The 72089-nt window shown below is 43.0% G+C and overlaps 1 long non-coding RNA gene across 1 annotated transcript; it reads right to left on the minus strand.

Moving 5' to 3' along the window:
- Positions 1-16717: 16717 nt before the first annotated feature.
- LOC141145918 (uncharacterized) lies at positions 16718-37870 on the minus strand. Its single transcript, XR_012244700.1, has 3 exons — positions 37767-37870; positions 25106-25320; positions 16718-16831 (listed from the first exon to the last, which is right to left on the minus strand). It is a non-coding gene; the product is annotated as an uncharacterized lncRNA (long non-coding RNA).
- Positions 37871-72089: the final 34219 nt, after the last annotated feature.

A 72089-nucleotide genomic window follows, 5' to 3' on the forward strand; every position in this document is an offset into this window, starting at 1 on the left:
CTAAGTCGAACTGTATTCGGCACTGTGCAGGGAGCTGCTCACATTGATTACAAAGTCAAAGCAGTGTGTGCTGTGCTCTTTGTCTCCCCCTACAGTGCAGTACCCGGCAGGAAGAGCTAAGGTAAAGGTCTGCCTGCCGTTTTTTATCTACTGTATGTGTGTTTATATGTATGTGCATGTATGTATGTGTGTGTGTATGTGCATGTTTGTGTGCATGTATGTGTGTGAGTGCATCTATGTATATGTGCATGTGTGTGTATGTGTCAGTGGCGGTGCGTCCATAAGGGCGCATGGGCGCCGCCCCCTCTCTCCAGGCGCCCCTCTGTCACAAATAGATAGATTCATGCATAGCGTGAATCTATCTATGGCCGCCACTGCCCCCCTATTCAGACGCCTGGCCCCTTTTTGGATGCCGGGCGCCTGAATTACACCGGCAGGGGTGTTTTTAAAGCACTAATAGGCTTTAAAATAGGTGAACTGCGAGTGCCATGCTTGGCGCTCACAGTCCACACAGGTGTGTTAGAAAAGCGAATAAATATTCGCTTTCCTAACACTGAACCGCCTCTCCACCAATCAGGTGCTCGGGTCTGTTACCCGTCACCTGATTGGCTGAAACGACAGGCGCCGCTAGTGGATGACTATCAGGAGGAGAGGATGGGAGGAGACGCATGGAGGACCCCGCCCGTCGACGTCACCTGCTGCCCCACCGAGACAGGGTAAGTGCCGGGCAGACTGCGAGCGGGCAGGGGGGTCACAATGGCAGCATTTGATGGAACAGTGGCTGCGTTTTAGGGCACAGTGGCTGCGTTTGATGGGCACAGTGGCTGCATTTTTATAGGCACAGTGGTGGCAATTTATAGGCACACTGGCTGCGTTTGAGGGCACAGTGGTGGCAATTGATGTGCACAGTGGCTGCATTTGATAGGCACAGTGGCTGCGTTTGATGGGCACAGTGGCTGCGTTTGATGGACACAGTGGCTGCGTTTGATGGGCACAGTGGCTCTGTTTGATGGGCACAGTGGCTGCGTTTGATGGGCACAGTGGGTGCATTTGGTGGGCACAGTGGCTGCGTTTGATGGGCACAGTGGCTCTGTTTGATGGGCACAGTGGCTGCGTTTGATGGGCACAGTGGGTGCATTTGGTGGGCACAGTGGCTGCGTTTGATGGGCACAGTGGCTCTGTTTGATGGGCACAGTGGCTGCGTTTGATGGGCACAGTGGGTGCATTTGGTGGGCACAGTGGCTGCGTTTGATGGGCACAGTGGCTCTGTTTGATGGGCACAGTGGCTGCGTTTGATGGGCACATTGGCTGCATATGATGGGCACAGTGGCTGCATATGATGGGCACAGGGGTGGCAATTGATGTGCACAGTGGCTGCGTTTGATGAGCACAGTGAGGCTGCAATTGATGCGTTTTTAAAAAAAATGTCAGTTTGCTTGCGCCCCCCAAAAAATTTTGAGCACCATCTGCCACTGGTTTATATGTGTGTGTATTTATGTATGTGTGTGTGTGTGTGTGTGTGTGTGTGTGTGTGTATGTATGCACATTTTATGTATGCGCTTTTAATCCTGACCCCCTATATGTGTCTCATTAGAACCGATTTTTTTTTTTTGCTTGTTCATAGTACCAGCAAAAAAAAATGCTGTTCCTCTGAAAAGTGATCCATGCTCAGATCGCTTTTCAGAGGCATTTGACAGCCGGTAAAGAGGCAATATGTTGCCTCCTGACCGCCTGTTTTAACCCCTTAAATGCATCATCACTATGCTGCAACTGCATGCAATGCACACAGTTGCAGAGTGGTTGCAGTGCAGCCACTTCAAGGGTGCCCTGACTGGAAAAAGATTGAGAAACACCAACATAGAGGAACCCATCTCTCCATTTTCCTCCTGCAGCCGCTGAATGCATGTGGGAGGGAGAGGAGGAGAAGCGGGGGGGGGGAATCTATTCCTTTACATGCAGCCACCCACTTGCGACCGGACCCTGGTGTTCCGCCATCGAGCTCGGAGAAAAGAGCCCTGTCCGGGGGTCAGGGGGGCCCTTCATGGTTTCTTGCATCGGGGCCCTGAAGATTCTAGTTACGCCTCTGATAATAGCCTTAATTTATGCACCAACAGCAATCTTTCTTTAATGTGAGCCGATTTTTTTGCTACTAGTAGGTCTCTTATGTTATCTGTCAGAGCACCAAACTCACAGGTAATAATGAACTTTCCCAAAGCTTCTATAAATTGTTCTGTGGATTTGCCATTATGCTGTTCATGTTGTCTGAATTTATATCATTTTGAAACTGTATTTACTTTAGGCACAAAGATGCCATCTTTTGCTGATAAAGTAAGAAAATATGCTGTCCTGCTCCCAGGCAGTAAATAATTAAAGCATGCTTTCTAGCAGTAGGTAAGTCCTGATTAGCAGCAAGTATGTATTTGTTAATAGAAATCCAAGCAGTGAAAGGCATTATAATCTCACCAGGTTGTGAAAGAAAAAGTGCATGCTGCTGCAGAGATTGAAGAGACATTCATATTGTCAATGCTGTTGTGTCCTGTAGTCTTGGAGACAAAGTAGTTAAAAGAAGTATAGGTTTTAGAAAAAAAATATTATGCTCACCTAGGTGGATGCAGCATCGATCCGATACTGCATCTGTCCCCCGCCGCTTCTAAGACTGTGCTCTGTAAAGACTGCTGATTGCTAATTTCTCAGCCTTCAGTGAGCCTCTGCCCCTCCAGCGCTCACTGGAGCACCGGGCTGTGCAAGGGGCGGGAACAGCCGGCTTAGTCTCCCAGCGACTCGCTGGCTTAAGAGGCTGAGACAGCTGCCGATTCAGGCATCTGGGTGGATCTGGCTGTAAAGTGGAGATCTTTCCAGAGCCTGGTACAGCTCAGTGACGTCAGCCAACAGCGGGCTTTAGCTGGCTTTAGTTGGCTAAAAACGGGTCACAGGAGTGCAGAATAAGGAGGAGTACAACCAAAATAGCTCTGGCCATACTTCTCTTTTAAAAGACTTCTTTATTCAGGTTCTCGTATCACACCTGCAGAAACAGGAACCAGAACTGACTTGTACAGAGTATAGAAAGTTGTATACATTTTACTATACTATAGTAAATAGAGTAAAAACTGTTAACAGGCCAGGGGTAAAAAAAACACAGATATCATATGTTCCCATAATATTATCAATTCCAGATTATATCTGGAAATGCAATCCTATATGTCAGTTCTGTAGAACTGGAACGCTGTGAGAATAGGAAACATCTGCTTTTAATAAAATTAAGCTAAAAGCAACTAGGGTATTTTCCTTTATAAAATACTTCCCTCTAATAACATTCTTATTGATAATTAATTTCTATTTTATCCATTCGTCTTTAGACCTAATCGGATAGCAGTCACCAGAATTACAACCATAAATCCAAAACCCCACCACATAGCTTTTTGCTAAAAGAGGATAGCTCTATGTGTTCTTGTCAATAAGGCTAAAATGTAATAAAGTGTTACTAAAACCACAACAGTAAAATCAGTCTGTATATGCAGTAAAGCATGCTTGTTATGCTTACTGTGGAACCTAAGAGGTTAATCTTCTGCATTGTGTAAAAAGGCTGTTTGATCCTGTATCCCCTAATCCTCCCCTTCTTCCACTGTCCCCAATCCATCTCCTGAAAAAACAGAGCCTTTGGAGTCACTCTGCACATGCTCAGTTTGGTGTGTATTGCTAGAGAGTTGTTTTTTTTCTTGGGAGGGTGCATGTGATCAGCACAGGATCAGCATTGTCCAGATAGAGGGTCAGGGGTCCTACATACTGAAAGGGCAGTCAGTGCAGAATGAAAAAACCTCCCATAACCCAGACACGCATATAAGTCACAAGACTGCTATATACTTCTGATGAGAAAAGGTATTTATCAGTTTATATTTACTAAAAAAGTTATACAAGTAAAAAGGCGCAAAATTCCTAATACAGTGGTATCCTGTAATGGTTTAGTGCTAGGTGGCATATATGTAGTCCACAGTCTCTCAGACAGAACACGGAGAAGTCCATAAAAAATTATTTCAAAGAAGAATGATTAATAGTAATGGGGAGGGAGAAGGGGGAGGGGAAAAGATGAGGATAATCCACTTTCTCACGCTATTAGCTAATAGCTTGACAAAGGAGTGCGGCTGTTTACGTCATCAACAGCCTGCATGCCCGTGAAACGCGTCGCAGTGCGGTGACGTCACCCCCCCACCTGAACACTTCCTTGCGCCCCAAGTCTCATGTCAAACACAGACTCCATATTGGACGGCCAAGCACCATCCAGCGGCGCCTGGAGCTGGAAATGTTTACCCAGCTGAGAGACCCCTTCACAGCCAGCTGAACCTACTCCCATTCTACACCATGGGACGCACACAGACGGATTAAAGGGATCGACCACACCAAAGACAGCCCCAAGTTTTTGGGATATCATTCCATGCCTTCTTATAACTACAGAAATGTGAGTGCATTACTAGAAATCCTTATTGTACATTAAAACCTGTTTAAAATCTGCACCCAGGGGCGCCTCCTCTCTCTCTCTTTTTTCTCTCTATATTTACTAGAATAATGGCATTTCCATGTTCTGTGTACTGTGGGAGAACAAATATTGTAAATGCAGGGTCCTGGGTTTAGTAACACTTTAACCCCTAACAATTAACTTCCCTTTTTTGCTCCCTTCTGGTCTGTTAAATATACCATTGATCGTGTTTTGTTGTATTTGTTTAATATGTGAAAAAATATGTGTTGATCCTTCCAGAAATCCAGTGCTGCTCCGTACCCTTTTGCAGTGTTATCTCAAACAATTTTCCTATTGTCTAGGTAAGCAGTGTTTCCGTATCCTTCTCAGAACTGAAAATGAATATATACAATATTAAAGAAAATAACTTTAATGTCTTGAAATATGTATCAACAATATTAAGGATGGTTTGAATTTGTAATTACAATTGCAATTTATTGTACTAGATGCTTATAACTGGCTCCTTCTGAAGAAGCAGCTTTCGCTGCAAAACTAGTAAAGGACATTTTGCCAAGACGCATCATACTTTACACCCCACTTCAACCTTGGGGATCATTTTTCATCCTATTGTTTGTGCAATTGTTTGAAGCAGCACGTAAGGCTGTAACTATCAACTGTATTTCTGTCAACGTGGTTTCGTTCCACCATGTTTTTATATTCTATATACTATTAAACTGTTTTTATACAAACTATACATACTTTATGCCCTTGAGGTACCGAGATAGTCCAAACTCTTTTCTCACTTTGCAGGGGCACTTCTGAGGTGACCACATGTACCCATTTCCATTATCTCAAACAATGTTATCTAGAAGTTTATTACTACAGAACAATTCCAAAAATTGAAGGGGGGGGGGGGGGGGGCTGTTCTAGAGTCCTAATACACTTTCTGTCCTAGGGTGACAATGCTCCTCCTCCATTTGATGCAGTACAGTAAATGAACATTGCCACCCTATGAGTGTTATTGTCTGGATCACCAGGTTAAAATAAAGAAGGAAAAAGCCTTTAGTTTAGATACCCTTTACTTGCTCTCTTTTATAGCACTGCAATCATTTTCCATTTAAATTTTTAATTGATACCTAGAAAAAGTATGTTTGTAAAAAAAAAAAAATTGAGACAGTTAGTGGTTGCTACAGTATGTTTAAGAAGTTAAAAAAAGTTAGGCACACATGAGGCGCTTTTAATCTAAATAAGCTCTCTGGGTGTATAAAGGATGTTGTTTTTAGTAGCATTTTACCAGTGAGGAAGTCCACATTCTTAGGGAGGTATGACAGAAGTCTGACACAGCTAAGCCCTTAATGAAACTCGCTTAGATGGCTCTATTGTAAAACATACACTCCTTTCCATGCAGGTTGGAAACTATCTTCATCTGCAGGAAACCAGTCAAAGAGAGACTGAGATGACAGAGTACTTTTATGTTTATGTCTGGTGAGTCAGAGGGAGTGGTGGGGGGGTTTAAGCCATTGTCGGTCGCTAACAGACACTTCAGAAACATTATCAGTTCATTTATAACATTACTTGGTGACCTGTTGTAGAAGAACATACACTGCCAGGTATAACTAACTGTCAAAGGGAACCTGCCAGAAGTTTTTTTTTTAAGAATAGACAACGGGTGAAAGTATTGATTAAGATCCCCCCGATTCAGGGGGTCTTCAAATATAAGCATAATATTATATAATTTAGCATAATTTGAAAAATATTAAAAAAAAAAAACATGCACATCATGCTGTGGGCCTTATAATAAAGCTAGTTAGAATGCAGCCACCTGCTATACTGATACCAGCCCATATGTCACATTGGGCTGGTGTTGTAATAAGTGTTACACCCCTTCTCCCTTCCAAAACAAAAACAAACAGATTTGTTAAAAGATCAACTCAAGCCATTTTTTTTCTTATGAACAGAGTGGAGAAGGGCTAGAACCATTTTCAGTTTTTTTTTTTTTCTGTTTACGTGGCCATTGGGGAGGTTTTTACCTTATTTCTTGTGTATTTGCCAATAAAAGAAGTAAGCAAAATGTTTCTTATGGGCCACAGACAATGATTAAAACAGAAAATTGTTTTCAAATGCTTACCATAATTTTTGTGTAGCCTACCTTCTAAGGAGCCGCAGATAAACTGGGATCCCCACCCTGCACAGCCAGGCACACTACATTATCACAGACACTTCAGAGACAGAGAACAGTCTGTGACTTTGTTTTTGTGGTTTATTAAGATTTAATAACATGGATAGGGATGGGAAATTATGGGATGCCCACTTGACTTCAGAAACATCACTTTCTATACATATTTTATATACAGTCTATATACAGCCTCCTTGACACTCCTCCTGCACTTTACTTGCTTGCAGACTCCAGCTGAATCACTGAAATGGATCTGACAGGCACAGTCAGATTTTAGCAATAGCTTTTTGCAGGCAGGGACACTTGTTGTGTAGTAGAACACAGTGATCAGCTTGCAATCTAACTGTGGCTACTGGTCCCAGCACCACCTCTTCAGGCACTGCCAACCCACCTGGCTGCAGCTGTCCCTTTTCACTATCCCTCCAGGCTAACTTTCCTCCTCAGTCCTCCAGACTGACTCACACCAGCCCACCCGGCTGACTCTGCAGGAGATCTCCCTGGGAAAGGATGAAGACTTGGCACAACGTGGTCTTCAGGGAGAACTGGCTACATGTGGCAGTCTCCCCCCTTGTAAGTCCCCAGTAATGCTTCTCTACTCACACTGCCCTCATACTTGCTCCCATGACTCCAAGAAGGGCTTCCTCTGTGTGATGTGGCAGAATCCTTCCAGCATCCAAACCTCGGGCCAAGGTCAGCCCCCCAGACTTGAGGGTACCCCAGAGGGCCACCGGCAGTCTCCATAGCACTATATCTCCATCTTCCACCGACTGCCCCTGCTGGCATGGTCCATGTCTATTTATGAGGTAAACCTTGCCCCCTGCCAGCCCCTTTACTGGGGATTGGCTGAGGCCCTCATAAATATTCCAAACAGCCCCTCCTAACCTCAACCCACCAGCTCTAGAAGTTTCTACATCTTTCTGGACCAGGTAGAGGCACCAGAGGAGCTGTCAGGATGAGTCACCCAGCCCTGACTCACTGAACCCTGAACCAGATTCACAGCTCAGGCTTAGCCCTGAGCCAAACTAAATTTTCCTACACTAACAAACCTACACTACAAACCTACACTACCAACTAGTACACACTAGAGGGTGCTACACTTGTTTCCTGGCTCTGCCACATGTCAGCATGCAATGGGTCAGAGTTGTCTCCCTACCTCATTAGGACAATCCTAAATAGATCAAATAAATTCAAAGAGACTGCATAGCTAGGTGTTCTGTGATTATACTTGCGACAGAATAGAGAAGGATATGTGCTGACATGAAGCAAAGCTAGGAAAGGAATATTACAATAAGTTTTTGAAAACAATTTTCCATTTTCCTGACTCTGTGTCATGTCAGGACACAAGGGCACTTAACTAGCCATGGGTTTACTAGGGAGAGAAAGAAACAACACTAGCCACAAGATACTGCTGAAAATCTATCCATGCAGAAAGGAGGTGCTGAAGAGCCCTTTTTGAGACCCTTTGGTAAAACAAAACTCAATTAAAAAAAAAAGTGAGATTTCAAAGCTACTTTGAGCAAGAGACTTGGAGAAATCCTTATAACCACTCTATCTGGAAAAAAAGATGCAGAATGGCTCCTTACACGAGAAAGGGTAAAGTGCCAGATGGAACAATCAAAATCCAGAGAGAAAGTGGAAAACATCAATCTCTTCAAAACAAGTGCCAAGTCCCAGTTCAGAAATATAGGCTGGATCTTAATGGCTGCTCTCAAGAATTGGACCACAAATGGCTCTCTAGACCATCTAGCTTAACCTGCCCTCAAGACCTGCTTGGAAAAAATTGAGAATATATGCAATAGATGGAAATCAGAGGTTGAGTTGGTTCAAGGAGGCAAAGGAACAAAACTTCTGTCAAATGTGTTGATATGTAGATCTTGTAGAAGCCTTGCTAGAAGACAGAAGAGCGGACAGTACAGGGAGAGAGGTTGGGATGATTTGTCCACCAATGCAGGCCATGTTGGATAGGTTGCCAAAGTTGGATGAACTGGTGAAGAAAACTGTAATTCCACTGGCTCAGGAAGCAAAACTAGATCATCCTTGTGTGCTACTGCGCCCAAGGGTCCCCTGGAATGGGAGCAGTTAGTGTTACCAAAAAATAAAAAAAACTGGTGAGCCAATAAAGAGGTTGAGGATATCACCTCATTGGCCTTTAACTGGATTTAGATGATCTTCCTCTGAGGAAAGAAAATCCTTTAATGGATGATGTTGAAGAACATACCCAAATACTCACAATTAACTGGCTTTTCTTTGCATTCACCATCCAGCTTCAGTAGGGTCTGATGAACACAGTCTTGATGACGAAATAGGGCTATTCTGGACTGAGCTAGGATGAGGAAATAGTCTAGGTAGTGGTATATCCAGACATTCTGACCATGGAAATAGGCTATTTCCACCACCAGCACCTTCAAAAAGGTTATTGGGACCTGAACGCAGGTCAAATAGTAAGCACAGGAAATTAAAATAGCTATCATTGAAGTGGAATCTCAGGTATCTTTGATGTTCCCTGGCTATAGGACCATAGAAGTAGACATTTTTGAGGTCCACTGACACCATCCAATCTCTATATGACCGAAGTTGTGGTCCACAGTGACTCTTTTTAAGAAGGAGTTTAGAGTCACTGTCTTGAGGTCTCCATTTTCTGGATGTCTTTCTCACCAATAAAAAACTTGAGAAATAATCATTGTCCCTTTTCATTATCTGGCAGGGGCACAGTGGCCATTTGCTAATAGTAATGTTTGGTAATAGTTCTGAGATATATTGTTCTAGTGACAGCCACTTCTCGAGAGAAATTTTATCTTGCATTGAAATAAAAAGGCTTGTTGGGCACAATCTTGTGAATTGGAGATGAAGACCCCTTTGTGCAATAATTTGAACCCCAAAATTGTAAATCTTTTCCTCCAGATCTTGCCAAAAAGATAAAATCTTGCTTCCACTGGCACCCCCTGGGTGGGCCAATCTTCAGAAATGTTTCTCCTAAGCTTTGGAGAACTGGGTGTTCTTGGACTGCCTGAGGAAGGAACTCTAGCTGCTACTCCATGGGATTTGAACTCTTTTCCTGAATGGAAGATTAAGACTCCTTAAACAGATCCCAATGCCTTCTTACAGACCAAAAGGATTGCTAATGGTACCTCCACTCCTCAGGAAGAAGGCCATATTTTCTTCCAGTCACATGATGAATCGTATCTTCCAAAGTCTTTCTGAAAAGTGTCCCCCTCTATAAATCCTCTATAAATCCCAAAGATAACACAAGATCTTCCAGTGTCATGCTGGTCAACTCAAATTTTAACTGTGCTCATATGGCCGACGCGATCCTTGAAGTCCACACCCTCATGGCCCTAGCAATTAAGGCAAAGCAGTGGGTGGGCCCAGAGACAGTTGCCAGCTCTGCCAGGCAGGACCTAGCACAGAGAATAGTGGGCAAAATGATGTAATCTATCCCCTGCGACCCTGCAAAAGGTGAGACGGAAAGAAGCTAGAGAGAGGAAAGCATCTGGAATGGCTGTCATACTTTCTTCCTCCTATACCATTACTGCACTCTGTGCAAGCAACCTTGCACAGAGACGTACTTCATATGTTTTTCTATTTTGAACTGACATATAGTATCTCACAAAAGTGAGTACACCCCTCACATTTTTGTAAATATTTTATTATATTTTTTCATGTGACAACACTGAAGAAATGGCACTGTGCTATTAATGTTTAAACCACTGGCAACAAAAGTGAGTACATTCCTAAGTGAAAATGTCCAAATTGGGTTCAATTAGCCATTTTCCCTTCCCAGTGTCATGTGACTCGTTAGTGTTACAAGGTCTCAGGTGTGTGACATTTGGTGTTATTGCTCTCACTCTCTCATACTGCTCACTGGAAATATCTGAAAGAAAAAGAATTGTTGCTCTACATAAAGATGGCCTTGGCTATAAGAAGATTGCCCAAACCCTGAAACTGAGCTGTAGCACGGTGGCCAAAACCATACAGTTGTTTTAACAGGACAGGTTCCACTCAGAACAGGCCTTTCCATGTTCGACCAAAGAAGTTGAGTGCACATGCTCAGTGTCATATCCAGAGGTTGTCTTTGGAAAATAGACATATTAGTGCTGCCAGCATTGCTGCAGAGGTTGAAGGGGTGGGGGGTCAGCCTGTCAGTGCTCAGACCATATGCCGCACACTGCATCAAACTGGTCTGCATGGCTGTTGTCCCAGAAGGAAGACTCTTCTAAAGATGATGCACAAGAAAGCCAGCAAACAGTTTTCTGAAGACAAGCAGACTAAGGACATGGATAATTGGTACAATGTCCTGTGGTCTGATGAGACCAAGATATGTGTGGCGGCAACCAGATAAGGAGTACAAAGACAAGTGTGTCTTGCCTACAATCAAGCATGGTGGTTGGAGTGTCATGGTCTGGGGCTGCATGAGTGCTGCTGGCACTAGGGAGCTACAGTTCATTGAGGGAACCATGAATAGCAACATGTACTGTGACATACTGAAGCAGAGTATGATCCCCTCCCTTCAGATACTAGGCATTAGGGCAGTATTTTAACATGATAACGACCCCAAACGACCCCACCTCCAAGACGACCACTGCCTTATTAAACAAGCTGAGGGTAAAGGTGATGGACTGGCCAAGCATGTCTCTAGACCAAAACCCTATTGAGCATCTGTGTGGCATCCTCAAACAGAAGGTGGAGGAGCGCAAGGTCTCTAACATCCACCAGTTCCATGATGTCGTCATGGAGGAGTGGAAGAGGACTCCAGCGCAACCTGTGAAGTTCTGGTGAACGCCATGCTCAAGAGGGTTAAGGCAGTGTTGGAAAATAATGGTGGCCATACAAAATATTGACACTTTGGGCCCAATTTGGACATTTTCACTTAGGGGTGTACTCACTTTTGTTGCCAGCGGTTTAGACATTAATAGCTGTGTGTTGAGTTATTTTGAGGGGACAGCACATTTACACTGTTATACAAGCTGTACACTCACTACTTTACATTGTAGCAAAGTGTCATTTCTTCAGTGTTGTCACATGAAAAGATATAATAAAATATTTACAAAAATGTGAGGGGTGTACTCACGTTTGTGAGATACTGTACATTTTAAGCAAGGTTCTCTTGTTAAGAAAATTTGGGAAAGTGATTTTCAAGGAGCAAATGTGATTATTCATCCCTTATCAACTGCTTATTGTTGCCTATTCACCATTTGCTCAATTCTTTGCAGCTCATCTGAATTTGCCCCAAGTTCACAGCTTATGCACTTTAGCATACAGTATATTTTCTTAATTTGCCTAAATGGAGAATAGTATACATGTTGTTACCAGGAGCCTGGAGTTGGCATATGACAACACATATGGCTGAGCAGCCTGGCAGCATCAATATTTGTATTCATTAGAGTGTTAGTGGAGTGATAGATTGCTCCCATTATGCTCCAAAGATGACAAGAAGGAGAAACGTATGACAATTGTCAGGTTTCTGGAATGTATCAGTTGATGACCATCCTGTAATGGATTCATCACTGTAATGAAATAATAATAATGTTTGTTGCAAAGACATTTCCGTTATTAATATTTTGTATAAATCTATATGAAGAGTTAACTGTAAAACTCTTTCCTTAAGTCCAGATTCACACTGAGCTGCGGGAATGAAGCCGTGCGAGTTCAGCTGAACTTGCGTTATTTCACTTCTGCATGTCAGTCCCGATTTCGGCCGCAATTTCAGAGACATCCGTGCAGGTTTCTACACAGATGTCATTGTAAATCACAGCCCGAAATCGCAAAAAGTAGTACAGAAACTACTTTTTGAAATCGGTGCAGCGCTGCAAATCCAGTGTCGCACCAATGGGGACAGTGCCATTGCCGGCAATTGCCGCTGATTTGACATGCAATATGACATGTCAAATCGCACCAGTATGAACCAGGGCTAAATTTCAAAATACAGTTGTTTACATTTGGCATGGTATGGTATTTACTTACAGTATCTCACTTAATTGGCCACAATATAATTTCCACTGTCAACTGTCTATAATCATTCGTGTAGCCAAAATGAATAAGCTAGACAATTTCAGCTGGGTCATTAGTAGACACAAGATTTTTTACCATACATTTTGGATATCTTATTTATTTCTTGCTCATTTTGGAGATTTAATGAGGCAATAAGTCTACAGTACATTCCTTATTCAGGACACCTTGGGGGACATTTATTTATCAATAAATGTGGTTATGAGACAGATTTACTATTAGATTGCAGCTGGATTAACCACTTCCGGACCGCCGCACGCCGATGTACATCCAAACTTTGAAGGGGTATATCGTTGTTATGGCAGCAGCTAGCTGCCATAACCCCAGTATCCCCGTTTTTGTGCGGCGGTCCTCTTTCTGATAAAAGTGGTCCCTGCGGCGGATTCGCCGCAAGATCACTTTTATCGGTGACGGGAGAGGGACCCCCCCTCCTGCTGCGATCCAGTGCCCTCCGCCGCTTACCGGACCCATCGGTAGTGGCGGAGGTGATCGCGTCCATCTCCCACCTGTGCCTGGAGATGAGTGAGGCTAAGATGTCACCCACTCGTCTCCATGACACTGCTGGGTGGAAGCGACGTCAAAACGTCACTTCCGCCCACGCCTCTTAAAGGCATATTTTTTTCAATGTCATTTTTTAAATGACTTTTTTTTTTTTAATTGCATTTTAGTGTAAATATGAGATCTGAGGTCTTTTTGACCCCAGATCTCATATTTAAGAGGTCCTGTCATGCTTTTTTCTATTACAAGGGATGTTTACATTCCTTGTAATAGGAATAAAAGTGACACATTTTTTTTTTTTTTTTTTTTAAATGGTGTAAAAATAAATAAAGTAATGTAAAATACCCCCCCGTCCCAACGAGCTCGCGCAGAAGCGAACGCATACGCGAGTAGCGCCCGCATATGAAAACGGTGGTCAAACCACACATGTGAGGTATCGCCGTGACCGGTAGAGTGAGAGCAATAATTATAGCCCTAGACCTCCTCTGTAACGCAAAACATGCAACCTGTAGAATTTTTTAAACGTCGCCTATGGAGATTTTTGAGGGTAAAAGTTTGACGCCATTCCACGAGCGAGCGCAATTTTGAAGCGTGACATGTTGGGTATCAATTTACTTGGCATAACATTATATTTCACAATATAAAAAAGAAATTGGGCTAACTTTACTGTTGTTTTATTTTTTTATTCAAAAAAGTGATTTTTTTCCAAAAAAAGTGCGCTTATAAGACCGGTGCTCAAATAGGGTGCAAAAAAAAGTAGTGCAACGACCGCCATTTTATTCTCTAGGGTGTTAGAAAAAAAACATATATAATGTTTGGGGGTTCTAAGTAATTTTCTACCAAAAAAACCTGTTTTAAACATGTAAACACCTAAAATCCAAAACGAGGCTGGTCCTTAAGTTGTTAATAAGTGTCTCACAGACTGCTGTACTAAAGTTGCATTGCGACAATACAAAACCTGCCTTTTACCAGTTCTTAATGCTTTTTTATACCCGTTGGTTGGAGGGGGGAGCAAAAAAAAAAATTCAGCTGAGCTGCATTTTTGCCACTTTCAACTGCTCCACCTTAAGCTGCAAAGGTAGCGGATGAGGGTGTACATATGCAAGGCATCGTGGTGCAACAAGAATTATCTCTGCTGTTGTCTTTGGTAGGCAGTTCTGTCCATTGAATGAAGTCCTTTCAACTGGCAATATATTGCCACCTCACCGGCTGTCAAATACCCTCTGAAGAGCGATGCGTAAGAGAGGCCATGTGCGTATGTGTTTAAAGTAAAAACCTGTCTCACTTACAGTACTAAATTTGTCTCAGGTCAGGCCTTTACAACACTGTCTTGATTGCCAGGGGTTACAGGTGCAGGAGTTGCAAATACACATACAATCATTACGCATTTACTGTAAAAAAGAGGTAGCTTGATTTTCGATCAATGTATAATGTGATAACAATTATTAGGCCAGCCATATATAGAGCAAATTTCTTTCCTGCAACCACGGGTAAGAAATTTGCTTGATTCCCCGTTCAACACAGACAGTGTTGATGGGGGAATCCCTCTTGCCGGGCCATTGTCTTCTCCAGGGGTGGGGGAAGCCGTCCCCACCAGAGGAAGACAGGGATCATTGATAGCGGCAATAGCTTGATCGACATGGTACATTTAGCCTTCCCATTAACAGGTCATATCTTGACCAGCTTAGCTGGAGATTCGAACCATGTATGGCCAGCCTTACTAAATAAATTGAAGTGCAAGCTTTTGTCACATGCTAATCAAAGCAGAATTCTACCCAAAAGTGGAACTTCCACTCATCTGATTCCCCCCCTTCTCCGGTGTCATAATTGGCACCTTTCAGGGGGAGGGGGGGACAGGATACTTGTCTTTGATGGGTATCTTTTCCCACTTCCGGGAGCCTCAGCCGCGGCTATTGACATCACGGCTGGGGCTCCCTCCTCCTCCCTCCTTCTTCCCCTGATGCCGGGCCAGTAGGAGAGAGGAGCGGGCCTCGCGCATGCGCAGTAGGGTTCCCGGCTTGAAGCCGAAAGGCTACACTGCCGGGTACCCTTACCCGCAATAGCGGCAGCAGCACCCGACAGCTGATGGAAACATCAGCTGCGGAGCCGACATCGCTGGACTGCAGGACAGGTAAGTGTCCTATTATTAAAAGCCAGCAGCTGCAGTATGTGTAGCTGCTGGTTTTTATTTTTTTTTTTTTTTGGGCGGACCTCCGCTTTAATTGCCTGAAGCAAAGGCCAGCGTGCTTTGAAAGCTTGCAATCTTTTTATTTAGCCAGTAATTGGTATCACTTTATATCCAAATGTCTACTTTTGTTAATGACTAACATCATACAACATTCTGCTGCTAATGTACTTGATGAATGTCCCTCCATGAGTGTGAACTTCCACTCCCTTTAGACAGACTTTCTGAGCTCTTTAGCCAAAAGGTTTTTTTTTGCACTGATGGATAGAGTGAGGACATTGGAACCCTTTTGGCAAAGATCAAATGTAGTATCTGTTATTATTAGTTTTCTGGAGGAAGAAAGCTGGTGCCTTTTGGGAGATAGGGGGTGCTGGTTAGTATTTTCCTGATGTAATAAAGTGGGAAAGTGGGAGGGGTCCTTTTGAATCTGGCCAGGTGCATTGGGCTTGTCCCCAATTGTAGGCAGGCTCTTTATAAGTTCTAAAGCCTTTCTGGTAGGAATAGGTTGCATTTGATAGGCCAGGGGCTGGGAGGCCCAAGAAGCTCCCAGTGATGTGCCCCCTGGGGGTGATGTTCCAGCGGTGCCGTGAAAATCACTATATGTATGGAACCTTACTATGTTTTCCCGGGCACTAGGTCATGTCACTAATTGCACTTGCCTTTTGGGCAGGCCCTGTGGTTAGTTCAAGGACAATTTTATACTGGCCATAAGGCCTGCCTTGGATATCTGCACTTGGCACTTTTTATTTATTTTGCACTTATTTATCATGAACACAATGTTTGTGTAGTTAGTTTTTTTATGCACAGAGACGAAAGGTGTAGGGTACTGGGGCCTGCCCTGATGTCAGGAGGAATTTCTGTAGCCTTCAGGTCTTTTACCCAACTGGAGGGGTCTCTCTTCAAGAGGACCCCTCACCAAGTACTTTGTGAACCAGCTTTCGGCTCGACCATAACGTGATTGTAAAGGCTCGTTTTTTTTTGCTATAGAAATAATAAAAATGTTATACTTACCTGCTCTGTTGCATGGATTTGCACAGAGCAGCCTAGATCCTCATCTTCTCCGGTCCCTCTTCTGTGACTAGCTGACTTTGATTGACAGCAGCGGGAGCCAATGGCATCACTGCTGTGTCTTAGCCAATCAAGAAAGATGAAACTTGGACGGCTGAGACACTCTTGGACATCGCTGGACAGAGAGGGACCTCAGGTGAGTGTTAAGGGGGCTGAGGGGGGCTTCTGCAAACAGAAGGCTTTTTATCTTAATGCATATAATGCATTAAGATAAAAAAACCTTCTCCCTTTACAACTCCTTTAAGGAGTGTGGTCCACTTGGCTTTGGTCTAGGTAGACCATAGAGTACCTGTCAAAAGTCCTGGGAGGTTCAAGGTTAGAGGCTCTTCCTCTTCAGAGGTTTGGCCATTTCTGTATCCACCGTGCATTTTTTGTGTGCTTTTCTGTGATTTCTTAGTACACTTTTTGTGTTCACAAGGGATTCAACGATGCACCACACCAAGGAGCTCTAAAAAAGGAAAAAAAATAAAAAGAGGAAACATTAGAGTGCCTGTCAAGTCTTTTTTGCCTCTATCCTTGCTGGAGAGATTCACCTTCCCTGGAGTCTATTCTCTGCTTTTTGACAAATCTGTGAAATCTCATTGTCATCTCAAAGAGGCTCCACTCAACACCAGTGCATAGACTAGGACACTTCTTGAGATGGCACAGGAGCCAATTAACAAACATTACTATACAGGTTTTCATTCCTATAGCTTCTGACTGGCAATCATTGTGAGAGTTTATGGGGAGTCAATTGAGGAAAGCAGGAAACTCAAGTCAGAGATAAAATACAGATTCATGAGATAAAATACAGATTCAGTGGTTAAATAAACATTACTTTTGGAAAAATTCCACACCTACGCCATATTTTGTACATGAACTACACATTTTGATTACATTTGCAATTAATTGCATTAAGTATTAAACCTAAAAAGCAAATACTTACTGTATTACATTGCAGCTTACCAGTCCTTAGATGTGAAGGCTGCATTCATTTTCTTTTCAGGCTTTATTTAATTCTAGTGACCCAGCCAGCAAGTTTGTTGTTTTTCAAAAGAACAAGCTCTCTTCCAAAAATATAAGTTTACAGGGATGAGAATAACCATTTAGGCTGCTTTCACACTGGGCCTGGCGTTGACGATAAAACGCCGCTAGTTTTAGCGACGCTTTACCATCGTTTTAGCGGCACTATTCGGCCGCTAGCAGGGCACTTTTAACTCCCGCTAGCGGCCGAATAAAGGGTTAAATGCACCCTTGTAGCGCTGCTGCCGAAGAGCTTTGCAGGCGCTTTGGCAGCGGTGCCCATTCATTTAAATGGGCAGGAGTGGTGGAGGAGCGGTGTATACATTGCTCCCTCACCGCCAGAAAGATGCTGCTTGTAGGACTTTTCCTTACGTCCTGCAAGCGCACCGCCCCAGTGTGAAAGCACTCGGGCTTTCACACTGGGGATGCAGGATTCATTTTTCAGGCACTTTACATGCACTATTTATAGCCCAAAAGCGCCTGAAAAACGCCCCAGTGTGAAAGGGGTCTTAAAGCGTTTGTTACCCCAACACTTCATATTCCTAATATGTGGCTGCTGTACTATGTACTCAGTGTGGGGCTGCTTCTCCTCCCCCCATCTTGTATGCAGCTGAGAACAAAGGGATTATGATCACTTATAAAAAAGGAAAAATAGGTATTTATAATTTTTTTTATATCTATACAAAAATATTTTGCCTTTCATTTCTATTTTAAACTGAATGTGTTGTTTTACAAGGTGATTGTTTTTATAATACATACAAGTTTTAAAGACTACAAAGTACTAATGTTAAATAAAAACTTAAATTTATGTGAACAGTCTTCACATGTCACAGATAACATCTGCTCTCACTATATTTACGATGATGTTATCACTTCTGTCCATAGCGCCTCTGTAATTTATCCACTGTATTGTCCTTTTTCTCCCTTGTACACTATCAATTACAGCCAGAAAAAAGGAAACCAAGATATGGAATTATGCAGGATGTGGATGACCCCATATTTCAAGGTTAATATTAGAGTCATCCCACATGCTTAGCCTAAGGATCCATTTCAATTAGCTTAATGTAGAGTCATGGCAAATCTGTGAACATGAAGCTGATCAGAGATTACCAGTGATGACACATGCATAAACTGAAAAATAGAGTAGAGAAATATTCAAGGATTTTACAACAATAAAATATGTCATAAAAAAAAGAATAATAATATAAAACAGTATCATGCAGGCAATTGATGACAAATATTCTAACATTTATAATAACAGTGTGCAGTATAACTATATGGTATATATATATATATATATATATATATATATATACACAGTGGGGACGGAAAGTATTCAGACCCCCTTAAATTTTTCACTCTTTGTTATATTGCAGCCATTTGCTAAAATCATTTAAGTTCATTTTTTTCCTGATTAATGTACACACAGCACCCCATATTGATAGAAAAACACAGAATTGTTGACATTTTTGCAGATTTATTAAAAAAGAAAAACTGAAATATCACATGGTCCTAAGTATTCAGACCCTTTGCTGTGACACTCATATATTTAACTCAGGTGCTGTCCATTTCTTCTGATCATCCTTGAGATGGTTCTACACCTTCATTTGAGTCCAGCTGTGTTTAATTATACTGATTGGATTGATTAGGAAAGCCACACACCTGTCTATATAAGACCTTACAGCTCACAGTGCATGTCAGAGCAAATGAGAATCATGAGGTCAAAGGAACTGCCTGAAGAGCTTAGAGACAGAATTGTGGCAAGGCACAGATCTGGCCAAGGTTACAAAAAAAAAATTCTGCTGCACTTAAGGTTCCTAAGAGCACAGTGGCCTCCATAATCCTTAAATGGAAGACGTTTGGGACGACCAGAACCCTTCCTAGAGCTCGCCGTCCAGGCCAAACTGAGCTAATCGGGAGAGAAGAGCCTTGGTGAGAGAGGTAAAGAAGAACCCAAAGATCACTGTGGCTGAGCTCCAGAGATGCAGTCAGGAGATGGGAGAAAGTTGTAGAAAGTCAACCATCACTGCAGTCCTTCACCAGTCGGGGCTTTATGGCAGAGTGGCTTGACGGAAGCCTCTCCTCAGTGCAAGACACATGAAAGCCCGCATGGAGTTTGCTAAAAAACACCTGAAGGACTCCAAGATGGTGAGAAATAAGATTCTCTGGTCCGATGAGACCAAGATAGAACTTTTTGGCCTTAATTCTAAGCGGTATGTGTGGAGAAAACCAGGCACTGCTCATCACCTGTCCAATACAGTTCCAACAGTGAAGCATGGTGGTGGCAGCATCATGCTGTGGGGGTGTTTTTCAGCTGCAGGGACAGGACGACTGGTTGCAATCGAGGGAAAGATGAATGCGGCCAAGTACAGGGATATCCTCGACGAAAACCTTCTCCAGAGTGCTCAGGACCCCAGACTGGGCCGAAGGTTTACCTTCCAACAAGACAATGACCCTAAGCACACAGCTAAAATAACGAAGGAGTGGCTTCACAACAACTCCGTGACTGTTCTTGAATGGCCCAGCCAGAGCTCAATTGATCATCTCTGGAAAGACCTAAAAATGACTGTCCACCAACGTTTACCATCCAGCCTGACAAAACTGGAGAGGATCTGCAAGGAGGAATGGCAGAGGATTCCCAAATCCAGGTGTGAAAAACTTGTTGCATCGTTCCCAAAAAGACTCATGGCTGTATTAGATCAAAAGGGGCTTCTACTAAATACTGAGCAAAGGGTCTGAATACTTAGGACCATGTGATATTTCAGTTTTTCTTTTTTAATAAATCTGCAAAAATGTCAACAATTCTGTGTTTTTCTGTCAATATGAAAAATTTAAGAGGGTCTGAATACTTTCCGTCCCATATATATATATATATATATATATATATATATATATATATATATATATACGCAGAAAATGTGTTCTGCGGTCTTTAATACTAATACTGTTTTGCAACCCCCCTCCTTTTCCATTCCATGTTTATAGAGCCTTCTGGGGAATAGCCCTCTCCTGTTGTTAAGATATTGCCTTATCACTCAAGCTGGCTTAAGGGGTCAGCTATATCATTGTGAAGTACATAATCAGTTTTCACAACATATACAATGCTGTAAAAAAGTATTTGCCCCTTTCTGATTTTTTTTTTATTTTTGCATATTTGTCACACTTAAATGACTCAGATCATCAAAAAATGTTATTATAACACAAAGATAACCCAAATAAATACAAAATGCAGTTTTTAAATGATAGTTTCATTTATTAAGGCAAAAAAGCTGTCCAAACCTGCATGGCTTTATGTGAAAAAGTAATTACCTCCTAAACCTAATAAATGGTTGTGCCTCCCTTGGCGGCAACAACTGCAATCAAGTGTTTGCGATAACTGGCAATGAGTCTTTCACACTGCTGTGGAGTAATTTTGGCCCACTCTTCTTTGCAGAATTTTTTTATTTAATTCAGCCACATTGAAGGGTTTTCCAGCATGAACGGCCTATGTAAGGTCATGATACAGCATGTCAATTGGATTTAAGTCCAGACTTTGACTAGGCCACTCCAAAACCAAAATTTTGCTTTATTTGAACCATTTGGAGGTGGACTTGCTGTTGTGTTTCGGATCATTGTCCTGCTGCATAACCCAAGTGCACTTGAGCTTGAGGTCACAAACTGATGACCAGACATTCTCCTTTATGATTTTCTGGTAGAGCTCAGAATTCATGGTTCCAGCAATTATGGTAAGTCCTCCAGGTGCTGAAGCTGCAAAGCAGCCCCAGACCATCACGCTACCACCACCATGTCTGACTGTTGGTATGATGTAAATGTTATGAAATGCTGTATTAGTTTTATGCCAGATGTAATGGGACGCACACCTTTCAAAAAGTAAAATTTTTGTCTTATCAGTCCACAGAATATTTGCCTAAAAGTCTTGGGGATAATCAAGATGTTTTTTGGTAAATGTGAGATGAGCCTTTGTGTTCTTTTTGGTCAGCAGTGGCTTTAGCCTTGGAACTCTCCCATGGATGCCATTTTGCAAAGATAGTGACGGGATCCTTGTGGAGGAAGACAACTTGCCCACATCCCTGTAATACTATACAGTAGAAAATGGTTTACCTCTATTGGGACTTTGTATGGCAAGAGTCTTCCAACAATATATCAAAAAAGTATATAATTTTATTTATCAAAGGCTAAAAAGTGACAGAATTTGAATAAAATAAGTGGATGCCAGCATTCAAATGGTCATAACAAGAAAAATATACATATCTGTTAACAGTAATACAACAGATAACCCCACATAAATTGTTTCAGCAAGGCTGCACAACAGAAGCCAGACGCGTTTCGAGGTTATGGAAGTTGGAACCTCTTCTTCAGGGGCTGATGGTGAGGTAAGTGTTTGTCTAAACATTTGGCAAAGAAAAAACACATTAAGCATAAACATTTAGGGGACAGACATGGTATAGTATTCATATATAATCATGAAACATAAAACATGAAAATCAGACTGAATTGGTACATTTAGAGAATATTGTTCTCACCATGATACTCCTAAACCAGCATTGAATAGCATCCAACTTTAAAAAGAAAATGGGACAGAATGGTTTGCCAGCAGGGATAAGTCACATGAGCCAATGCTGTCATCAAGGAGGTCCACATAGGTCCACAGCCCAAGAACAGGACACAAAGGGCATCCTACCACTTGCGGGGTAACACCACTGATATCAGCTGTCATAGATAATAACTATCGCCTAAGAAATGAGAATGGACAATATAATAAGGCCCATCCCATGGCTGTAAATAAAAAAGTAAGACTCAGATAGGCTTGCAACTACTGTGAGTTGATAGAAATATCTATGTATCCCACACATACCTGTAAGTTGTATGGGCAGTGAATCACTCCTAGTATAGGGTCACCTAAGGCATTATCTGATTGGAAATGAAAATTAAATCCTTTTGTGCGACAAAGTCCCCCCCAGAAAGAGGGATAGACACCTCTGCATGCGATAGCTGAAAAAGGAAGAGAGACAGTGCTGTATAATTGGTTGAAATGGACATGTAGCAATAGTGTATATCCCACCACTGCAGCAAGTGGTGTCCTAATCAGGCAATCCACCTTGCAATGCCGTGTGTAAGTGGGTTTGCATATATCCGCCTATTGCACAGTGCAGAGTGTCATATAACAGAGATTCAACGTGTCGTTGTATGAAGGATAAAAATAATGTTACCTTAGAGATAACAGAGCTGCACGACCAGTCCGACCCCTGTACCGGCATGGGACTGTCCATCTAGACGTGCAGCTTACATAGCATTGCTAATTAGGAGGGATACTGCTCACAGCTGATTAAAAATTGAGTGAGCGCCATAGGCAGTGGGAGGGGTCGCCCTCCGAGTCCCCGGAGCGCAGGCCCGCCCCCATGATCCCACACACGTATCAGCATCAAGGGGGAGGCGGCATCACACTCGAGAACCAGCTGACACATGCTACATCCTTCACTTTTAAGTGGGCCAAATCCATCAGGGACAATTTAGTATCCAGTGAGTGTGTGGGTAAACGAGACCCTTGTAAACGTCCCGCCACTTTTCGCTGCAGCGGATGCCCGTACTTTCAATTTATGAATACTAAGACAAACATCAAATTACCCAATGGTCACAAGTATGCACCGAAACACTTCGCCAATTGTAGAACAATTGGCGTGGTATATTTACTAATCTGCGATTGTGCATGCTATTACGTTGGTGCATGCTATTAGGTTGGCCATTACGTTGTTGCAAAAAGATGCTATCTCATTTCGACCTTTTCTGGAGGGCTTCATCTCCGGAGGTCCCGAGTGGGATCCCCCGAGGTGAATATGCCTCATTTTTGGTGAAAATGTTCATCATTGTGCCGCAATAACCCTTTTTTATATGTTCCTGATCTGTGGGTTTAGGGTGTCAAAAGGTTCTCTTTTCTTTGTATTCCTCTAAAATGGGTAGATTGTCACATTTTTTTCTAAATTGAATTAATCAAGATGGATATATGTATGGGTTTATGTACGGACATGAATATCCCTATGGACCATATGCATATGTTCTGGCCATATACTATATTGATTATTATGAACAGCCGTATTGGCCTATATTGCCTGTATCTATTTTGTTGCTACTTCTCTTGAGTACAGTATTCTTTCTCCTTTTCGGGGCTATTGCCCCTGTCACTGCTCCTTTCTTTCTTTCCCTGTTTTTCCTGCCTTTTTTGTCTCCTTACTTTTCCCTTTCCCTCTTTCTTTTTCTTGTCTTTTACCCCTCTCTGTGCATTCCCCTTCCCCTGCAGTACCTGCCATGAATGCTTTTTGCTGCTGTGGTTTTGGTCCCTAGGCCGGTACTTAGTTGGAGGATCGGCTGGTCCGTGCCCGGACAGTCCACTCGGCGCACGGGGGCCAATGTGTCATATTTCTATTGGCACTTCTGGCCTCCTTTCTATGATCGTACATGGCCGGGATGATTACACTCCGTTGTCATGGCGATCAGCGCGCCGCGGGTCCCTGACGCGGACGCCAGTTCCCTTCTTTCACGTGTCAGCTGGTTCTCGAGTGTGATGCCTCCCCCTTGATGCTGATACATGTGTGGGATCATGGGGGTGGGCCTGCGCTCCGGGGACTCGGAGGGCGACCCCCCCACTATATCCCTCCTAATTAGCAATGCTATGTAAGCTGCACGTCTAGATGGCCAGTCCCATGCCGGTACAGGCGACGGACTGGTCGCGCAGCTCTGTCATCTCTAAGGTAACATTATTTTTATCCTTCATACAACGACACCTTGAATCTCTGTTATATGACACTCTGCACTGTGCAATAGGCGGATATATGCAAACCCACTTACACACGGCATTGCAAGGTGGATTGCCTGATTAGGACACCACTTGCTGCAATGGTGGGATATACACTATTGCTACATGTCCATTTCAACCAGTTATACAGCACTGTCTCTCTTCCTTTTTCAGCTATCGCATGCAGAGGTGTCTATCCCTCTTTTGGTGTGCGACTTTGTCGCACAAAAGGATTTAATTTTCATTTCCAATCAGATAATGCCTTAGGTGACCCTATACTAGGAGTGATTCACTGTCCATACAACTTACAGGTATGTGTGGGATACATTGATATTTCTATCAACTCACAGTAGTTGCAAGCCTATCTTAGTCTTACTTTTTTATTTACAGCCATGGGATGGGCCGTATTATATTGTCCCTTTGGGAGTAACATGGTGAGAACAATATTCTCTAAATGTACCAATTCAGTCTGATTTTCATGTTTTATGTTTCATGATTATATATGAATACTATACCATGTCTGTCCCCTAAATATTTTTGCTTAATGTGTTTTTTCTTTGCCAAATGTTTAGACAAACACTTACCTCACCATCAACCCTGAAGAAGAGGTTCCAACTTTCATAACCTCGAAACACGTCGGGATTCTGTTGTGCAGCCTTGCTGAAACAATTTATGTGGGGTTATCTGTTGTGTTACTGTTAACAGATATGTTTTTTTTTTCTTGTTATGACCATTTGAATGCTGGCATCCACTTATTTTATTCAAATTCTGTCACTTTTTAACTTTTGATAAATAAAATTATATACTTTTTTGATATATTGTTTGAAGAATCTTGCCTTACAAAGTCCCACTAGAGTTAAACAATTTTCTAATGGATGCCATTTTAGCCCAGTCTCTTTCTTATTGTTGAATCATGAAAACTGATCTTACCTGAGGCAGGTGAGGCCTGCAGTTCTTTAGATGTTGTTCTGGGTTCTTTTATGACCTCCTGGATGAGTCGTCGTCATGCTCTTGGAGTAATTTTTGTAGGCCGGCCACTCCTGGGAAGGTTCACCACTGTTCCAAGTTATCTCCATTTGTAGATAATGGCTCTTCCCATGGTTCACTGGAGTTTCAAAGCCTTAGAAATGGCTTTGAAGCCGTTCCTAGATGGATACATGTACATTACTCTGTTTCTAATCTGTTCTGGATTTTTTTTAGATTGTGGCATGATGTGTGGCTTTTTGTGATCTGTTAGCGTTCTTCACTTTGTCAGACAGCTTCTTTTTATGTGATTTCTTGATTCAACAGGTCTGACAGTAATCAGGCCTGGGTGTGGCAAGTGAAATTTAACTCAGCTCTCCAAAAAATTGTGGCAATTTGTGGCAAAGTGTGCATGTACTAGAACACATGTTTCAAATACAAGGCCCGAATTCGGCCCGCTAGCCCATTTCATGTGGCCCTTGCAGCTGTCCTGTAGCTCCACCCCCACCTTGTCTCAGTTGTTAGCAGGAGAGAGGACAGAACTCCTCCGCCAGATCCTGTGTTTCTCCATACAGCTGAGGAGAGGCTCCCCTGGTCCTCCTTCAGACCCTGCACTTTCTGCTTCCCAGCTGCACCCCCAGCTTCTTCCCGGCAGCAGCACAAGGTAAGGGGGGTAAACTGTGATGTAAAGGAGGGTGGGGGACTCTTGAATTCTGATGGTGGAGGGGGGCTCTTGACATCTGATGTAACGGGGGATGGGGTGCTCTGGACATCTAGTCTTACAGATACAAAAGGCCCTTTGATCGCAATCATAACGCTGATGCAACGCGCAATGAAATTGAGTTTGACACCCCTGTAAGTAGAATATAAAAAGCAGTAGTGAAAGAATGTCACAGGAAATTCTCCTCAGAAGGACAGGAAAAACAAAAAAAGTGTACTCTCTAAATAACAGGAGAGAGAAGAAGGAAGAGAAAAACTAAAGGGAAGGACAAAGGAAAAAAGGGAAAAGGGAAAAAACTCAGTAGAGGAAAGAAGAAGGGGAGAGGGACCCTAAGGCTAGAGAATGAGGATGGCAGCAGTACTCACTAGTGAATATAATTATCAAGGAGTGAGAGGGAAAAAAAAGGGGGAAAGAGAAAAAAAAAAGGGGGGAAGGCCCCCCCCGTAATGGTGTGCAACGCTATGGAGCAAGTAGAGGAAATGTGCAGTTGGATAGAAGGGAACATAACAGTAATACTTAGCGAAGGCCAGCTAGAAATTCCTGCAGTATAGGAGAGTCCTTAAACAGTTTCCAGGCCAGCCAGACCTGTTTACATTTATCATAGGTTTTTTTGTCCTCAGCCACCAATTCATCCATGTGCATAATATTATTGAGAGTCTCTAACCATTCAGGGAAGGAAAGGGTGGTATTGGATTTCCAATGCTCAGGGATCAGGTGTCTTATTGCGAAGATGAAGAAACGAAGAAGTATTTTGCTTGCGGTAATAATTGCAGCAACAAGCTAAGCAGGGCGAGTTCGGGAGTATAAGAAATTGATTTCTGGGTAAATAACTTTTACAGGGTAAAGACAGATTTCAAGAGCCTATGTATAGAGTAGATTTTTGCTCACTTTCTGTTTGGTGAAACTGCTATCAGCAGGACAAGAAGTGAGGGGAAATCTCTATAACAGAGCCGAATGGCAGCAAAGATCTGAAAAAAGTTCTCATCCTTCCCATAGAAAATGTTTTTGAATTGGTGTTCAATTGAATACAACATTTAAATTGTACCCAATCTTCATTATAGGATGCTTTTATACCCATCCCCAAGTTTGCGCACAGCACGCTCAGTCATTGTGACAGTATATTTGCTGTGCAATAACCACAGTTGACCCTGATTAATTGAGAGAAGCTTGGGGGCTGCTACTCCGGATTGACTACAAAAACTTCTAGTTGTCTGGCCGTGTCCTTCTTCAATACCTTTTGAGTCACAGTCCTGAAACAAGCATGCTGTGCATGAGTGTAAAAAAAAAATTGTCAATATTTAATATTTAATATTTAAATACATACTTATTCCAGGTCAGTGACTCAAACATTGTTTGATCTCCCCAATTTTTAATAGACTCACTTTAGAGATGGCGAAGGTATTGAATTTATTTTTCTCCTCAGTCTTCACAAGGTAATCGGGGGGCTTCAGTAACCAAAACTGCAGAGTTTATCCTCATGACACATCACAGGAAGCACAGGTTAACAGAGGACAGAATCAAAATTAGACTTGGGAAGCTTAACAATAATAAATCACCGGGACCAGATGGCTTGCACCCGAGGGTACTTAGGGAACTCAGTCAAGTAATTGCCAGACCATTGTTCCTAATTTTTACTGACAGTCTACTGACTGGAATGGCACCAGCTGAGTGGAGAAAAGCCAATGTAGCACCAATATTTGAAAAGGGCCCAAAATACATCCCTGGGAATTACAGACCAGTTAGCCTAACATCAATAGTATGTAAACTCTTGGAGGGGATGATAAGGGACTATATACAAGATTTTAGTAATGAGAACAGTATCATTAGCAGTAATCAGCATGGATTCATGAAGAATCGTTCTTGCCAAACCAATCTATTAACCTTCTATGAGGAGGTGAGTTGCCATCTAGATAAAGGAAGGCCCGTAGACGTGGTGTATCTGGATTTTGCAAAAGCATTTGACACAGTTCCCCATAAACGTTTACTGTACAAAATAAGGTCCGTTGGCATGGACCATAGGGTTTGTACATGGATTGAAAACTGGTTACAAGGGCGAGTTCAGAGGGTGGTGATAAATGGGGAGTACTCGGAATGGTCAGGGGTGGGTAGTGGGGTCCCCCAGGGTTCTGTGCTGGGACCAATCCTGTTTAATTTGTTCATAAACGACCTGGAGGATGTGGTAAACAGTTCAATCTCTGTATTTGCGGATGATACTAAGCTAAGCAGGGCAATAACTTCTCTGCAGGATGTGGAAACCTTGCAAAAAGACCCAAACAAATTAATGAAGTGGGCAACTACATGGCAAATGAGGATTAATGTAGAAAAATGTAAAATAATGCATTTGGGTGGCAAAAATATGAATGCAATCTATACACTGGGGGGAGAACCTCTGGGGGAATCTAGGATGGAAAAGGACCTGGGGGTCCTAGTAGATGGCTCAGTAGGCTCAGCAATGGCATGCAATGCCAAGCTGCTGCTAACAAAGCAAACAGAATATTGGTATGCATTAAAAAGGGGATTAATTCCAGAGATAAAACGATAATTCTCCCACTCTACAAGACTCTGGTCCGGCCGCACCTAGAGTATGCTGTCAAGTTCTGGGCACCAGTCCTCAGGAAGGATGTATTGGAAATGGAGCGAGTACAAAGAAGGGCAACAAAGCTAATAAAGGGTCTGGAGGATATTAGTTATGAGGAAAAGTTGCGAGCACTGAACTTATTCTCTCTGGAGAAGAGACGCTTGAGAGGGAATATGATTTCAATATACAAATACCATACTGGTGACCCCACAATAGGGATAAAACTTTTTCGCAGAAGGGAGTTTAACAAGACTCGTAGCCACTCATTGAAATTAGAAGAAAAGAGGTTTAACCTTAAACTACGTAGAGGGTTCTTTACTGTAAGAGCTGCAAGGATGTGGAATTCCCTTCCACAGGCGGTGGTCTCAGCAGGGGGCATTGGTAGTTTCAAGTAACTATTAGATAAGCACCTGAACGACCGCAACATACAGGGATATACAATATAATACTGACATATAATCACACACATAGGTTTGACTTTATGGACTTGTGTCTTTTTTCAACCTCACCTACTATGTAACTATGTAACTATGTAGAAGAAAAGTATGGATAAAGCTTTTTTGGCCATACGTCTCTTGTGGGTCACAGGAGCGTTCTCCTGTGACTCAGAGTCTATTGCCCTGACTAGGTAGAGCCTCCCAAGGCTCTGGAAGGGTCCTGGCAACATTGTTGGGATCCACCTGGCTGCCTGATTGACAGCTAGCTCCACCTCTCAGTGCACAGCTGATAGCCAGAGCCAGCAGCTCCCGCCCCCTCTCAAGTGAGACTGAGTATAGGTGAACATAGACGTTTGTTTTTTTATAACTCCCTTCTTCTCCTTTAAGCTGTGGTACACTTACAGTACCTCAAAGTGACACTAAACAATATTTTTATTCACCAAAAAATAAATGTTCCTACATACAGTTGGACCATGAAGAACAAAAATAGCCACCCTCTAAGAGGAGGCTGGATCACAGCACCCAAAAAAGGACTTTGGAGATTTAGGAAGAGTGGTAGGAACATTTTTTTAAGTTAAGAATACTAAGTTGAATAGAGTTTTTTAAAACCAGGGTTTAGAGTCACTCAAGCAAAAAGTATAGTTTCAAGCATAAATGTTACATACTGCACTGTGTGATAATACCCCTTGATTCGTCAAAAAGACAAACACTTCAGGAATTATCACCTGAACACTTTCCCTTAGAAGTTAACAAAGGATTCAGAAAAAAAACTCGTACAGAAACAAAAAATGTGGTGTTTTATTTTACCAAATTCACTAAATGAATAGTTGATATTGGACAGGTCCAGCAATGTACCCCTCCTCCCATGCTGATACCTGCTCATATGACCTCAGCATCGGGAAGCACTTTAAGAGCCCCTGTACCCCCACCCCCCCAAAAAAAAAAAGGCTTGGTACTTTGGAAAGCTAGAGAAATAGGGTGTTTTCTGTGCAACTTACCCTGAGAATTTAAAATGGGAATCCATTACCACTTTAGTACATCTTACAAGTAGGACATTTTTTAAACACAACCCTGCTCCAATGGTTTTTTCCTTTTCTGTTGGAGATTTAAGTTCTAACCTTTTTTCTATCCTTTATTACAGGCTTTTTTTAGCCAGTTCTTGTCCTCATGCATGCGCTCTAGATCAACAGTGGACCATGTCTGGGCAAAAAGCATGGGCACGCCAGCTTAGAGTCTCAACTGAAAGCACATGTGACATTGTGGTATTGCAAGAGAGCAGTTGTCACCCCCATAACAGGTTATGTCTGAACGGGGACCCTTAAGGTAGGATTTAAAAATATGGAACATTTCTGAAATTACAATAACATTGGTAAAGTATATACTGTATGAGATTTTTGTGACTGTATTTGTATCTACTTTAACAGTAGTCCAAAATGGCTCTATCCTTCTAGCTCTTGTGTAGGGTCTTTTCTTCCTCTCCATTTCTTTTTAAAACACCATGTGTGGTTAATTTTGGCAGTCACAGGTTTCCTTGTCCTTAATGAATAGTGGTTTCTTCAGTCAGTGCTGAGGCCGCTCTTGGTACAGATGTAGAAATCTTGGGACATTCCTATGCAGCTTTTTATTGTTCAATTAAACTATTGCGACTTATCCTTTCTTACCCATTTTACTATACTGTGGTAAATACACAACCACTGTTTAATTGGGAATCAATATTATGGGTAAGTTCTTTATCCCCGTGTTCTGGTACCCAGTTAACTACTTTGTTGATTATAAGGCCTCATGCCCAAGGGCGTTTTAAAAAAAACGAGCTGTAAAGCTAGTACCGATGCCAGGAAAAAAGCAGCGTTAAATACACAATTTTTTTACGCGTTTTGCATTGGTGTCAATTCGCGTTTAGCCACGCTAGCTTTCAGCCGCGTTTCTCTCTCTATTCAAAATCAATGGTTCCCCAAGGGAGCCCATTGATTTGAATAGAAATCACACCAGATGTCAGATCAAGATGATCCGACTTGCGGTGCGACTTGTGTGCTGAGAATCGTGAAGGGAAACCCCGCCAAAATTTAGCGTGAGGTTCCCCCCCAAGATCCATACCAGACCCTTATCCGAGCACGCCCCTTGTGACGTCATCGCCCCATCATGTCCCAGGCGATGACGTCACAAGGAGCGTGGCCTCTAACGTATGTCATCGGGTGGCCCCGCCCCATGCCAATATAAGTTATTGCACACGACGGACCCAGCATTAAATCGCGTTTAACACCTTTTACCAGCGTCTGGCATTTTTACAGCTCTAGCGCTGGAGCCACAGAATGCACTGGTCCTGTTTTTTTTTTGGCGCTTAAAAACGGCTATGCCACTTACAGCTCCTAAACGCCTTGGTGGGCATATGGGCCATAGGCTAACATGGAGAGGCGTTCCAAAAAGCAGCTGTAAAAACGTCTGTGGGCATGAGGCCTAAAATATAAATATATCCCCATTTTTCATGATTACTACATTTGTCAGGGATGGGCTCAGCCCTTCCTTCTCTGAGCTGGCCTCTCAACTGTCAGCTAATTGCCAGCTCCTATCTCTCCACAGTGACTCACCTGTTGATGATATCCTGCTCGTCAGTCCTGCCTACTTAAGCCGTCCAGTCCAGATGATCTCTGCCTTCGCCTTGGTCACATCTCTAGAGACGCTCTCCTGTGTTCCTGTTAAAGACTTGCTTGGCTGACATTCCTTCTGGCTCCAGATCCTGCTTGCTGTTCTACTATGCTGTTCTCTGGCTCCCTGATGTTTTGGCTTGTCTGACTATCCATTCCGGTTCCTGAATTCTGGCTATGTTTTGACTAGGTTTTCTCTGTTTACCTTTTTTTACTATTATTAAACAAGTGTGATTGAACTGTATTTTTGTCTCAGTCTGATTCATGGTTTCTGACAGTAGGCAAAGGCCATGAATTCAGAAGGTGCAGTGAATCCACTTGTTGGTAATATTTTTTCCAGATTGGATGAGCAGGATCACCGCATGGATCAGTTTGCCATGGCGTTACAAACGCTCCTGAGTTGCATGGCTCACCTGGAATCTCCCACTGTGGCTGCTCCGGTACAACCTGTGTTGAAGGCCGTCCCTGCTGCTGCTACAGTCTCTGTGCAGGCACCTACCTCGAGTATTACCTCTATAAGAGGTATGTCTGGTTCAGCTCCGCTTCCCCAGCGATTTGGGGGCGATCCAGTCCAATGCAGAGGGTTTCTCAACCAGGTAGGGATATACTTTGAGATGCTGCCCCAGGTGTTTCTCACGGATAGAAGCAAAGTAGGTTTCATAATATCTTTGCTTTCTGAGAGAGCCTTGGCCTGGGCAAACCCTCTGTTGGAGACGCAAAGACCTGTTGTCTTGAGTTACCCTGAGTTTGTGGCTTCTTTTCAAAGGGTATTTGATGTTCCCGCACGCTCTGCTTCTTCTGCCAAGTGCCGATTACGCCATTGAATTCTGTACTCTGCCAGCAGAGGTTGCTTGGAACAATTAGGCCCCCATGGCTGCTTTTTCTCATGGTCTCTCGGATACTATCAAGGATGAGATAGCAGCCCGAGATATACCCACTGAGCTGGAGAAGTTGATCATGGTTGCCATCCTCATTCACTCCAGGCTCAGAGAAAGACTCTCTTTTAAGGAGCGCTTGCGGAAGCCTCCTGTACATTTGCCTCCGAGCTTTGCAGTTCCACCCTTGCCTCCCTCACCTCCCATGTCTCCTGGTACCGAGTTGGTCAGTGAGGATGAACCCATGCCCTTGGGCTTCACACATCTCTCTGCAGGTGAGAGAACCCTTAGGAGGAGGGAGAGATTGTGCCTTTATTGCAGCCAGGAAGGTCACTTTTTGAAGTCTTGTCCTACCCGTCCAGGGAACACCTGAACTTTGAGGTCCTGTCATGGACAGACTTTAGGTGGCATTGTTTCGTCCCGTTATCCTGAAGGGTAAGCCCCTAGTTTCGGTTACCCTTTCTTGGGCTGAGTCGTCTGTCAAGATACAGGCTCTAATCGACTCTGGGACTGCAGGCCTGTTCACTGATGCTGCCTATGTATCGAAGTACTTGATTCTACTGCAGCTGCGTGACACTCCACTTGCCATTGAGGCTCTTGACGGCAGACCTCTACAGCCTGCCCATGTGACTCATGAGACTGTTCCATTGTCCATGGCTCTTCACCGTGAGATAATCCAATTCCAAGTTATTTCCTCACCTAAGTTTCCGCTGGTTATGGGTTATCCTTGGTTACAGAGGCACTACCCCTCTTTTGACTGGCTCCATCATGAGGTTCTCTCCTGGTCACCACAATGCAGTAAGACATGCTTCCAGAAGGTAGCCAAGGTCCTGTGCACCTCTTCACTCTCCTCCCTGCCAGAGGAGTACCGCAATTTTAGCAATGTCTTTGACAAAGGTCAAGCCGGTAGTTTGCCTCCACACTGGTCGTATGATTGCACAATTGACCCTCAACCTGGTGCCATACCCTCTCGTGGCCGGGTTTACCCCTTGTCGGTCTTGGAGGATAAGGCCATGGAGGATAATGCCATGGAGGAGTATGTTGCAGACTCACCTTTTCAAGGTTCATCTGCAAATCCTCGTCTCCTGCTGGTGCTTGTTTCTTCTTTGTGAAGAAGAGGAGTGGTGAACTGGGACATTTTATTGATTATAGGGGTCATTGAGGAGGGGGTACTGTCAGAATTGGGCTCAGCCCTTCCTTCTCTGAGCTGGCCGCTCACCTGTTGGCTAATTGCCAGCTCCTATCTCTCCACAGTGACTCACCTGTTGATGATATCCTGCTTGTCAGTCCTGCCTACTTAAGCCGTCCAGTCTAGATGATCTCTGCCTTCGCCTTGGTCACATCTCTAAAGACGCTCTCCTGTGTTCCTGTTAAAGACTTGCTTGGCTGACATTCCTTCTGGCTCCGGATCCTGCTTGCTGTTCTACTACGCTGTTCTCTGGCTCCCTGATGTTTTGGCTTGTCTGACTATCCGTTCCAGTTCCTGAACTCTGGCTATGTTTTGACTACATTTACTCTGTTTACCTTTTTTTATTATTATTAAACAAGTGTGATTTAACTGTATTTCTGTCTCAGTCTGATTCATGGTTTCTGACAACTTTATAATTTCCTATTATATAGACCAGTCACTTCCTTGATGTGATGTACCTGTCACACCCGCAGTTTTCCTGGATACCCATCTACCTTGTTACCTACCTTGTTGTCAAACCTTGTGTGATGAGCATATTGTAAGTTTGAACTTGCTAAGACATCTTGCTCCCTAAATGGCTATGTAGGACCTTCCTGATTTTTGATTGGCAATTAAAGATATATGGTTGTATAATGTTTTATACATTGTTAGACATTATTCCATCTATCCCATGGCTGTCTATATGTCTCCTCTGTACTGGGGTTTTTGTACGGCTTCCTTAGTCTTCCCATGGGTGTTGGTAGACGGTCAGCTTATAATACTTTATTATGTGCTATAGATTGATTATTGATGTATATCAGTTTTTCATTTTAAGATTTATTTCTGTTTTTTCTTTATTATATTTAGAATGTATGCCTAAGCTCCTGAAAAAGCGTATATCTACGCATAACATGTAGAGCCAAGGTACTGCACAACATGACCAACTCCCACCAAGACTGATAGAAAAATCATCTGTTATTGCAACAAGGATGCTGTCATGATTAATCAGGATTTTTTCTTGGTGAATGAGTTGTGTGCGGTATCAGTGTCTAGGCAATCGTTACTTTGCAAAGTTTTTACATCAATATCTGTTTGATTGTTTTTCAATTTTAATGAATTTATAATAAAAACATTTTTAATTTCAACATTGTGTATCTCAGTGCCTATAAAGTTCAAGTACCAATTCACTATTATTATCCTCAATTCAATTAATAACAGAGAAATAGGGAAATCGCTAAAACAAAAAAATCATACTCACCTAGATGGCTGCAGCACCAGCCCCAGCTGCAGCAGCTGTCCCCTGACGCTTCTAAGACTGCAAACACTACTGATCGCTCAGCTCTTGGTCCTTAGCCTGTCAGTCATTAGCTCCCTGCTCTGCTCTTCCAGCGCTCACTGGAGTGCTGTGCTGTGCAGGGGGTGAGCACAGCTGCCTCAGTCTCCCAGCAGATCCCTGAAAGGCTGAGCCAGCTGCAGGTCCAGACTTCTGGGTCAATCTCGACCATATGGTTGAGATCTTTTCAGAGCCTGACCTGGGTCTATGATGTCAGCCAACAGCAGGCTTTAGCCCACTGTCAGCTAAAAATGGGTCACAGGAGTGCAGGACTGTGACCCACAGGAGAAGTATAGACAAAAAGTGAATGTCAATTTTTCTGTGTTGGGTATTGTTTTTAACACCTTGCGTGTCTTCATGAACTTTTTCCACACCTTCTCATGGGCACTGGATGTGGGAAAGAACATGCATGGTGTACTGTTTAGGGAGGGTATCCGTCTTTTAGGGGAAGCTTCCTCCTCAGTGCTGCTGCTGACTAAGGCTCCATGCACACTTGAGCTGATAAACTGCAGTTTATTGGAGTTTGGGCGTTTTTTTTTAAAGCCCATAAACTCCACTCTATGTTAGCCTATGTGTCCATGCACACATGGACGTTTTTTAGCTTTAATGAGCAGTGGAGTTTGTGGCTCCATGCACACTGGAGCTCATAAACGGCCGTTCTGAACGTCGGATTGCTGGCAGGAAAACGCTGCTTTAAAAACGCGATTTTATCAGCGTTTAGCATTGCCGTCAATGCGCTAGCTTTTAACTGCGTTTCTCTGCCTCTATTAAAAAAAAAATGGTTCTCTATGGGAGCCCATTGATTTGAATAGAAGCCACACCAGAAGTCGGATCATTATGATCCGACTTGCGGTGCGACTTGTGTGCTGAGGATGAAGGGGAACCCTGCCACAATGAAAAAAAAATTGGCATGGGGTTCCCCTCTCAGACAATCCCAAGCCCTTCGGTCTGGTATGGATTTTAAGTGGAACCCCCTTCGCTGAAAAAATGGCATGGGGGTCCCCCCAAAATCCATACCAGACCCTTGTCCGAGCACACAGCCCAGCCGGTCAGGAAAGGGGGTGGGGACGAGCGAGCGCCCCCCCTCCTTAACCGTACCATGCCGCATGTCCTCAACATGGGGTTAAGTGCTTCGGGGCAGGGGGGGCGCTGCGCCCCCCCACCTCAAAAGCACCTTGTCCCCATGTCCTTCCCGACAACCCTGGCCGTTGGTTGTTGTGGTCTGCGGGCGGGGGGCTTATCGGAATCCGGGAGCCCCCTTTAATAAGGGGGCCCGCAGATCCCGGCACCCCACCCTATGTGAATGGGTATGGGGTACATCGTACCCCTACCCATTCACCTGAGAAAAGTGTCAAAAATAAAACACACTACACAGGTTTTTAAAGTAGTTTATTAGTCAGCTCTTAGTCTTCCGACTTCGGGGGTCTCTTCCTTCTTCTCCGTGCTCTCCAGCCTCCGCGATGTTCTGCCCCGGGTGGTGACGTCATAAGAAGGCGGGGTCACTGAATGACATCACCTGGTGACCACGCCCCATGCCTATATAAGTCGTTGCGCAACGTGCACCCGGCATTACAGCGAGAGAGAGCATTGTGCCAACATCGGAAGAAGACCAGAGGGGAGAAGACGACGGAGAAGACCGGGCCACAGCTAGCAAAAGAGCGGCAAAAGAGCAAAGAATAGCAGAGGAGCCTGGCAGAAGAGAGCGGGAGAAGACCCTGAAGACTGGGAGAAGAGACCGGAGAGCACGGAGAAGAAGGAAGAGACCCCCGAAGTCGGAAGAAGACCCCTGGAGCTGACTAATAAACTACTTTAAAAAACCTGTGTAGTGTGTTTTATTTTTGACACTTTTCCCAGGTGAATGGGTAGGGGTACGATGTACCCTATACTCATTCACATAGGGTAGGGGGGCCGGGATCTGTGTGCCCCCTTATTAAAGGGGGCTCCCGGATTCCGATAAGCCCCCCGCCCGCAGACCCCGACAACCAACGGCCAGGGTTGTCGGGAAGAGGCCCCCCTGCCCCGAAGCACCTACCCCCATGTTGAGGGCATGCGGCCTGGTACGGTTCAGGAGGGGGGGCGCTCGCTCGTCCCCACCCCCTTTCCTGACTGGCTGCATGCTCGGATAAGGGTTTGGTATGGATTTTGGGGGTGACCCCCACTGCATTTTTTTCGGCGAAGGGGGTTCCACTTAAAATCCATACCAGACCGAAGGGCTTGGTATTGTCTGAGGGGGGAACCCCACGCCAATTTTGTTTTCATTGTGGCGGGGTTCCCCTTCATCCTCAGCACACAAGTCGCACCGCAAGTCAGATCATAATGATTTGACTTCTGGTGCGACTTCTATTCAAATCAATGGGCTCCCATAGGGAACCATTGATTTTGAATAGAGGCAGAGAAACGCGGTTAAAAGCTAGCGCCGCTGAACGTGCATTGACGGTAATGCTAAACGCTGATAAAATCGCGTTTTAAAGCAACGTTTTCCTGCCAGCAATCCGACATTCAGAACGGCCGTTTATGAGCTCCAGTGTGCATGGAGCCTAAATGTCTGGAGTGTCAGGCTGGTATATGATGAGGGGAGGAGGGAGCTACCTTTTTTTTCCTGCAGTGCTTTTTATTGTACATACTGTATGTGCTAACTAGCTAGTAGTATATACTATTTATCATTTTCCTCCTATACCATTCAACTGAAGCGTCCTTTTATGCACAGGAAATGTGACTTCTAACTTGTATAAACAGGCAAGTTTCACGGGTGTGGTGCAGTGCATTGCAAAAAGTTGAACAAGAAAAAAATCTGCACTTTATAAGTCACAAAAGTAAAGGTGAACTCCAGTCAAACAGATACATACACAGATAAAACATAAGGAGCTGTTTTACCTTCCAAAGGATTGGTATTTCTTTCCATCCATAGCACCCCTAGGACAGTCACAGTGGTGTCCTCTTTCTACTTCCAGTTTCAGAAAGTCTCTTATCATCACATTTGCATGCAGAACACCTGGCTGGCTTCCAGTCCTTAACCATCCACTCCCAGTCTAAGTGCTGCTGTATAGGTGATTGCAATAAGTTGATGTCTTTTGTATCTGCCTGGAGTTCAGCTTTAATTATGAAATAAAACCGATTGTGTTTCAGTGTGAAGGCTTCGTTTCCTGACCTAAGCTCTGAAGAGCTTGTCTTTCTGCCTTTTTGATATAATGTAAAATTTACATTTTTGTTTAATCTTCCACTTGTGTTAGTTTGAACTAATTATTGTTGAGATACTCTGCCTTCACTGATAGATTAAGTAAATCTTTATTGCTTGAGTATGCTTAAAGTATAACTAAAGGCAAAACTTTTTTTTAGTTTTGGACAGAGTGGAGAGGGATTAGAACACCTGTTAGTTTTTATTGCTGTCTGTGTAGGTAAGAGGGGCAGCAGGGTGACACTTTCTCCATTAGAGGCCTATTCCAGGGTGGGTTCTTCTTCTTCAGTGTAGATCTGCTCCCGTTGCTATGGGAGACGGATTGAAGGAGTGCTGACCACATCTTCCTCACTGCAAGAGGTTATCTCACCTGCCAAATATACACATTTAATGACAGGCTGCTAGAGAAACCTTTGTTACCTTTGGTATCCACTTGTGTCTTCACACTGTATGAACTCCTTGTACTGAGATCTTCATACCCCAAAGTGTTTAGTGACCCGAGGTGTAAACTATATGTGCCGGATGCTTACATTGCTCTTTGGTAATTTCAGACCAGGCAAAGTTTCAAACATTTCACTTGAACAATAAGTTAAAGAGAAAGTAAACCCTGATGGGTTTTACTTCCTCTTTGTTTCCCTGCAAAGGTAAAGCATAATGGGCTACTATGCAACGCTTAGTAGCCCATTATATGTCACTTACCTAACACAGGAGCCGGCGATGTCACTGCTGTCCCCTCTTCCACAAAGCGTCCATCTTACTTATGGGTATTGTGGCTCCGGCGCTTAGGGCTGCCACCTCATCCCTTTAAACCCGAACACATATTAATTACACAGGTTCTGTGGCTGATTAAGGTGGTAATTAAACTCACTTGGTGCCTTATCTGCATTTAATTAGCCTCAGAACCTGTGTAATTCATATGTGTTCGGGTTTAAAGGGATGAGGTGGCAACTCTACCGGCGCTGTGATTGGCCCGAGCCACGGTGACGTCACTCCTGCGCATTTGGACTTATGCAGTTTTGTATTCACAATATGTACATAGTCAAAGGACAAATGCACATGTGTTTTCTAAGCTCATCCGTTGGGAAAACCCAACCCAAGAAGGTTGCCAAAAAAGACATACAAAAAATGCAGTTAAAAAACACATAAATCAGAACTAAGGGCTCAAAAACACACATAAAAAAAGTTGATGCACATGTAAAGGCTTGAAAGGGGACCTATTGTATGTCTAAGGTATAAACTTCAATTTCTGGTTAAAAAAGAAAAAAGAAACTTTTTGTTGTTTTGATGTGAAAGAGCATTTGTGAGCATAATTAATTGACGGGGATGCTTTTTGAGCGGGTGCCTAAGGCAAGATGTGCCGTTTCCTTTTTTTGTTAATCTTGCAGTGCTCCACACACTATTCATAAATTACTTGAAGTCAATGGGGTTCCAAGAATTAAATTGCCAAAAAAAAAAAATACTTTTTTACAGGTGCCTTTTTTTTTTTTTTTTTTTTGTTATAATACACCCCCTCTATGAAGTGCATATTGCACAAGCTGTAAATTATGTCAGAATAAACAGCATCTTTGGATATGATGTCACTAATTAAAGAAGCATATTTCTGAAAAGACTGTCAGTGGTGGAATTAATGTTACAGAGTAATAATAAATTCACTCTGGTAGCCGCCACATTAAATAATTGTCTCCATAGAGAAGTGTCAGGAGCTCCAATTCCATGCTGTTTCTATGGAGCTGACAGTCTGATTTCTGTAAAAGTGTCAAAGATTTAAATAAAAAGGCATCAAAACTGCTGATTTCCCAGGGCTGATTATGCATCATTGGCAGCATGAATTTCAAAATAAGAGCAGTTACGGCAGGGTCCCAATCTTCCCTGTAATGTTTGGATCCGTCCTCATTTGTGACAAATTTGATTGGAGCTCACCCTACAACAAGCACTGCATATCTCACCCAAACCCTCACCCACTTTCAGAAGATTGTTTGGCCAATAGTGGTAGAAGTTTGGTCATAATTTGTTGCCCAGCAAACAGCTGTATAGTCTTACCACGGCCGTGTGGATGCATTTTAAAATGTTTTTGTCATTTTAACAAGGTATTAGTGTTATTATTGTAGTAGCGTTACCCTTGAAAGAATCACTGTAATTTAACTGGTTCTTTCCCAAGATTAGTGCAGAGACAGCCAGGCACACAGCAATGGTTTATTCACTCTGGCTCAATAATCAGTCTAGGGCAGGGGTCTCAAACTGGCAGCCCTCCAGATGTTGCGAAACTACAAGTCCCATCATGCCTCTGCCTGTGGGAGACATACTTGTAACTGTCAGCCTTGCAATGCCTCCTGGGACTTGTAGTTTTGAAACAGCTGGAAGGCCGCCAGTTCTCACTCAAGCAGATATTACCTCAATCTTAAAATAATTACATTTATAAAGTTTCTTTCAAAGGGTAACTTCACTTTTGTGGGGAAAAAAATAGCAAATAAAGAAAAAATAATATAGCGTATACAAAGCGAAACAAGTCATATTGTAATGTCTCCCACAAGCAGAGAGACATGACTGTCAGCTCCTCCACCCAAAGAACACAGCGTACAGTTACAAGACCCCTGATCTCAGGTCAGTACTCACAATGTCACAGGATCACTGGATGCCTCCTTCCAGTATCTACTGGACACTCTTCAGCGAAGAAGAGGTTAGTGCTCACAATACCACAGGACAGCCAGACTCCTGCTAACTTCCACTGGGCACTCTTCAGTGGGCTCTCAAGTCTAGATCCTTAGATGAGGGCTCCCTTGATTAGCTTCAAAAAGGGATCTCCAGGTGTAGGCCCTCCAACTATGCCACAGCTGGGACCTTGATGAATAATGGCTGGAATCAAGATAGCTGCTGCAGATGGTGGGTAGCCACCCCCACTCGGATGAGGGGATTCTCTTCAACAGAGACAAGAAGCCAAGAAGAAGAATCTCAAACTATTTGCCCAACCCTCTATGTTCCAGAAGCCTCTGCAAAACGGAGGAGAGCAATCAAACCTGCAGCCTGTAAGAGCCAGAAAAGCCAAAAGCAATAAACAACTGCTCCACTGATTACAGAGGAGTCAGAAAGAACCAGCTTTGCCTAACATCCTAACTAACCTAACTAGGAGGGTGCTACATTATAATATTATTATTATTATTCATGATTTATGTAGTGCCAACAGTGTGCACTGTGCTTTACATTATAAAGGGGGACAGTATTGTTACAATACAATTCAATGCAAATGGGTTAAGAGGGCCCTGCTCCTGAGAGCTTACAGTCTAATAGAGAGGGGCAAGTGGAAAAAAGGGTAATAACTGTAAGGGAAAAGCTAATGGGAGAAATAAAAGTTTCAGTTGTTAGGTGAAGGCAGGATAGGATTCCCTGAAGAGATGAGGTTTCATGGATCACCTAAAAGTACACAGAGTAGGAGATAGCCAGACAGATTGGGGTAGTGGGTTCCAGAGGGTGGAAGAGGCTCTGGAGAAGTCCTGGAGACAAGCATGGGAGGAAAAGACAAGAGAGCTAGAGAACAGCAGGTCTTGGGAGGAGTGAAGAGGATGGTTTGGATGCAGGGGTATAGATAAGGGGGGTCAGGGGTGTTCAAACCCCCCAGGGCCAAAATGAAATGTCAGTGGCACACAGAGTATAATAATGCCGCTGCAGCAAGTGTAATAGATCATTAGGCATACCCGCAGGCATGTTGTGATACACCACCAGGCCGGTCTATCGGGCTCAGGCTGAAGGCTGACAGATCTATCACCAGGCAGCACAGTGGGAGCCGGCGATGCGTGTAGTCCTGCCCACTGCACACCATGTATTTCCGTTGGCTTGCAGTGCCACTCCCACCTTGGGCTTGAGAGAGGAGCTTTGCCTGGTCCCTGGAGCGCATAGTGCTTGTAAAGTGCTGTGTAGCCGCCGGCCCCCCACATGGATGAACTGCTGCTATCCTGTCTAGGTATGTCCCTCTTTCTCTTCTGGCCTAGTCTCAGAGAGTCTCAGAGAGTGTCCTCAGACTTACCACTACTCAGACTGCTGTGCTGCTGCTGGCATTCTGCTGTTCATACTAGGTAATCGTGAGTCAGTGAGAGACTGTCTGTGATTCGGTGTGGCAATTGGCAAAGTATGTGACTGAGGCTGGCTGGGCTAAACTTTGCATTGCTTGTGTTACTGACAGTTGACTGAGGCTAAGCTGAGTTTTCTATTGCTTGAGTTACTGACAATCCAGCTTGGCACTGGCAAGCTTGATGTGGTGCTCACCAGCTTACTGATTTAGCAGTTGACACCACAACATGTCTGCCAATGCCAGGCTGGACTTTCTGCTGCCCTCAGTGGCATGCCTTGTCCATGTTTTACCCCTGGTACATACATATGTGGTACAGTAAACGCTGTGATCCCTCTGCGTCTCCCGATCCACATTGCAATAACACTGTGTTTTTGATCTGCTGCAGGTGTCAATTCAAAGTTAACAACTACCCAAAAGAAGGTTTGTCTGGGCGGATCCAGGGGGGGGGCAACGGGGCAATTGCCCCTCCCGAAAACATTAATAACTCCTGTCCCGGGCCGAGTCTCTCTCACATCAGCAGCGGCGGCGGCAAGAGAAAGAGACCCGGTTCTCTTCATGCCGCGCTGGAGCCTGGAGAAGATGGAGGGAGGACTCGGAGGTAGGTAGGTGGGGCCGTGCCGCTGGCCTTGCCTCTCTAATGCTGACGTCAGATCACCGTCAGTCACGTCCCAGCCGCTGCTGAGGGGGAGGTGAACGAGGCACCGCATTCAGAGCCTTTTAACTCCTCCGCGCCTAGTGTGAGAGGGTTGGCTCCACCCACCTCCTCCCTCCATGATCTTCTCCAAGTCTCCAACGCAGCGTGAACATGAGGACACTGACAGGAAGAAGACGACATGAAGGCTGCAATGGCTGTGTGTCTTGTGAAGTGATGGTGATGCTGCCTTCAATCCTATTTATCTCTCTTGGTCATTGAAAGCCCCTCCCCCCACCAGAGCATCAAAATATAGGAAAAGTGAGTACAAAAAGTAATGGATTGTGTAAAATCACAGAATACATGTATGCCAATTATTTATGAAGAAAAAAAAAAACTGCTCTTTAGTATTGTCATTTGTTCCATTTTAACCACTTCAGCCCTGGAAGGATTTACCCCCTTAATGACCAGGCCATTTTTTGCGAGACGGCACTGCGTTGCTTTAACTGACAATTGCACGGTCGTGCGATGCTTTGCCCAAACAAAATTGATGTCCTTTTTTTCCCCACAAAAAGAGCTTTCTTTTGGTGGCATTTAATCACCTCTGTGTTTTTATTTTTTTTTGTTATAAACAAAAGAAAACCCACAATTTTGAAAAAAAAACAATATTTTGTACTTTTTGCTATAATAAATATCCCAAAGTTTTTTTTAATAAACCAATTTCTTCATCAGTTTAGGCTGATATATATTCTTCCACATATTTTTGGTAAAAAAAAAATTGCAATAAACGTATATTGATGTATAGTTGGATAGTTTGCGCAAAAGTTATAGCATCTACAAATTGTTTTTATTTTTTACTAGTAATGCCGGCAATCAGCGATTCTTAGCGGGACTGGGACATTGCGGCGGACATTCGGACACCTGACATTTTTAACACTTTTTAGGGACCAGTGACACTAATACAGTGATCAGTGCTAAAAAATATGCACTGTTATTGTACTAATGACACTGGCAGGGAAGGGGTTAACATCAGGGACGATCAAAGGGTTAAGACCCCTTTCACACTGAGGTGATTTACAGGCGCTATAGCGCTAAAAATAGCGCCTGCAAAGCTCCTGTAAAGAGCCTCTCCTCTCACTCCAATGTGAAAGCCCGAGTGTTTTCACACTAGAGCAGTGCGCTTGCGGGAAGTTAAAAAAAGGCCTGCAAGCCGCATCTTTGAGGCGCTTTAGGGGCGGTGTATACACCGCTCCTAAAGCGCCCATTGAAATCAAACGCCGCTTTGAGGGCATTTTGCGGCGCTTTTAAAACTTTTTCGGGCGCTAGCGGGGGTTAAAAGCTCCCCGCTAGTGACCTAAAAGTGCTGCTAAAACGACAGTAAACGCCGCTAAAAATAGCGGCACTTAACTGCCGACGCCCCCAACACCCCAGTATTAAAGTGCCCTTAGTGTATCCCTAGGGGGTTCTTGCTACTGTGTGGGGATGGATTCACTAGATGAACAGAGTGCTCCATGTTCCTGGTTAGAAGAACACAAGATCACTCTGTTCATCTCTGACAGAATGGCAGTCTGCCTCGTTTACATAGGCAGACCACCGTTCTATCTCTGTGGGGAGCGATCGAGGGTGGCCGGAGGACATTGCTGATTTTCTGGCAGTGCCCCTCCCGAGACTAGACTCTGGATCCGCCCCTGGTCTGAACCAGATCGCATGGTTGGTTTTTAAAAAAAGATTCAGCCCATTCAAAATGGGCTCAAATTACACCACACAGAATCGCATGTGAATTGCGGTGCAGTTCCTGTGCGATTTACATGCAAACTATAGTGTGAAACCAGGCTTACTGTGTTGAATGTGGTGCAATCAAGGCCCATTCATTTTGAATGGGCTCAAATCGCACCAAAGTCATGCATGCACCAATGTGGAACTGCACTGCAACCGCATGGTCGTTTTGTGAATGCGATCTGGTGCAGGCAAACACACTGTGTTTTGCAACCTTTGTTTGGGGTGTCGTTAAGATAGCACTGACACCCACTGCAGATTGCAAGGGGGGGTGCAAATGGAATTAGGTGCATGAAACGTGCGTGGATTGAGGGTTTTCCGCATTGTAGTGTACCTCCGCGTATCTCCTAAGCAGTAGTGTGTTTTTCCTCTGCCAGTACAGGAAGGTATGCAATTACACACCTTCTCGCACCCACTTAGATGTGAACCTAGGCTAAAGAAAAGTCAGTGTATTCAAGGCTGGTCATTTTTCAGTTGATTGTTTTTTTTTTAATTCTGTGATTAATTGAGAATGAAACACATGTGAACACAGTGAGTGTGCTGCCTTCCACAAGATGGTGTACCTGCCCAGTAAGATTGGCTATTACAGTGCACCATCCTGTGGTAGGCAGTGCATTCCCCCCTTTTTTTTCTAATCTGTAAAACTTAAAAAAGTCAGTGAGTGCTCTGTCTGACACAACATGGTGCACTTTGTACCATAATAGCCAACCTTACTGAATAGGTGCAAAGGGCATCATCTCCTTGTAGGTAGGCAGCACATTCACTTTGCACCTATTCAGTTTGGACATTAAGGGCCGGTTCACACTGGTGCGATGTCAGAGATCGGATGTGATTGGCACCGCACTGCAGTGAAAATCACATGCGATCTCTGTGTGATGCGATTTCAGCCATAAAGATCGTATTGGCTGAATTCGCATCAAACTCGCACGGGACCCTTTTTGTGTCTGCAGCAGAATCGGATCACATGGGTGTTCCCACCCATGCGATCCGATTCCTGTCTGAGTTTGCAGATCGCACTGCCATATGCAAACTTATTTGTGGGTGTCATTAACTTATACCTGACACTCCCAGTAGTTCGCATAGGGCAGTGTGAACTGCCGCCGGGAAACATGCGATGTGGGAACCTGCTGTGGATTTGCAGGGTTCCCGAATTGCAGCAGTGTGAACTGGCTCTAATACTGGACAATAGCTAACAGCGTTCATAAAAACTGGAAGAAGGAAAAAACTGGAAGAAGGAAAAAACTGAAATCAGGTTCGATTTTCTAAAAGACCTGATAAAATACAATTAAGGATGTGATTGCATACTAGGGGGCAACACATATCGTTTTTCCTTTTTCCAGTCTTTATAATTTTGGCGCAATTTATTTTATTTAAAAAGACTTTTACTTAGTACCTGCTGCTGAACTCCCCCCAGAACAAAAAATGATCTACGGCCCTGTTTGGATGATATATTGGGGTTGATTTACTAAAACTGGAGCGTGCAAAATCTGGTGCATCTGTGCATGGTAGCCAATCAGCTTCTAACTTCAGCTTGTTTAATTAAGCTTTGAAATATACTGGAAGCTGATTGGTTTCTATGCAGAACTGCACCAGATTTTACACTCTCCAGTTTAAGTAAATCAACCCCATTGAGACAAGATTGATGATGTAGCTTTAGACAGAGTTGTAAAATAGCTTTATAGGTTGTTGTTAGTATTTAGAATTTCTTTTCTTGGGCAAATGGAAGCCAGTAAAGGGATTGGCAGAGAGGGATATCAGACAGTGAGCAGTTGGTAAGGTGGATTAGTCTGGCAGCAGCATTCGTAATAGACTGAAGATGGGGTAGCCTGTAGAGGTAGTCCTATGAGGAGGGAGTTGCAGCAGTCAAGGTGAAAGATAACATGAGAGTGAATGAATTGCTTAGTGGTTTCATTGGTTAAAAAGGGGCAAATTTTGGAGATGTCACAAGGTGAAGTCTGCAAGATTTGGACAGTAATTGGATATGGGGCTAAAAGGACAGGTCAGAGTCCCCACACTGTGATGGTGTCTAGCGGAGAATACTGTAGATAGCAATATCCGTGCTGTGTTATGAAAGGAGGCTATGGGGGTTATTTACTAAAGCTGGAGAGTGCAAAATCTGGTTCTATTCTGCATAGAAACCAATCAGCTTCCAGGTTTTATTGCCAAAGCTTATTTAAACAAACTGAAGTTAGAAGCTGATTGGCTACCATGCACAGGTGCTCCAGTTTGTTTGTTTTTTATCAAATATTTTTTACTAAGAGGTTTGTAGGTTTTACAAAAACAGTTTTAGTAAATCTCCCCCTATGCATAATTTCAGAAGGACCTCGGTTGTGTAGATAGTTTGGGGGTTATTTAGGAAAGGCAAATCCACTTTGCACTACAAGTGCAAACTACAAGTGCACTTGGAAGTGCAGTCGCTGTAAATCCAAGGGGGACATGCAAGGAAAATAAAAAACAGCATTTTGGCTTGCACATGATTGGATGATAAAATCAGCAGAGCTTCCACTTATTTCAGATCTACCCCTCAGATTTACAGTGACTGCAATTCCTTCCAAGTGCACTTTCAGTGCAATTTCAAGTGCACTTTGCACTTGTAGTTTGCACTTGTAGTGTAAAGTGGATTTGCCTTTCGTAAATAATCCCCTTTGCGTCCATAAATGTCATTTTGCCTGTCATAATTTATGTTTTTTTTATGTCAGCCCCTTTTTATTTATCCATAACAACCCATATGTACCAGTTCCTTTAAAAAAGAAAAATAATGTACAAACTGTCACAAATAAATATGAATATTGCAAAAAAAATTGGGAAGCTAATATACAGCGGGTAAAATAAGCATTGAACACGTCAGCATTTTTCTATGTAACCTGAAAACTGTAGTAAAATGAGTTAGCTCTATCATGTTGTAAGGCCTTTGCTGCTTTTCACAAAAATAAAAAAAATGTATAATTAATCTTATATTGGATAATGCACACAATAAAGTAAATACAGCGGGTAAAATAAGTATTGAACACATCACCATTTTTCTAGGTAAATATATTTCTAAAGATCCTATTGACATGAAATTTTTACCACATGTCGGTAACAACCCATCCAATCCATACATATAAAAAACAAAAACAAATACGTTCAGAAATGAAGTTATGTGTAATAAAATGGAATGACACAGGAAAAAAGTATTGAACACGCTAACTGAAATTTATTTAATACTTTGTCAATAGCATCTTTAGAAATATATTTACCTAGAAAAATGGTGACGTGTTCAATACTTATTTTACCCGCTGTATTTACTTTTACTTTTTACTGTAATTTTTTTTTTTTTTGTGAAAAGCAGCAAAGACCTTCCAACATGATAGAACTAACTCATTTGACTACAGTTTTTAGGTGTGATGACATTTACCAGCCTGAGCGCACGCCGCACGAAGCATTGCAGGTAAAGTCAACAATGACACAGGCACTCAAACAGTAACATATAGAGCCCAGCCAGCTGCTTCTTTCACTGGCATTACCATATCTCAGCTTACTGTTTTACACATCAGTGCTGCTCTGTTGATTCTGTTAAGGAAGGGTCTGTGTGATGCTTGCAGTTCCTCTATTTGAAAACTTCCCACACTAAAATGTCCTCCTTTTGATGTTCATTTTCTCCCATGCCTGAGGGAAACAGTCATGTGTGCCTAAAATATGCAGACAATACAGCTTATTTTTTTTTCCAGCAGGGAAGGACTTCTCTATCGAGTTACAAGAAATGTTTTAAAGTTTAATGCACAGATCAAGATTACATGTTATTAAGTAGTCACTAGTTGCAGTTATTTCATCTGGAAATGTACAATGTAAATCTTAGTGTAATAGTCCAATAATGTAGCAAAGGAATATTCTAAAAGTAAAATTTAAAAAGTAACTCCACTTTTGTTAAGAAAAAAACATTGCCATGTACATTGCAGGGATTTTAACATTTTTTTGCAGATTCCTACCTTTTGTTATTCTGAAGAAATAGCTGTATGTTTGTCTGTGTCCATGTGCGAAATGAATGTGAATGATTTTATAATTATCAATCAACTGCCGCACTTGCAGGGTTCTGACGTGGAAAGTGACAAGATCATTATTCCTCTAGACATGATTTCCCTTTTGGAGTATCTCACCAAAAAATGGCAATTTTGTTGCAGGGGATGCCCAAAATCTATCATAGTATTGCCCATAGGTGTGCTCAGGGGGTATGCCAGGTGTGCCTGGGCACACCCTAATCACTCTGTGCGGTGCCAATTCCCCCCTGGTCTTCCCCTTGTGCGCCCCCCTTCCCACTGCAGTTCTGCTGGTTTCCCTCCTTTCCTCTCCTTTCCCCCCGGCTGCTGCAGGGGTGGTTTCAGGATGGAGAGTGGGGAAGGGGCTAATCAATTTGTCATTTACCGGCCCCTTCCTTTTCTAAATGAACACACTCACTCACTGTGTTCAATTATAACCGAAGCATGGTAAACTGTTTACTATGCTTCAGTTTGTGAATGAACAGGAAGCCGCTCTATCTTGTTCATTCACTGCCCTGTGCAGCTGAGGCTGCAGAGAAAGGCATGTGTGTTTGAGCTTTGGATTGCACACCCTAATGCAATGGGCTGCACACACCTATGGTACAGACTTCTGGGAAAATCAGTGAATTAATCACACAAGCAGGAAATTACATTTCTGGGGGGTGTTCTCTATATCATTTGTGTACAGAACACCTCTAGGTTGTCTTATTGCGTTTTACAGAAAATGACATTGCTGCAGATTTTAACATTCAATTACAATATGGCTTGTGTAGAAATTGTAGAAATGTTTTTTTCTGCTATTTTTTTTTTCCGGTGAAAGTGGAAAAAAACAAATGTTTGTTCATTCTCCGTTCCCACCTACGCAGGTGTGATGGAGCGCATTCAAGTTTTTAAGCTTTTCTGCACACCCTGTTTAGAGCAGCCCATACTTTGTTATCATGCGATTTTACACACGCAGACATGCATTGCTAGATGTATGGGGGTGCTATTAACCCTGTATTGTACATGGTGGGGGGAAGCATGAGATTGCAGCTTGAAGCACCTCAGAGAGGAGGCCGTGGGGAACTGGTCACACGGTTTGCGGGAGTCTGCTGGACAGTGGCGGTGCGTCCATAAGAGCGCACAGGCGCCGCTCCCTCTCTCCAGCCATCCCTCTATCACCAATAGATAGATTCATGCATTGCATAAATCTATCTATGGCCACCCCTGCCACCCCCTATTCAGGCACCAGACTCCTTTTCGGGCGCTTGGGGCGCCTGCATTACAGCGGCGGAGTATTTTTTTTAAGCACCTGATTAGAGCCATAGGCTCTAACAAGCATCAAAAGCGCTCGCAGTTCACCCAGCTATGTTAGAAAGGGAATGAATATTCGCTTTCCTAACACTGAACCGCCTCTCCGCCAATCAGGTGCTCAGGTCTGTTATCCATCACCTGATTGACTGAAACGACAGGCGCTGTGATTGGACACCTATCAGGCGTCCAATCATAGGAGAGTATGGGAGGAGCGGATGGGAGAAGACAACAAGGACATTGAGGAAACTGCTCGATCCAGCGAGATAAAGTAAGTGCCAGGCAGACAGCGGGTGGGGGGGCACAGTGGCAGCATTCGATGGGCACAGTAGGAGCATTTGATGGCACAGTGGGAGAATTTGATGGGCACAGTGGGAGCATTTGATGGCACAGTGGGAGCATTTGATCGCCCAGTGGGAGCATTTGATGGGCACAGTGGCTGCGTTTGATGGGCACAGTGGTGGCATTTGATGGGTACAGTGGCGGCATTTGGGCACAGTGGCTGCGTTTGATGGTACAGTGAGGCTGCAATTGATGGGGGGGTTTTTTTTCAGTTTGTTTGCGCCCACCCAAAAATTTTGAGCACCAGCCGCCACTGCTGCTAGAGCCATCAGTATGGTAAGTATTCCACCTTATTCTAGAGGGGGGGTCTGTGGGACTTTATATGAGGGAATGACATAGTCATCAGCCTCCATCCCTATAAGGTATACAGAGGAGAGCAAGGAAGTGGGACTTTAAATGAAGTATGCGGAGGGTCAAATGTTGTGTAGTTATAACTGATATATCTGTAATATGTGTAAAAATAAGTAGGACATTGTCTCATAATAATAATTCATATTCGATAGAAAATTTGTATACTACACATATGATTAGATACCTACATAGAGTAGAATATTGGTTAAAAATCTTTATTTAATATATAGATACATATTTCATAAATAGTCCAATGGCACATGATATATATACACAAGAACCCAAGATTTGATAGCACATTATTGAGGTATAATCACATACATAATGCTCAAACAGAATCCACAATAAATTGGTAGGATACAGTATAGAGTTTAAACACGACATCTGTTGGCTCAACGCGTTTCGTGACTTGGTGTCACTCATCAGGAGAAAATGTGTAAAGTATCTCTGTAATTACATATTATGCATTTCTGGTTGGTTTGATATAGTCACATGCATGACCGTCCTCTGGGGAGTTGCCTGTTGAGTTGTCTGTTGCTTATTATACCATCTCAGCTTCTAGAAAAGATGTTCCCCATGTGAGGACACTCATGACCCACAGTACCGTATTATCTGCACATAGATTCCTTGTGAGTATCATACAGGGTATTTTACCCTTTTGCCAATTTTTACACTTGTGACTATATTAGACCAGACCAAGCTGTGGCCCATCCACCTGTTTTTATCACCCCCTTGTCAACTGAAAGAGCCTGTATAGAAAAGCTCCCAGCAGGACACTGCACAGTCTATCCAGGTAAGTTCCCCACAGGACACCACACAATGTCAGTCAGTATATATGTTTTCTAAGCAGCCGTGCTGACATACCCCCTCTCCCTGCATGCATTGTGACAGCGCTTACGCCTGGTTCTGGACAAAAGCACTGTCAATCAATGCTAATTCATCATCTATGAACAGCATGCGTTCCATGGCAATCCCATAGAGGTTTCCAAACTATGTACATACCATTTGAATTAAAAATGTATTTGCCAAATCCTACTGCTATAAATCACTATGCAGCCAGACAGCGCTGAGTCCTCTTTGCTTCTTGGCCCCCTAACAGTTCAATGGTTTGCAATGGCTATAGTCACACCCTTGAGTTACTGTATCTGACTTGGAAAAAAAAAAGACTCAGAGGCTAGATTCACATCTATGCACTTGTGTTAATGTGGTTTTATGGTGTGCTTTGTGGTGTGTTTTGCATTTTGGAACATTGCAGTTTTCATGCATTTTTTTTTTCTTTTTCTCTTTAACAAAATGTGAATAGGCGGTTGTTAAAGAGCGAGCGGCCGATGCGTCCTTAACTACCAATGAGTCATCAGCTGTCAGCTGAATATAAAAAAAAGAATTGCCGGCAATACACAAAAATCTGGGAAAAAACAGCATGGGGTCCTCCCCAATGCATACCAGGGCCTTTGGGTCTGGTATGGATTTTGAGGGGAACCCCACGCCAAAATTTTTTAATAAAAATGGCTTGGGGTCCCCCACCGAAATCCATACCAGACCCTTATCTGAGCATGCAGCCCGGCAGGTCAGGAAAGGAGGGGATGAGCGAGCGCCCCCCCCTCCTAAACCATACCAGGCCACGTGCCCCCTGTTGATGGGGTCAAGGGCCTCTTCCCTTAAACCCTGGGCGGTGGTTGTGGGGGTCTACGGGGGGCTTAATGCAATCTGGAAGCCCCCCTATGTGAATCAGTAGGGGTACCCCTACTCATTCACCAACAAAAAAAAGTGTAGTGTAAAAAATTACAGTAGGCAGTTTTTGACAATTCCGTTAAAAAAATAAAAAACAAACAATGTTCCCGGAAGAAAATCCATCGTCAATCACAGTGCCCCAGTTTGTTATGGAGAAAAAAAACGCATGCAAAAATGCACACTTGGGTTTTTTGGTGCTGGTCCATTGCAGTCTATTTCACGCAAAAAACACAATCTGCTGCGAGAAAAAAAGTCTCTGACCCTTTCTAAAAACGCAGTGGCTGAAAAAAGCATGGATGTGAACGTGTACCATAGGAAACCATGTTAAAAGGACTATAGTGCGTTTCTGTAAACTGCAAAATGCACTAACAAAACGCATAAGTGTGAACCTAACCTTAAAGGAAATTCTTTTGTGCATGTGCTGGCCCTCTAAATGGTGAATTTTGAACTTTTGAGCACTCTGATTACCAGATAGATTTAATAGGACATCATATAAAACCAGACATTTCAGTGGCTTGCTATTGATTTCACTACCTGTTCCCAAGCACGTTTATGATCCTCCATGTATCAGAAGGGGTCATGATCATCTGCTGTGTTGCTTTATTTATTATTAAATGTATTCTGGTCTTCAGGTGGGCTTATGAATTTCTATGTAATATATCTTGAGTGGGTTTATAATTTAGTTGCTGAACTCTGAGCTCCTCTTCAACCTCTGGGAGATTTTGCCCAGAGATGGGCTTTAATAATGTGTACATAACTCCCATCATTAAAATCTCATATGAGTTTTAACATGTCATAAAATAATACTTAGTGATCCCGGTATGAAGATCCTTTTCCAGGCATTTCCTAATATAGAGTGACAATGGTCTGTCCCTGTCTCCTAACTGCCTTCTAGTGTTGCCACAATGAAAGATGTGCTTCCACTGGAGACTACAAGCGGCCATTAGAACAGTTATTAAACAAGCATTATTCCTTGGTTCATCAGGAAACCCACCATGAGAATTGCTATTCAGACATCATTGGAACAAGTGCATAAAGGCAAGACGTGGATGTAAAGAGGCTGCAGAAGAGCAGCATAATTAAGTTTCAACAAAGGATGATAAAAGGTGAAAACTGAATAAAAATTATAATGTTTAAAAAAGATTAAAAAAAAGTTAAAAATACATTTTTTTTTTTTAATCAAAAATGTTTTTGATACACAGGGCTATGGCAAACTAAATGTGATTTTGTTACATTTTTGTTTTTTGTTTTTTTTGTGAGGCTACAGGAAGACCGCTGCTGGGACCTCTTTTCTTCTGCAGATGTCAGCATGGGCACTATGCTCATTAATTACTGTAAGTTAGTAAATGAATGCTGGAATCTGGTTACTAGGAGCAACCTGGGTTTTAGTTTCTTCAAGTGTTTATAAATCATTTCCATTGAGTTTTTAATTCGATTCAGTTTCACCTCTTTCTCTACCCACTGAACTAACCTGAAACAGTTATAGGTCACATCTGGGGAATCCTGTTTTAGCCATTTTACTTACCATCTGCTGCTGAAATTCTTTCAAGCTAGTGCAAATTAGAAACAGGTTCGTGAATGTTCTACCTGCTGTGAAATACACATGCATCTATTGTAATTCATTATAGTTTGGGTGTACAAGTTTTCCAGTTGTTTTAATAACTGCAATGCTATATATGCTCATTTCGGCAATTTGATAACAAAATAATACAGTAGTTCACTTTTATACAGAATTCCTTTTAGTCACAAACAATTTAGAAAAAATGGAAGTATATATATATATTTTAAAAAAAACATTGTAAGATCTTCAGACGAATAAGGAGCTACATGCAAAATGGCTAGTTGCTAGTTGTGAGATTTCAAGCCCATACATGCTGTCCAGTTCCAGCTTACAAGAAATCTGTAGGTATAGAAAAACTCCAAGTTAAAATTAAAAAATTTAAAATACATAAAATAACCCACTAAGGGTAAAAATTAGACCCAGTTTTCTGGGTTGAATATCAGCATGTAGAAGGCTAGGTTCACACATGTGCAGGTGGGTACGGTGCGGGACAGCGTGTAAATCGCACCTGTTCCTGCACCCGCAAACACCCACAGACAAACTGCACTGGCACCCCCTGCATCTTAAAATGCAGTGCGTTTTCAGTTCTATGAAATTGCATGGTGCAAGAGCACCATGTGATTTCCCTGTGGCTGCATTGTAAAAAAGGGTGCAAGAACCTTTTTCCTGCATGAAATGCTGACACAGCGGCTCATTCAAATGAATGGGCTGCCGTGTCTGCGCAAACGCGTCTCACAGAGCCATCTTTAATCTCTCCCTTTCTTCAGACATCTTTCCCAAGTCTCTAAAACATGCACTAGTCACCCCCATACTTGAAAAGCCCTCACTAGACCCCACCAACCTTAAAGGGGTTAAATGTATAAATAAAAGCGCAGAGCCAGATAATAGACCAATATTTACAAAGTGAATATAATGTGTAGGCTTACACTAATGTAAGGTATAGAAAATAAATCATGATCCAAAAAATAAATAAAAAACATCCAGTGAAAAAATTCAGTGAAAAAATAGTCCATACGTAATTAATGCGTTGAAGAAAATACATGCATAATGAAACACAAAATGTGGCAACAAAAAAGTTCATAAGTAAAGGTGTCCCAAATGAAAGAATTCCGATACAGGACCCTGAATCTGTATTCTCCACCACCTGTGCTGCCCGTCACCTATCAACAAATAATGGAGGCTTACCAGAAAGCCTGCGACCGCCCTTCTCAGGGGGGTCAAGTCAGGCTTAGTAGAAACAGCAGGGACACTGTTAAGGACTAACTTCTCTCGCAGGTGACCAGCTGGCGTCAATGAGGAATAACTTCCATGGCACACTTACAGGAGACAAGTGCTGCGCACCGATGGATAACTGAAGGGACAGGAGCCGCATGCCAATGAGCATCCACTTCCACAGCATTCAATGGATTATCCAAGAAAGGGATGGTTTATTCAAACAAAAGTTCCAATACAATAAAACGTTCTTTGCAAGGATACAGATAAAATGCTCTGCTGGTATAAAATATATGGGGGTGGGGCTCCGTCGGTGTGGCTCGGTAGACCGATGTTCCTGGTGACGTGTCTCCACCGTATCCCGCTCTCTCTCTTCACACACACGCTCGGCGCCAACACTGACACGGCACATGCGCATGTCATACATTTATCTCTCTGTGCCCTATATTGGGGTTATAGTGCTTAGCAGCAGGATATCCTTCACGGTTTATTTTAGTAATTTATATGTTTTTTATTTATCACGCACCTAGCGCAATTCTTTCTTTATAATCTGTTACAACCTTAAAGGGATTGTAAACCCTCATTTAAAAAACAAAAAAAAAACAAACATATCATACTTACCTCCACTGTGCAGTTCGTTTTGCACAGAGTGGCCCCGATCCTCGTCTTCTGGGGTCCCCCAATGGAGCTTGCGGCTCCTCCTCGCATTGGTAAACCCCCTAGGACAAGTGCTCCCCCGGGGGGGTTACCTTGCGGGTGCGCTCCCGAGTACAGCATTTGCGTCCATAGACACAGAATGCCAGGCTCGACCCCGCCCCCCGGAGCCCGCATCATTGGATTTGATTGACAGCTGCGGGAGCCGATGGCTGCGCTGCTATCAATATATCCAATCAAGAGCCGAGAACCCCGGGCAGAGAGGTATAACGCGTCTTCACCGAGGGAACGAACGTGCTCAGGTGAGTAAAACGGGGGGGGCTAGGGGGCCGGTCACTGTCAGAAGTTTTTTCACCTTAATGCATAGGATGCATTAAGGTGAAAAAACACAAGGGTTTACAACCCCTTTAACAATCTATGCCCCATTTCTCTGTTTCCCTTTTTCTCTAAAGTCCTTGAGCGTCTGGTCTACAACTGACTGAGCAACCATCTCACTGAAAATAACTTTCTTGTTCTTCTTCAGTCTGCATTTTGCTCTCAACACTCCAAAGAATCTGCTCTCCAAAAACTCACAAACTACTAACAGCTAAAACCAATGGACACTATTCTGTACTACTTCTGGATCTCTCTGCTGCCTTTGACGCAGTGGACTACCCCCTCTTTCTCAAAAAACTCCACCTCTTTGGTCTCCGTGACTGTACTCTTCATTGGTTCTCATCCTACCTAAACCACCGCACCTTCAGCGTCAATTACAATTTACAAACTATCTACTAACAGCTAAAACCAATGGACACTACTCTGTACTGTTTCTCCTGGACCTCTCCGCTGCCTTTGACGCAATGGACCACCCCCTCCTTTTCAAAAAACTCCACATCTTTGGTCTTTGTGACTGTACTCTTCTCTGATTCTCATCCTACCTAAACCACCGCACCTTCAGTGTCAATTACAATTTTACATCCTCCTCTCCCCTTCCTTCCTCCATCGGGGTCCCCCAAGGTTCTGTTCTTGGACCTCTCCTAGTCAGACCTACGTCTCCTCCCTGGGTCAGTTGATAGCCGCCCATGGCTTCCAATACCATGCTGATGACACCCAAATCTCTGATTCTCTGCTTGCTTATACCCCATGCCGCTGAGCATTGGTGGTTTTACCACCTCCCAACCTCTAGTGTAAACAATTTTAACTAATCCAGGTCACTTCTTCTGAACCCGGAATATGACTATACTGATATACATTATATCACATATCAGTACAGGAGTAAGAACCATTCATAGCCACCAGTGGAGAAGAAAAAGGACCCATGACATCACTTGATCAGCCAGAAGCCCCTTGAAAAAAAAAACATATATATATATATATATATATATATATATATATATATATATATATATATATGCTCCTTGAGGGTAGGGACTGATGTGAATGTACAGTACAATGTATATGTAAAGCGCTGCGTAAATTGACGGCGCTGTATAAGTAACCAAAATAAATAAATAAAATATAAATATTTATATATAATTGTTTTTTTAATACATGGGGAGGGGTGTCTTTTTACGTGAAATAAATATGGAGGCTGCCATTGCTGACCTCCTTCTGAAAAATGATCATTATCTGAGTGTCTTTTGCTTTATTACTGACCCAGAATAAACAACAGCCAAAGAAATCAGGGTCAGTGACCTAGAATGTACTGAACACAATGAATCAGCATAATAGCCAGAAACTAACATTTAAATAAGTAGAGGTCAGTAATGTCAGTTTTCTTTAAGAACCCATGATACACAACTAATCATTTGAACTTTTCAGCTATTTATTATGACTTTTAAATTGTTTATCTGATATAAATGTATTCAAGTTAAAGTGTTCTACTTTGCACTGTCTTGATGGGCTACTCTCGTTTTTTTTTTTTTTTTTACTCCAATATAAGAGACAAGGTCACACCGGTTAACACACAAAGGCGAGCGGGAGTAAAGCCAGGTCAGTTAGAGTGCCAGTTTGTGAATCAGGGTCAGAATTAAGGTGCAGAACTAGAAGTTATAGGGACAAAGGGGAATCAAGAACTGGTTTGAAGCTTGTCCTATGTGTGGCACAACAGTCTGACATTTTTGTAGCTAATTAAAAAATAGGTGTACATTTCCTTTTCTCCGTTGACATTTGTGCATTATATCCACATATAATATACTGGATCTTTCTGCTGCTTTCCATTTTTTCTAGGTCTGACAGTCTGTAGACTATATTATGCATTTTTTCACAAAGTTCTAACACATACATCAAGCATTCTGACACCACATATACCTTTCAAATTTTATGCCACAGTCACAAAAAATAATTCTCATGCAGTTTTGCAACAAGATTTTGGTGTTTTATCAATCAGACATGTACAGGCAGTTTTTATTTGTTAAGTGCTCTCTCCTGGAGTCAGATAGAATCGATTTAGGGAGCTACACCTATCGGCCACTTTATTAGGTACACCTGTCCAGGGCGCCCGTGATGTCGGTACCTGAAGCCGATCTGTCCTTCGGCTCTTGGGTGCTGCTGCTGCCATCTTCGGTAAGGGAATCAGGAAGCGAAGCCTTGCAGCTTCCCTTCCTGGTTCCCTACTGCACATGCGCGACTCGCGCTGCGCGTTCCCACTGGTAATCAAACGCAGAAGCAATTATTTAATATAATAAAGAGTAGATACATTTATATAGTCTTATAGATACAACTGGCCCTTTGAGGGCAACCATAACGCTGATGTGGCCAGCAATGAAACTGAGTTTGACATCCCTGGTCTAGGGGATTGGAGAGCAGAGATATACTTACCTAAAGCTCTGATCCTCCCAGCACAACATAATAAAACAGTGATGCGCAATTCATAAATGTCTGTAATGAGTAACAAATGCATACATATATATATATCTCAAAAAAGTCCCAACTAGTGCATGTGGAGACAGCATAAATCTCTGGTTGGTGCGGTGGCACACAAAAATGATGATAAATCCGGTGACTGTGATCCCTCCACCACAAATAAAGATGGCCTCTCACCTCCAAAATTCGACCTGAAACAGGTCACAGAGCGGTACACAGATCACCAAGCAAACACATCCCCAATCTCCACTCTGGATGCTGTCATCAGATCCATACTCAATGGGTATTCAATCGCATATATAAAACAAAACGATCTAATGCTCTCTGTTTATAAAGTTTATTAATAAAAAAATTACAGATATACACTTACATTCGGCCGCACTCAGATCCGAGTGCCGGCGCTTTAGCATGTAACGTTATCCAACCAACAAGATGGCCGCGGGTGACGTCATACGTGACACCTGACCCCCGTATGCGTTACGTCCGTAGGCGGGACTTTCTCAGCGCGTGGCAGGAAGTCCCGCCTACGGATCCTCCCAGCACAAGACTTGGCCCTGCGGTTCATGCCCACACCACAGCCTAGCAGTCTTGTGTGGTGGACTATTCCCGACGTCATCACTCCCATAGACCTGCTCTATACGTGAAGACGTCAGGAACAGTCCACCACTGGATTGTGGTGGAGCGTCGTTTGCCACAGGAACAGAGGATTGGGTGAGTATAATGCTTTCTGGTTGCCCCCGGACAAAATGAGAAATTAACCCATGCAGTGCGGGCATGGCCTCACTGTATGATAAAACTTTTTTTTGCCTGAAGTTGGGCTTTAAAGCAGAGTTCCACCCAAAAATGGAACTTCTACTTTAAGTGCAGGTGACCCCCTGACATGCCACATTTGGCATGTCATTTTTTTTTTAGGGGGGGGTGGATACCCAGTTTTTATGGGCACCCAGCTCCCACTTCCTCCCCGGGCTGCTCAACGCCGAAAGGAAGTTCACCTCTCCTCCCTCCCTCCCTGCAATCTTCTGGGACACACGTCACAGGTCCCAGAAGATTGCCTGATCATTCACAGCACGCAGCATGGCTCGTGCACGCGCAGTGCGCTCTCAGCTGTGAAGCCACAGCCGGGAGCCCACAGTTAGAATGTCAGAGCCGTGGAGAGGAGGGGGAGAGGAGCGAGGCTTCGTGAGCCCGCATCGCTGGACCATGGGACAGGTGAGTGTCTGATTATTAAAAATCAGCAGCTACACTTTTTGTAGCTGCTGACTTTTAAATGGGTAGAACTCCGCTTTAAGAAAAATTCGGGAATCTTTTAGGCTTTCTGAATAGGAGTGTGGCTCATCTAATTATTATTGATAGAATTGTAATATTTTGATCCAAGGAATTGACCCAACTGCCTAATTGGGACAGAAATATTTTTTTTCTTTTGTTAGGTCAGAGTTGCCCAGGAGATTTTAGGTATTGCCTCTTTATGATGTTTTTGAGAGCTTGAAACTGAGGGACATTTGTCTTTTACGAACCCAATTAACTCTGTAATTTTATGTAACTATGTACAGTAACTATGCGTTTTACAACTGGGATTTGTGAATTTAATTATCCCTGTGCATGAAAAAGACTACATCCTTTAGAACCAGCAAGTGAAGGGCAAGCACAAATGACAACTAGAATTTCCTACTATTTTATTTTGTGCTACTGATCACCTTTGTGTAGTACCTCCTTCTGTAAAACCGGTCCTGTCAGCTTATGAGTCTGGGAATTACACCTGTGTTCAATGAGAACTACTCAGCAAATTTTGAATGTAACTAGCAGTTATCCAGGGTGTCAAATGAAGACAGATGGTGAGAATCTCCTGAATGATTAGGATCAAGGTAATTAGACACCCTTGGCTTTACTTTTTAACAGAGGATGCCTAACTAAAATATTGTTCCAGTGGTTTTTAAAGGCTAAATGTAATTTTTATACAATCACCTAACTAGTTATTTACTGATGATGTAAAAGAAGATTTCCAAAAGATTTGTCATAACATTATTTAACAAAAGACAAGAAAACAAATCATGAAGAACAATCTTCTAAAATTCCAACTTTTCTTTCTAGTTGGTAATATGAGAATATTTATATAAAGTCTTTAAATGAAATGGATAGGGATGTTTTTTTTTTGACAACTGCCTGAAAACTATAAGGCTTTGTTCACACCTATGCATTTTTTAATGCTTTTTGCAGAAATGCACTACAGTCCATTTAACATGGTTTCCTATGGGACATGCTCACATCTATGCTTTTTTCAGCTGCTGCATTTTTGGAAAGGGTCTTTTTTTAAAGCAAAACAGTTCGTTTTTTGGTTCAATAGACTTGGGGAAGCTGCAGAAAAGCATGTAGTGCCTTTTTGCTGAGATTTGCATTCAGCATTTTTTAATTCACCCAACAACAAATTGGGCAAAAACAAAAGAAAACATAAAAAATGCAAAATGCATAAAAAAAAAAAAAAACACACAAAAAATGCATCAAATACGTGTGTGCAAAATATTGCAGAATGCACTGCAAAAAGCACTGCAGAAACAGATCAAAAGCAAACTGCATAGTTGTGAACCAACCCTAAAGCCTTGTACACATGATCCGATGGTTGGCCAAAAGAACGTTAGACTTTTGTCCGAAGGGAGTGTGCCGGGAACTTGTCTTGCATACAAACGGTACACAATTGTCGGTCAACAAACACGTACTATGAGCCGATAAAGAGGAAGGTCAATTGTCATGCGCCACCCTTTGGGCTCCTTCTGCTATTTACGTGTTAGTAGAAATTTGGTGAGCGTTGATTCACACTTTTTGGTTCATGCTTTTCAGTTTGTTTCTGAATGGCCGTTCGTCAACCAGCCATGTTGCGGAATCAGCGGAGAGAACGTGCTATTATTGGCCTTGAAGTTATTGCTTTGACCAAAGTCCAGTCCAGGAACAGGAGGAGGAGGAGTACTTGGAACAAATATTGGTTGCTTAATCGTGACCAATTCTGTCATACAGTGGGGCAAAAAAGTATTTAGTCAGCCACCAATTGTGCAAGTTCTCCCACTTAAAAAGATGAGAGAGGCCTGTAATTGTCATCATAGGTATACCTCAACCAAGAGAGACAAAATGTGGAAACAAATCAAGACAATCACATTGTCTGATTTTTTAAAGAATTTATTTGCAAATTATGGTGGAGAATAAGTATTTGGTCAATATCAAAAGTTCATCTCAATACTTTGTTATATATCCTTTGTTGGCAATGACAGAGGTCAAACGTTTTCTGTAAGTCTTCACAAGGTTGTCACACACTGTTGCTGGTATGTTGGCCCATTCCTCCATGCAGGTCTCCTCTAGAGCAGTGATGTTTTGGGGCTGTCGCTGGGCAACACGGACTTTCAACTCCCTCCAAAGGTTTTCTATGGGGTTGAGATCTGGAGACTGGCTAGGCCACTCCAGGACCTTGAAATGCTTCTTACAAAGCCACTCCTTCGTTGCCCGGGCAGTGTGTTTGGGATCATTGTCATGCTGAAAGACCCAGCCACGTTTCATCTTCAATGCCCTTGCTGATGGGAGGGGGTTTGTACTCAAAATCTCATGATACATGGCCCCATTCATTCTTTCATGTACACGGATCAGTCGTCCTGTTTTCTTTGCAGAGAAACAGCCCCAAAGCATGATGTTGCCACCCCCATGCTTCACAGTAGGTATGGTGTTCTTTGGTTGCAACTCAGCATTCTCTCTCCTCCAAACACGATGAGTTGTTTTTCTACCAAACAGTTCTACTTTGGTTTTATCTGACCATATGACATTCTCCCGATCCTCTTCTGGATCATCCAAATGCTCTCTAGCAAACCTCAGATGGGCCCGGACATGTACTGGCTTAGCAGGGGGACATGTCTGGCACTGCAGCATCTGAGTCCCTGGCGGCGTGGTGTGTTATTGATGGTAGACTTTGTTACGTTGGTCCCAGCTCTCTGCAGGTCATTCACTAGGTCCCCCATGTGGTTCTGGGATTTTTGCTCACCGTTAATGTGATCATTTTGACCCCACGGGGTGAGATCTTGCGTGGAGCCCCAGATCGAGGGAGATTATCAGTGCTCTTGTATGTCTTCCATTTTCTAATTATTGCTTCAACAGTTGATTTCTTCACACCAAGCTGCTTGCCTATTGCAGATTCAGTCTTCCCAGCCTGGTGCAGGTCTACAATTTTGTTTCTGGTGTCCTTCGACAGCTCTTTGGTGTTCACCATAGTGAAGTTGGGAGTGTGACTGCTTGAGGTTGTGGACAGGTGTCTTTTATACTGATAACAAGTTCAAACAGGTGCCATTAATACAGGTAATGAGTGGATGACAGAGGAGCTTCTTAAAGAAGAAGATAAAGGTCTGTGAGAGCCAGAAGTCTTGCTTGTTTGTAAGTGACCAAATACTTATTTTCCACTATAATTTGCAAATAAATTCTTTCAAAAATCAGACAATGTGATTGTCTGGATTTGTTTCCACATTTTGTCTCTCATAGTTGAGGTATACCTATGATGACAATTACAGGCCTCTCTCATCTTCTTAAGTGGGAGAACTTACACAATTGGTGGCTGACTAAATACTTTTTTGCCCCACTGTATGCCTTTGCTGCAGGAGCTTCAGGAGAATAATCCAGATGATTTTTGTAATTATCTCCGGATGATGGACCCCTGCTTTTACCAATTCTTGGCAATGGTGACCCCTATATTAAGAAGCAGGACACATGCGTGAGGCTTGTCATCACTCCAGAGCAAGGGCTCATAGCCACCTTGCATTACTTGGTGACGGGGAGAAGTCTCCAGGACCTCAAGTTTACAACTGGGATCTCCCCCCAGGCTCTGGGACTCATTATTCCAGACACCTGCTCAGCCATTATTCAAGTACTGCAGAAGGACTATATCCAGGTAAGTTTTTCCCTTTAAGATCACATTCTGTGTATTAATGTTTGCTAATGTGTTGTCTTAATTTGTTGATTACATAATTTTAAATATTGTAATATGCTGTGAATGTCCTCTTTGTCCTCATGCATGCTGTAAGCTTTCCCTGCTCCTTTGTTGGCCTACATGCATATTTTCCATAACTAACCTCCCCAGCATGCTATCCTGGGCCTATACACACCTAGCCTAGTAACTTCACAGTGTTTTTTGTCAGCTAAATTTTGGGGCTTAAACTAAACAACCCCTAAAATGTGTACAGATGCTATTGTTGTCCTCAAATTCAGGCAGAGTGCAAGAGACCATTTTTTGGGGCATGAACTCATTTAGAACCCCCCCCCCCAAAAAAAAAATGCAAAGTCAACAGATACAAATACTCTATCTGCTGACTTTGCCAAACCCATACACACTATCCCTCTTTTGTGTTTAAATTTTTGCATAAATTCATCCAACAATGTAGTGCAAGGGCCTGCCTGATTACCTACAAATTGTAAGGTAGATAGTTTTTGTCTCCTGTTATATTGATAGGTATTTTCAAAATGTCAAAATGTGCTGCAATTTGGACAGTGTGGATCCATATTTTTAGATTATGACACTTCTTACCTGTCCACTGGGCTGCCAATAGTGTAAGTAAGGAGGGGCTGGCTAAAGTATCCCAGATTTATTATGCAAACAGCTCTCATGGAAGTGGAGAGGGTTACCTGTCCAAAACATCTACCCATTTCCTCCCCCCACCCTAAAATTTTGCTAATGGGCCACCAGAGGGGGAGATGAATCAGATAAGTTGACCTTACCCTTTTGTCTTTAAATACTCATTTAAGTTTTTCTCATGTTGGCTAAGCATGTGTCAAATCTGCTTGCAATGTTATGTGCAGAAGTAGTATTTTTTTTTCTTTTTTTAATCCACAGTTTCCTTCCAACCCACAGCAATGGCAGAATTTTGCAGACCAGGTCCACCATCAGTGGGATTTTCCCAACTGTGGTGGTGCTATTGATGGCAAGCATGTCCATATTGTAACACCACCCAATTCTGGCTCATATTATTTTAATTATAAGGGCTTTTGCAGCATAGTTATGCTAGCTGTAGTGTCTGCCAACTGTGAGTTTTTGTATCTGGATGTTGGGAAGAACGGCCGCAACTCTGATGGAGGAGTGATTATGTAGACAGAGTTCTACAGGTGGCTCCAGAATGGCACCTTAAACTTGCCACCTGCTGAGGAGAATGATGAGGGCCTCGATTTTGTTTTTGTTGCAGATGAGGCCTTTACTCTGGGAGAACATCTGATGAAACTGTTTTCTGTGAGGATCCTCGCCCCAAAGCAGAGAATATTCAATTACAGGCTCTCTCGTGCCAGAAGGGTGGTTAAAAAATGCCTTTGGCATCCTATCACATTTCAGGCTGTTTTTGACTCCAATCAACCTGGCACTCTACAAGATCAACCATGTGGTCCTGTGCTGTTGTATTTTACATAATTTTTTAAGGAGGAATGCACCTAGTTACCTTGCCTCACTGCCAAGTGACGTGGACTCTGCAGTGGCAGGCTCAGCTGAAGAGGCTGCCGCTCGGTCATCTGTGGGTGTGCTGATGGCTCTTGAAAATGCCCTTGCTGGATTGCCCTCACAAATTTCCAGAGATGTACGGCAGAAATAATGCAATTATTTCGTGGGTAGAGGAGCAGTGGCTTGGCAGCAAATTGTAGCTTATTATGCCTAATATAATTTCGAGATCATAAACTCACATTTCATTTGCACTACTGTTGTCTGTGTTTCTTATCTGTCTAATATATTCACAAATGGGTTTATTTTTGGCCACCAATAGTACAAATGTACCTTATGTGCTACATGAGGTAACAATATCTTCTTCATCTAACTATTATGGTGTGCTGTGGGTCTACTACACACACACATAATGCTTTTGTTCTTAATGGATCTAATGCATGAAGTTCAAAAACATTATGCCTTTTCAACATAATTTTTTGGAGGACTAAAAATTGCAGGAGTTGGCCACATTTTAACAGCACATTGTCACTGTAACTACAACTACTTAACAAATACACTGGTATTGAGTTTTTAAATAATAAGCCACACATTGTTTAGTAAAAACCAATTTACTCAAAGCACATTCACACATGCGTTTTAAGGTTTTAAAACAAACCAACATCTTGGTGTATAACATATATGTTTTGCATTATTTCTCCTTTTTTGGGGCTAAACAGGCATGTTCAAAAACATTAGATACACATCCCAAACTCAGGAACTTACAAAGTTTGATTTTGGTAAAGTGAAGGCCAAATGAGACATTAGTATCCCAAGACTGTGTGGATGTAGCCTTCCTCATATGGAGTGATCTCACCCCTTTAAAAGCCAAAATTTGAACCCATGTACATGTAGAGGCATAACAATTAAATTACCCTTATGATCCCATGCTGCAAATGTGTGTAGTTACAAACAACTTTTTTCCTAAACTCACAAAACACACAGTGTGTCAACATGTGCTAGCTCCCATCACGGGGTATCAATGGACATGTTTCGGGGGTGCAACCCCTTCCTCTGAACTTCTATAGTTATGAGGAAGGGGTTGCACCCCCAAAACATGTCCATTGATGGTAGATAGCACATGTTGACATACTGTGTGTTTTGTGGCTTTTGGCAAACTAGATGTATGGAAATACACACATTTTAGGCATGGGATCATGAGGGAAATAAGAATGTTAAGGCACAATTTGGGAGCACCTTCAAATTTTGGGTTTTATATTCTTAAAAACACAAAAAAATTACAATTCACATTAGTTAGGGTAGTGTTTCCCAACTCTCCTCCTCAAGATGCAAACCCAGGTCATGTTTTCTATACTTGTAGACTTTGGCACAGGTGATGTTGTCATGTTCACTGTTAGTAATTTGCACAGTCGACTGAGGAAAATACAGAAAACATGACCTGGTGGTGCACCTAGAAGAGTGGAGTGGAGAAAGATTGAGTTCTGTCCCTAAACTTTCACATTTCCAAGTCCAAAAAACATGTTAAATCAGAAAAGGGCAAACAGGAGCCAACAAGTGGAATAAAAAACTTCAGAACAGGCAAGAGGAAATAAAAATTTGGCAAGCATGTCCACAAAATCTCATATTATTCGCTGTAAAGCAGTGGCAGCCTCCTTGATTTTCTTCAGATCGTTCAAACAATGCAACATATCTGCACTCATTCTGCCAATAGTGCATCGTGGAAGATCATGACCTAGTAAGAAGCGTAAAAAGTATTAAGGTAATGATGGTCAAGTGGCTGAAGCCCTGAGTTATGGTCAAATAAATACTTACTACCTAGTCTATTTTTGTTTGCAACCTGCTTGCCCTTCAGACACCTACACTACTGGGAATGTACACACTGCAACTACTCTTTAATCTTGGCCCTGGTGCCTGGGTCTCCAAAACTTGGGTACCTTGCAACACTGCCAGGTCCTTCCACCTCTTCCTTCTCCATGCTAATGTTAATGCACTACATACTTTGCTAATGTATGGAGTGGGTGTTTGGCTTCAAATGTGTGTACATGTCGAGTGTTTCGATGTCCAAACAAGAGTCCAACAATACTTACTTGCACAAACAAGAGGCTCCCGAATACTTTCTTCCTCTTCTGGGCCACTTTGGCCCTCAGTGTGACTCGCGTCAGGGTATTGTCCATCTGTGCTGGGTCCAGGAGTCAGATCCCATGCCTCCAAGACAACATCCTGGGTGAGCTCACCACAATCTCTTTCCTCTAAAAAGAAACAATACAACATTGATTAAGCCACCCCAAGTCCCATCTGTTTCTAGCATCCATTTTGCTACATTTGTTGACCAACCTTGCACTTGGTCTGATGTCAATGTTTGCTCCTGACTTGTTGACTCCACCATGCTGCACTCCGGTTATTTTCCTGTGAAAAATGCATAGAAAAGGGATGGTGATGTAATTTTACAGAGGGAAAACATTGGACAAGTGCCAACATTTAATAAGTCCAGCAGTTGCCCCTCACCCATCTTGTCTCCTATGGGAAAGGGGATATCTGATGATCATCCTAGCAGGCGTGACTCTGTGTGACTGTGATCCTCGGGGCCTCTCCTCTACCCATGTCTACACTGGCAAGGCTGCATTAATGGGCACTGATGATGCAGGCAGCAACCAGAAAGTGTTCTTTACCCCTTAAGTTTTGACCTAAGCCCATGGCCTTTGGTCCAACTAAAAGCACCCCTATCGGTGGCTAAATGAGTATGTTTTAAGTTGTCACTTACGTTTTTGGGGGGAAGATGCCCTTGTTGTCTTCCCTGTTGGGGCCCGGGCAAAAGTAGCCTCCCTTCGTGCATTGTGGTGGCTTGGCTGGTGCCTCTTTTTTTGGGGCCTCCCTGTTGAAAGAAGATTAAAAAAAATCGTTACTAAAATAAAGAAATGTCCAAAACCATGACCAAATAAGAATGTTCATATCTGCTTTATATTTACCTTCATCTTTCGAATATCAAGTCATACAAAAATTTTAGATAACCTTATATATAATTCTCTAGAGCTACTTGGAGAAAGAACATATACAGACAGCTAATTTACACATATACATATTGGTTAGATACAAATCTTGCTTACTTTTTTTAATGATCTGATGTATGTACTCCATCTGGTCTTGCTCATGGTGTTTGAGATCAGACCACCGTTTTTACTGATTTGGTCCTTTGATCGTTCCACCGAAAAATAACTCTGCAAAACGGCGATGACCTTCTCCAAATTGCTGTCCTTTCAGCTGTTGGGCCTTTCGGAATTGTGCAGCTTGCAGCCATAGTCGTGCTTCTCTAGAATGCGCCCCATCTCTACCATCTCATCCTTGCTCATGGGGGTTGCTTTATGCCTCCTATGAGCTCCACCACTGCGGGGCTGCCTGGAATCCGCTGAATCCACCATGTTGTCCCTCCCAAATGTTCCACCATGTGTGTCGCATGCAGAAGAGAGATGGTCACACCCCAGCGTCATGACGCACTGAGAGCGGAGTTTCATGCATGCGCAGTGTATATAAAGCCATAACACGCGGTTGATGGAACGGCTGTAGAAACGATCTTGGAGTGGAGGACGAACGATCGCCATCGCCAACACACGAAAGGAGCCAGAAAATTAAGGGACCATTGGAAATTGGGGCATAGGTGGTTAGTGGCCTATACTGCTTAGATTGAGGCCTAGATTGGAAGCAGCTTATGAGTTAAGCCAGACAATATGTTTTGTCTTGTGTTTTGTCTTGCAGGCATCATAGTATTTATCATGACGGATAAATTTACTGCGCCTGATTTTTTGCCCCAATTCATTGACCTGTACAATGATGATAACTAGACGTTATTGTTAAAATATTTCTGCCTTAACAAAGTGGTTTCCATATCTATAGACAATAGTGACCAAAAATGATTTGTACAAGAATAAAAAATGCTGGGGTCAGAATGATAGTCTTTTCTATTTGTCCACATTCAATTTGCAACAGTGAGAAGATCAAAATTGTGTGTGATTGATGACCAAACCCTAACCAAAAATTAAAATTATGTCCCATTTTCAAAAACAGGAAAGTGTCACTCAGGAGGAGCCCGTGGCCAGCAGCCAGACGGAGTCCCAGATCCCTCCCCTACACCCTCCTGCTAAAAGGGCCAGGAAGAGCAGGAATCTGGACTAGGCCACAGTTGCCTTCCTCAGCGACGCCACTACTGCCATCAGTGACATTATGGTGACATTAACCAACAGTTAGGCCTGGGAGTCAGACAGGGGTGACTGTAATAAGCCCATTTTGTAAGAATTGCTTACATTAAAGCGGTGTTCCGCCCAAAAAAAAATTAAATTAAAAGACAGCAGCTACACATACTGCAGCTGCTAGCTTTTAACAATAAGACACTTACCTGTTCTGGAGTCCAGCGATGTCGGCACCGCAGCTGATGTTTCCATCAGCTGTCGGGTGCTGCCGCCGCCATTGTGACTGAGGGTACCCAGCAGTGTAGCCTTGAGGCTTCACGTCTGGAACCCTACTGCACATGCGCGAGGCACCGCTCCTCTCTCCGACTGGCCCGGCAACAGGGAGAGGAGGAGGGAGCCCCAGGGTCATGTCACGGGCCACGGTCCGGACTCCCGGAAGTGGGAACAGGATACCTGTCAAAGACAGGTATCCTATCTCCCTTCCCCCCAAAAGGTGCCAATTTTGGCACCGGAAGGGGAGAGGAGACAAATGAGCGCAAGTTCCACTTTTGGGTGGAACTCCACTGTAAGCTTATAAACATGAAAACTTTCCCCTATTATGTATTAAACTAATAAACATGAAAACTTTCCCATATTATGTATTAAACTAATAAGCATGAAAACTTTCTCCTATTGTGTATTGTATTTATTATGGCTATATGAATATTTACACATGAGGGGAAGTCAGAGATCCTTTTTGTCCTGAATGTGTCATTTAAATATCCTTGAATATTGAACAAATAATTCTGTTCTGTTTTCTGAATAATTCTGGGGAATTCTTGGAATGCTTAAGCTGTTGACATTTCAATTAGCTACTAGTCAATACCAAAGTTTGTAAGATGGTTTCATAAGTGTAGAACATACACAGTCATTTTCTACTATTCCAAGGGGTGAGCCTGGGTAGGAGGGAACAAAGACAATGGCCTCTTAGATGAATCTCATTGTGGAGGTAAGGGGCAGCACTCAAAGGGTAAAAGAGCCTGTTAAGGTGCTTCACATAAGAATTTACCATTCTTCACCCTTTTCTAATGTCCATAGGCATGGAAATGAATGGCGAGCCTTGTAAATGCTAAGTAATTCTAATTTATTTCACTAGAACTCAGAACTTTCTAATTTGGTTTATTAGATTTATTAAACTATATTCAGACAAATTAATCCAATATTCCTTCACCATAAATACAGCATGTAACATTTATGTACAGTATTTTCATTATTGTTTTTTTTTTCTTTTGCCTAATTGTTTCTTAGTAGACTTCTGTAATTGCTTTTTATTTTATCCTTATAGCAATAAGTTTGTTATGTTGCAAACAATCATCCTTTCTCTTGTTACTAACTAATTACAGTGCAATAAAATCATAAAAGAACCAAATAATAGAACCGGGTTGTAGTTTGTTCTTATGGCATGATTATTACATATTGTCAATAGCTATGATGGCTTGTGATAAATGAAGCTAAAAATAGTGTGCTTCATCTTAAGGCTACATTCATGCGGGCATTTTGGCCCGTTGCATATTGCAGCGGCAGGAATCTGCTGGTTTTTGACACCTGTAAGCAGCTAGTTGCCACCACCAAGCCCTTACACTTTTAGGCTGGGTTCACACTAGTGCGAATTGGATGTGGCTTTCTCCGCATCCAATTTGCATGACAGGAGAGTGTGCCCAGCTGTCGATGGAGCCGTTCACACATCTCTGTGGCGGCTGTGAAGCGGATTCCACAGGGCTCCTGTGCATCTTTGTCTCTCTGCTTTTAGGTCCGAATTCAGGCAAAAATTTGGGCCTGATTCGTCCCTGAAACGGAGAACAGGGATGCACCGGTCCCCCTGCTGTGACCTGCATCCATATTAAGTATGAACCCAGCCTAATGGCAGGTTGCTGGTGGCCACAGCTATTTGTGGCTGTTCACACAGCCAGCAATTACCTACGGTGAACACTGCTGAAAGCACCTCCTGCCACTACCATTCACACCAGGGCAAAAAGCCTGTGCAAATTTAGCCTTAGGCTCCATTCACACTAATGCGTTTTTTTATGCTTTTTGCATTTTGCAGAAATGCAGGGAATTTGTTTAACCACTTGCCGACCAGTTGCAGTCATACTGCAGCAGGTCGTCACAATCCAGATGAACCATTGTAGCTGTACGTCGACTCCTTTAAGCGGGATAGCAGGCGCAAGCGCCTGCTGCACTGCGGGGGTGCCATTGCTCGTGACCGGTGGTCGTGATGGCCACTGGCCACGCGCGATCGCGGGCACGAGAGACAGAACAGGGACGTGTGTGTGTAAACACACAAATCCCTGTTCTGTGAGGAGAGGAGATGCAGTCAGTCCCCTCTCCCTACAGTTAGAACACACACTGGGGAACACAGTTAACCCCTTGATCGCCCCCTGGTGTTAACCCCTTTCCTGCCAGTGACATTTACACAGTAATCAGTACATTTTTATAGCACTGATCGCTGTATAATTGTCAATCATCCCAAAAATGTGTCAAAAGTGTCCGATGTGTCCGCCATAATGACACAGTCCCGATAAAAATTTCAGATCGCCGCCATTACTAGTAAAAAAAAAAAAAAGTTTGCTGTAAAAACGTGGTTACAAAAATGCAGAAAGCACAACAAAAACCACTGCAGAAAAGATCAAAAGCAACATGCATAGATGTTAATGGAGCCTTATACCTATTCATAGATTTATGTGGAAACAAATCTCTTAGAACTGTTCACACCTGAAATTGTGTAGCCAACGCATGTGCTACTTTAATCTGGCCTATTCAATGCAAAGAGGTGGCAACACTGGAGGAATTGCTCTTTCTCTATTTTTGTTACCACTGCACACATTCCCTGGAATTCTAAGACACTCTTTAGAATTCCAATACGCCTCCACATGACAAATGTCGGTGTGGGCA

This window comes from Aquarana catesbeiana, linkage group LG05, assembly GCF_042186555.1.
Source record: "Aquarana catesbeiana isolate 2022-GZ linkage group LG05, ASM4218655v1, whole genome shotgun sequence".
Taxonomy (NCBI): Eukaryota; Metazoa; Chordata; class Amphibia; order Anura; family Ranidae; genus Aquarana; species Aquarana catesbeiana.